Genomic DNA, 72,089 nt, shown 5'->3' with positions numbered 1-72,089 from the left:
CCCCATCACAATGAGCAACCATAATTCCAGAGGACTGAAGACACATGCTACCCAGTTTTTGACTGAGAGGTGATAGACTCAAGAGGAAGAGTTAAACACAAACTTTTGGTCATAGTTAAAGTGAAATTTATTTTGCTTGATTATGCATATTTGCTATAAGGGCTTTGTTTTTCTTTTCTTTTTTTTCTTTAAATGTGTGCACCAAATAGGAGGTTTTTTTTTTTTTTTTTTTTTTTTTTACCATTTTTGAACATGAGATATATAATGAGGGAGGGGAGACATGCTTATATATATTTAGAGGGAAACATACAATGGCTGTGTCAGAAAGATTGTAACCCAGAAGGAATAGAACCAACATGTTCTCTGAAGTGGGGTGGGAGGGAGAGGAGAGAGACTATGCAGAGCTTCTCTCTTTTTTGTGCTCCTAAAGAGGAGTGGAGTCTGTTTTTGGCCAGAAACGTTAAGACAATTCCTTAAGATTCTTCTTTGATAAATTATTCTCAATTTCTGAAAAAAATGTGTGAAAGAAGTGAGAAAATAATCATAGATAGGGAAATGTTGGCAAGAAATAAAAAATTATGCAAATGTCAATTCTGTTTGGTGTTTGTTCAGTTCAGAGGAAAAAAAATAATTAACCAAGGGGTTGGACTCAGTGACTTTTAAATGCTGATTCTTCAACAAACCAAACTAAATTTTTTTGATGGGTTTATGTGACTGATACAGTAGAAAGAATATGATAGGTCTGAATTTAAACCTTAAATACAACCTCTGCCATCTCTGTGACTTTGAGCGTGTCACCTAATATTTCCAAAACTCTTTCCTCAGATGTAAAATGACGGAATCAGACTGAGTATCCCCTATACTCCCTTTCAGCTCTAAATATGTGGATCTTCTGAACAGACTAATACCTCAAAGAAATTCTACATACATGGCAGATGTATAGTTCCAAAAGGTATTTGTCAATGTCTCCAGAATACATATGTGTGTGTATGTTGTGTGCGTGTGCCTAGTTTGTCTAGAATACAACCTCGCTACATTCCCATCTTGTGGGTGAGGCAGACTGCTTTGATGGGTTGCCTGAATCTTTAAAATTGGTGAGACAAAGCTATCTCTTTCTTCCATCTTTTTGGCTGCATGCTTAGTTGATTAGCCCATTGTGATCACAATGATAGCCCATTGTGATCACAATGATTGCCCATTGTGATCACTGAACCCAGTGATAATGGGAAAGTTCTTGTTCTTCCCCAGTTCTTTTTTTTACTTGACTTGGAGAAATGTGCCTGGGGTGGGGAGAATCAGGGAGTTTTTCCTACTTTGAGCTATTTGTCCTCAGTTTCAGGAGTTTAGGTCAGAAGTTTAAGCTCCAACTGTGGCTCACATCCCAGACACCGTAGCTTACCAGAATTTCCATGTCAACTTGAAGTGGGTTGTGGTCCCTTTAAGAAATTATTCCTTTCAGATTGATTTATTCCTTTCTGATTCCCAAACCCTTCTGGCTTATGCATTGTCAATTCAGGAAGCTAAGATTCACATAATCCTAGTCAAAAGCATCCCTTTGAATTCCAATAGGAGATCTGGGCTTGTCCTTACCAGATCTGAGCCAACTAGGGCTCTCACAGCCCCCATTGGATCTGAGCCAACTTGGGACTCCACCCATGGGCCCCCTTTAGCTAAATCTCTCATAAAAAGAGCCAAACTAAAATCCTCTCTTTGCAGAGTTTCCAAACATGCCCGCCCTATGCTTTGTGCACCAAGGGTCTCTACTCCTGGGGATCACCTCTGACACCTGAAACTGAGTATCTGTGGGTAACATGGACCACTTACTTCATATTTAACCAGACTAGTGATTATGGCAGCTATAACTGATATGAAGATGATGAATTTCCATTTATGATCCATTTCAAAATCTTGCCTGATCTTCCTTGTTCCTGATCTTATTCCTGTAATTGAAACATAAATAAAAATTTATTTTATTTCTGCTTCTTACATAAAATACAACTCCCCCTTGAGACAAAAGCTCTTATAATCTAACTGCAGTCTACCTTCCTGCTTTTTTACTTTATGCTTCAGTTAAACTGGTTAACTTGACATTCTCTACTGTTAAGGAAAAAAAAAATTAACATTATACTAGTGTCACAAACAATTGTATTTAATTTAACATTATTTAAATCCAACTCATTTCTAGCTTAGAGAGAGATGGCTAAAATGATATCATTCCCCATGCTTTGGGACATGCCTTAGACAATTTAAAGTAACATTTATAGGAATCTGAATAAGGAAAACTTTACATCACAGGTTAAAATATAATTAGGGTTTAACATTTTTCTTTTCTTTAAAATATATTTACTTATTTATTTAAAACTTAAATACGAAATAAGAAACATAAAAAAAAGACAAAGAAAAAAAATTGTCATATGCACAACAGAACATAAGGGAGGATTCAAAATATAACAATAGATTCATAATGTTTCCAGTGAGTTACCCTAGCTTCCATAATAGTGAGTGGTGGGACAATTGAACATATCTCATTTCTATATCATATATGAAAACATTGGAATCATCTGGCCAGTTATCTGTGACTGCATGTGTGTTTATGTTGGGGGAAAAGGAGCTTTAGCTCTTGTGCAAGCCAATTTCTTAGTTATTTCTAGTATCACATAGCTTTCCTTTATATATAATACCCTATAGTTTCTTTTCTCATGAGCTGCTATGGTTTTATGACCTTACCAGGGTAGAAAATTCAGAGGAGCCAGCAAGTTCCTACAGAACTTCTCATAAACAGTGAAACTACTCAAGGTCCTTTATATTTTCACCAAACACCAAGTTATTCTTAATTCATTCAAATACTTCAGGTAGTCTTTAATCAGAAGAGCCCCTTGCTTTCTAGATAATTCTCTAATAATTATTAGCTCAAAGTTCTAAAATCAGATACTAGATCCAAAGAGGAGCTAATCTTTTAATGATACCAGTGCCTCCACTGTAGGCATCATCCCACAAATCAACATCATTGTGGACAAGGATTTCTGCAAATCACAATGCAAGAAATTAGTAAACATAATATTAACATAAAACAATCATTGAAACAGAACTTACTACCAGGCAAATAACACTAATTCAGTTAAATGCATCTTTGAATCAGCTACATGAAAAAAAACCTTCCATTCATTTTCCTGTCTTCCAGTTGAGACTGCTTATATAAGAGCAGTGTAGAGTAATTATCATTTTAGTTCTCAGGGGTTTAGCATGAACAGTTACCATTGAGAACATAGCTAAATAATTCTGGGAATAATAACTTTTTCCAGTTAATTTATCAATCCCAATATAAATTTAAATTTTAAAATTTAAAACTTACAACATTCTATCTAAATTGGAGGTAGTGACCCCATGTAGAGCCACATAACTGAATATGGGGATCACAAAACAGTTGGCAATATTGAATGAGATAAGATGAGATCTCTCAAGACAGTTGTGAAAATCGAGTAAGACTTCATCTACTTCAGAGTTGGAGTAGGCCTGAAGGTCCTTGAGCATTGACTCAAGGGTATATCGAAGTTCCCTTCCTGCTATGCTCCTATGACATAATTTTCTCCCCTACTTCAATCAAATATGGGTAACTATGTATTTACTGGCTAAGTTCAATTTTTTGGGTAGTTCCCACATTTAGAATGTAAGACCTTCAGTCAATGAGGATGATGGTCAGTAGTGAGATGGGTATTTTCATTAGCGACTATTTAAGGTGTCAAAACTGTCCCAAAAGGTGCCCCTTCCTTTTGATTGCTTGCCTCAAGGGGAGGGGCGCCCGCTTTACCTGAGACCATACAATAAACTTGTGTTTTGCTCCTAGACATATCTCCAGCTTTTTATTAAATGGTGACTACTCAACATTCTGAACCACACAACAGTAAAAAGCTTCTGAATGGCAAAGACCAAAAATTAATCCAAAATCAAACTTGTAATGAATCAGAGGTATTTTTGGCAGCACTTACCCACCTCCCTTGTAGTCACTATTGATGTAACACATTAATAAATATATCTATCTAAATAAGCTGCTTAAGGCTAGTGATTAAAATGATTCTCAATTGAAATGTTTCCAGAGACTGGAACTAATGGCATTAGAGAATTAATCTTGCAAGACTCTTGAGGAATTTCCCCAGAACTCTAAAGGATAGATATAATCTTGCTCTGGTATGCAAGACTCATCTGTGAGAATGAGAGTTGGGAAGATAAGGATCCTTAGAGCTTACATGGGTTTGTGATTGATTCTCTTATACAGTGTACATTCAAGAACTTGTAATAATTGAAATTTTTTTTTGTATTTTTTATATTTTGTTTTATTTTGTTTTTGTATTGTTTTTATTTGTGTATTGTATTTATGTTTTATTTTGTTATTGTTTATTCATTTTAAGTGCTATTTTTTGTGATTTCTTTTGGGGTTTTCTTGGCAAAGATACTGGAATGGTTTGCCATTTCCTTCTCCAGCTCATTTTACAAATGAGGGAACTGAGACAAACAGGATTTAGTTTTGCCCAACATCACAGAGCTAGTAAGTGTGTGAGGTTGGATTTGAATGTAGGTCTTCCCAACTAGGCCTAGCATTATAACACCTAGCTGCCCTATGTTGCTTGATATTATGGTTATTGAGGTCATATCCTTATAGTTCATCCCATTCACATTTACAATTAAGATCACTAACTATATTTCCCACCATCCTATTTTTCCCAAGTTATACTTTTCTCTGTCCTTTTATCCTTTTCCTCCCTCAATCTACTATCCCTTTTTTCAGACTTGCCCCTTATCCCTTTCCTCATCTACTTCTGCCTTCCCTTCTATTAACTTCTCCTTTCTCCCTCCTACTTCCCTATAGGATGAGACAATTTTCTATGCCAAACTAAGTATGTATGCTATTCCCTCTTTAACCCAAATCTGATGAGATTAAGGTTCAAACAATGTTCATTCTCCCTCCCTTCTTTCCCTCAGCTGTAATAAGTTTTTTGTGCTTCTTTATGTGATTCCATTTTACCTCCTTTCCCTCTTATCCCAGTACAATCCCTTTTCCACCCCTAATTTCTTTTTTATATCACCACATTAAAGTCACCCTTTAAGTATACCCCTTCAAACTGCCTTGATAAAGATACAGTTTTGAAGTAACATGTATCATCTTTCCATGTAGGGATATAAACATTTTATCCTTTAAAAACATAGGTTTTTTTGTTCCAGTTACTTTTCATATATTCTTCTTGAGTCTTGTATTTGGAGATGAAATTTTCTATTCACCTCTGGTCTTTTTATCAAAAGTGATTGAAAATGCCCTATTTTGTTGAATTTTTAAAATTTTTATTGAATGTTTCCCCTGAAACATAATCCTTAACTTTGCTGGAAAGTTGATTTTTGATTGTAGTCCAAGTTTCTTTGCCTTTTGAAATATATTCCAGGCCTTCCGATTATTTAATGTGAAAGCTACTAGAGTTTGTGAGTCCTTAATATTTAAATTATTTCTTTCTGGATGCTTGCAATATTTTCTCCTTGATCTGATAATTTTGGAATTTAGCTACTATATTTCTTGAAGTTTTCATTTTCGAGTTTTTTTTAGGAGGTAATCAGTAGATTTTTTTTTTCAATGACTCTTTTAGTCTCTGGTTCTAGGATATAATTTTCTTCTGCTATTTCTTGAAAGATGTTGTCCAGACTCCTTTTTATATTGTGACTTTCAGGTAGTACAATTGTTTCTCCTGTATCTATTTTCCAGGTCAGTTGTTTTTTTCAATGAAGTATTTTGCATTTCCTTCCTTCCTTCCTTCCTTCCTTCCTTCCTTCCTTCCTTCCTTCCTTCCTTCCTTCCTTCCTTCCTTCCTTCCTTCCTTCCTTCCTTCCTTCCTTCCTTCCTTCCTTCCTTCCTTCCTTCCTTCCTTCCTCCCTCCCTCCCTCCCTCCCTTCCTTCCTCCCTCCCTCCCTCCCTCCCTTCCTTCCTCCCTCCCTCCCTCCCTTCCTTCCTTCCTTCCTTCCTCCCTTCCTTCCTCCCTCCCTTCCTTCCTTCTTTCATTCCTCCCTCCCTTCCTTCCTTCCTCCCTCCCTTCCTTCCTCCCTCCCTTCCTTCCTTCATCCCTCCCTCCCTCCCTCTCTCCCTCTCTCCCTCCCTCCCTTCCTTCCTTTGTTCCTTCCTTCCTTCCTCCCTTCCTCCCTTCCTCCCTCCCTCCCTCTCTCCCTCTCTCCCTCCCTCCCTTCCTTCCTTTGTTCCTTCCTTCCTTCCTCCCTTCCTCCCTCCCTCCCTCCCTTCCTTCCTTCCTTCCTTCCTTCCTTCCTTCCTTCCTTCCTTCCTTCCTTCCTCCCTCCCTCCCTCCCTCCCTCCCTTCCCTCCTTCCTTCCCTCCTTCCTTCCTTCCTTCCTTCCTTCCTTCCTCCCTTTCTTCCTTTCCTTCCTTCCTTCCTTCTTTCCTTCCTTCCCTCCTTCCTTCCTTCCTTCTTTTCTTCCTTCTCTTCCTTCCTTCCTTCCTTCTTTCCTTCCTTCTTTCCTTCCTTCCTTCCCTCCTTCTCTTCATTCCTTCCTTCCTTCCTTCTTTCCTTCCTTCTCTTCCTTCCCTTCTTCCTTCCTTCCTTCCTTCCTTCCTTCCTTCCTTCTTTCCTTCCTTCCTTCCTTCCTTCCTTCCTTCCTTCCTTCCTTCCTTCCTTCCTTCCTTCCTTCCTTCCTTCCTTCCTTCCTTCCTTCCTTCCTTCCTTCCTTCCTTCCTTCCTTCCTTCCTTCCTTCCTTCCTTCCTTCCTTCCTTCTTTCCTTCCTTCCTTTCTTCCTTCCTTCCTTTCTTCCTTCCCTCCCTCCTTCTCTCATGTCTCATTGAGATGTTCACTTCTATTTGTCTTGTGCTAATAGTTAGTGATTTTTTTTTGTTAGCTTTTTTTTTTAACAACCTTTTGCATTTGACCAATTGTACTTTTAAAAGAGTTGTTTGTTCAGTGGATTTTTTTTTTTTCATTTCTCCAATTCTATTTTTTAAGAAGTTGTTTTCTTTTTCATTTTGGCAAATTTATTTTTTAAGAAATTGTTTTCTTCAGTAATTTTTTTACTTTTCATCAAATTTATTTTTTAATTTTATTATTTTTTTTTATTATAGCTTTTTTTATTTACAAGATATATGCATAGGTAATTTTTCAGCATTGACAGTTGCAAAACCTTTTGTTCCAATTTTTCCCCTCTTCCCCCCACCCCCACCCCAAGATGGCAGGTAGACCAATACATGTTAAATATATCAAAGTATCTGTTAAATACAATATATGTATACATGTCCATACAGTTATTTTGCTGCACAAAAAGAATCAGAAACAGTGTATTTGAAATAGTGTACAATTAGCCTATGAAGGAAATAAAAAATGCAGGCAGACAAAAATAGAGGGATTGGGAATTCTATGGAGTGGTTCATACTCATTTCTCTGAGTTCTTTCACTTGGTGTAGCTGGTTCAATTTTTTACAGTTCTATTGGAACTGATTTGTTTCATTTCATTGTTGAAGATGGCCACATCCATCAGAATTGATCATCATATAGTATTGTTGTTGAAGTATATAATGATCTCCTGATCCTGCTCATTTCACTCAACATCAGTTCATGTAAGTCTCTCCAGGCCTTTCTGAAATCATCCTGTTGATCATTTCTTACCAAACAATAATATTCCATAACATTCATATACCACAATTTATTCAGCCATTCTCCAATTGAGGGGCATCCACTCAGTTTTTCCACTTTCTGGCCACTACAAAGAGGGCTACTACAAACATTTTGGCACATACAGGTCCCTTTCCCTTCTTTAATATTTCCTTGGGATATAAGCCCAGTAATAGCACTGCTGGAACAAAGGGTATGCGCAGTTTGATAACTTTTTGAGCATAGTTCCAAATCGCTTTCCAGAATGACTGGATGTGTTCACAATTCCACCAACAATGTATCAGTGTCCCAGTTTTCCCATATCCCCTCCAACATTCCACATTGTCTTTCCCTGTCATTCTAGCCAATCTGACGGGTGTGTAGTGGTATCTCAGAGTTGTCTTAATTTGCATTTCTCTGATTCATAATGACTTGGAGCATCTTTTCATATGGCTAGAAATAATTTCAATTTCTTCATCTGAGAATTATCTGTTATATTCTTTGACCATTTATCAATTGGAGAATGGCTTGATTTCTTATAAATTAGAGACAGTTCTTTATATATTTTGGAAATGAAGCCTTTATCAGAACCTTTGACTGTAAAAATGTTTTCCCAGTTTATTGCTTCCCTTCTAATCTTGTCTGCATTAGTTTTGTTTGTACAAAAACTTTTCAATTGGATAGAATCAAGATTTTTTTTCATTTTGTGAACAATAATGATAATAAAGGTGAACAATTCTTCTTTGGTCATAAATTCCTTCCTCCTCCACAAGTCTGAGAGGTAAACTATGCTATGTTCTTCTATTTTATTTATAATCTCATTCTTTATGCCTACATCATGAACCCATTTTGACATTATCTTGGTGTATGGTGTTAAGTGTGGGTCAATGCCTAGGTTCTGCCATACTAATTTCCAATTTTCCCAGAAGTTTTTGTCAAACAGTGAATTCTTATCCCAAAAGCTGGGGTCTTTGGGTTTGTCAAATACTAGATTATTAAAGTTATTGAAGAGCCTTTTGAGATGGAGACTTGTTCATTTTCCCCTTTGAGGCTTCACCTGAAGGCATTTTGCCTTTGCTGTCCTTTTCTGGATTTGTGTTCTGAACTTCCTTGTCTCCATAATAGCTGTATGATCAATGCTCTTTTTTTTTTTTTTTTTTTTTTTTTTTTTTTTTTTTGCTTTTTTGCTCATTTTTAATGGCTGAAGTTTGCTTCTAGGGCACAAGGGAGATTTTTCTGAGCTTCCTATGCAGGGTGACAGGGTTTCTCACTGACTGCACTGGGGTTACTGGTGCTGCAAGGTTCTCCACTGCATTGGGTGGATCTGGTCAAGTCTCATTTGTTATGCTGGGGTTTGGGGCTCACAATTTTCTTTCTGTAGTTATGTTGGAGGTCTCATAGCTGGTCTGCTGATCCACTGGCCTTCTGAACCAGGACAGAGTTGTCAATGCTGCTGTATTTTGACTAAAAGCCTCTCACTAGATTCCCAGGCTGGGCCACGTTCTCCCCTGCCCAACTGAACACACTTTTTCTGAAGTCCTTCCAAACTATATTAAGCTACAAAATTATTACACCTGAATGTTTGTGAGTTCTGTCATTCCAAAATCCATTCAGAGCCCTTGATCTTATATTGATTCTGAGGGAAAATGGGGAGAACTCAGGCCTTGTCCTGTTTACTCTATACCATCTTGGTTCCATCCTTTGTTCTTGAAGAGGACTGATGATATTAGGAAGGTGGTATCTTATATTGCAAGTGAACTGGATAAAAGTGAGGCAGGATTGTGTAATATTATCAGCCTCATTCTCTCCCCTAGTTATCAGAGTCTTGTGGCAGAACATAACTCAGGGTCATTATTGATGGCCTGGGATGTAGTTGGAAAGCCTAAGGCTTTTTTCTGAGGCAACACCCATTCCATCATTAAAGTCTGGGTAAAAGTTGAGACAAAAGATGGCCTAGTTTACCTTCACAAAAAAATCAGTCTGAGAAGGGAAGGCCCTCAAGGTTTCTCCTTTAATATTAATAATCCTGTAGGCAATATCTATTCTCAATTTGGGCTAAATTCTGTCTAATCTCAAGGCATCAGAAAATTGCTTCTGGTCTTTGTCCTAGTCAACCCTTCACTGCCAACATCTTTCACTTATTTTCAGTACCTACCTGCCTTATTAGATCTAGGAAGGGAGATGGAGTGCAGGCTTCCCAGGAGATCTATTCTGCTCTTGATCATTTTGTGCTTAATAGGAGGCACAGAATCAACAGTGTCAATGAGATGAATGTCTGATAAAATCTGCATCCCAGTTGCTTTGCTTTTATAGCAATAACCATTCTCCACTCCTGTCTTTCTTTGATGGCAGACAGCAGAAAGTGCTGATGTCCATACTAAGACTTGCCCTTTTGACCAAGTTGTAAGAATAAGTGCCCTCCATAGATGCAAGGGTTGTATCACTTTTGGTCCTGACCAAGAAACTAGGAAAGGAAAGGTTAAAATGAATCATCAAGGAGACTGTTTTTTCTCATCTTCTGACAAAGAGACAAAAAAAAATCTTGTTTTCTTTGTGGATTCTCTACCAAAGAACCATAGGGAGATTCTCCACAGTAGCACATACAACTGAAGGCAATACAAAATTAGAACCATAGTTTTAGAACTGGAAAAGGCCCCAGAGAACACTGAGTTCCATTCCATTATTTTACTGACTAACAAGTTATGCAGGTAGTCAATAGCAGAGTTATCATTTGAACTCAAATCTTATCATTCCATGTCCAGTAATGCAAGATTCCATTGCTGCAGTAATGCCCACAGGAAGCTTCTCATTTTTCCATAACCAGACTTCTCCTCCTCCACTGAGCTGCACTGCCCTGTGGCATAGAGGTCTTACACAAACCTGTGGCCCAATTTCTTTTTAAAATATTCAGCTGCATAGTCACAGAATAAGGGCAACTCCAACATCAACCCAAAAAAGCCTGATCTTCCTCTGCTAGAATAAGCTATCAATGGGTGGTTGCAGTGGTGGGGCACAGGCTGGTCCCTCCATAGGATCATTGACAAGAGCTGCCTTCCTGCCTCTACCCCTCAAAACTTTCAGCCCCAATCAGCTGAATATACATGATAGTAAAGAGAGAGAATGTCTTGTCTCCTAGCAGAATTCAAAACAGAACAGCACCGAAGAAGGAACACTTTCAGAGCTTCATGATCCTAGGCTGCCCTGAGGCATTGAAAGCTATATTAACTCCACTACTTCAATGTTGTCTATTCCCTTCTATTTCGTCCCTGAGTCTCTACATAGAAGCATTCACAATATCAGGCCCCCAGGTCCAGCCTACTCTGGCCTAGGTAGGGGATGATGTCCTACTCTTCTGTCACCTCTCCTTCAAGATTGATGCTCAGGGAATAATTGGGAAGTGGGTCAGAGGTCCAAGGTCCACTAGCTGTGCAATATACTGCATGGACAAGAGGTGGAGGAAGTCCTGGATCCTACTTTCCAAGGAAGGACAAAGATATTGAGAGAGGATATGGCTGAGGGAAAGATAACCTTGAGGAGCTACCAGATCCAACTTTCTGATGCTGGTCAGTACACGTTCTTTCCAATTAGACCCCTTTTACAATGAAGCTTTAACCTTGAAGTAGCAGGTATGTCCTATCGGGGTCATGATAGAGTTGGAAGTTTCATTCAGACTTTTGGCATTGGCACAAATCTTTAGAATATGTAATGTTTTCTCAATGGAGTGTCACAAATACCTTATGAATTAGTATTCTGTAACACTGACAACCTACCTAGGCCCCTACTGATGAGTGGCCATGTCTGTTACATTTCAGCCCCTCAGGGTTCTTCGATACCCTTATGGAGACAGGGATTCAGAAAGGGGCAGAGACAGAGACAGAGACCCACCCAAGTGGCAGTGAAACACAGAATAGTTTCTCCCATGCTCAGGTCTCTGCCATCTCGTAGGTTAGCTGGGCAGGCACAAAGCAAAAGCCCCTTATGCTCCCTGTTCCATTTCAAATATTTGCAACCTTATTCAATAAGCAGGAGTGCATTTTAAATCCAGTTCTTGTCCCCGATGCAGAATATTCTTTTAGGGTCTTTGGGAAGCCATGAGCAACTTCCATTCACCTCCTTCCCTAGTGCTTTACAGGTGATTGTATGACATGGGAGATATGGGCACAGGGCTGCACAGCATGGTGTATCCTCATCAGAGAAGGTTCTGTGCTCTATGAGCAAACCAGAACTTAATCAGCCCAAAGTAAACATGAAATGTGCAAAGTTAAGAGAATTCACTCTAATTGTTCATAGGGACTATTTGCATCTAATTTGCAGCAAAGTATTCTGAACTCACACCTGTCTGATCAGCCACAGTTGGAGACACAAATTTGGTTCTAACATCGTGATGATATTTTGATCCTCTTGAAAAAGGAAAGGCAACAATCAACCACCAGTATTATTCTTTTTTTTAAAATACTTTTTATTTTTATTTATTTTTATTAATTTTTATAATTATAACATTTTCTTTGACAGTACATATGCATAGGTAATTTTTTTTTTTTTACAACATTATCCCTTGTACTCCCTTCTGTTCTGAATTTTTCCCCTCCTTCCCTCCACCCCCTCCCTAGAGGGCAGGCATTGCCATACATATTAAATATCTTATAGTATAGTCTAGGTACAATATATATGTGCAGAACTGAATTTTGTTGTTGTTGCAAAGGAAGGATTGTATTCAGAAGGTAAAAATAATCCACCAGTATTATTCTGGCTGGATATGAGTCTCTCTTTGTCTGTGAGTAACATAATCAGTGTTATGTCTCCTTGTCCCTCATTAGAATAGGTCCATCTCTCATTATAATATTCATTCTCTCAATAATTCTTAACCAATCAGATTGCTGCCTTTCAAAACACTATTTTTCCAAGGGTGTATATATGTCAAGAAGTCACCAGGAGGGGGCTTTGGTTTACCAGAAGCCAAATGATCATCCTTTTATTAATTATTTGCCAGTCAAAATTCACAAAATGATTAATTAACCAGAAACTAAGTCTATTGAACTTTTCATTACATCATACTAGTCTGCTTATTAAGGCAGCCTAGTCCCAGATGCCAGGTCCTCTCCCCTTTTGGCAACCCTGTTCCTTGTCACTGTCTCCCTGTCTCAGTATCCTTTGTCCCGAATGAGGTACCTCTCTCCTCATGCTCCTCTCTCTGAGTCCAAGGGGGGATAGCTGGGGCTTCCTCCAAGAGTCATATCCTGAATGTGGTAGGAAGCTATTTGGAATCAGGGTTCCCTTTATTTGTCACTTGTTGCTAGGGGACTGTATCCTTTCAATTGTTGGGCATTTTATTTGGCCCTCTACCAGAATGATTTTTATTTGTTCAGTTAAATTGGTCTTTTCAATTCAAATTTGTTTTAGAAAATAACATTTCTATTTTAAATGTATTTCCTTAAAATTTTATTGGCTTACATATATCACCTTTTTTTTATCTTCTCTCTAATTTGATTATTATAGAAATTTTCCCTATAATCTGGCTGTGTGACTTTAGGCTAGTCATCTATCTCTCAGTGCCCTTTATGACTAGAGATAGCAGAGGAGGCACAGACTAGCATTGATATTGGAAGCTCCTCCTCCAAAATTCCCTAGAACAATGAAATACCCACCAGTTTTGTTATTTTACAAATCAGTTATATTTACTTTTAAAATGTTCCATTATTTTAAAAAAATAACTTAAATTCATATTGTTTTAAGTGTTTTTTATTTATTTATTTATTTTTTTTTATTTAAAAGCTATTATACTTAGACTTTATCAAGATATTGCTAATCTTTCTAAGATAACCGATTTTGTTTCATTGACTGCAGAAAGACAGAGCAACAACAGGGATCAGCAAGAACATGGCCATATCTCCTGAGAACTCCACCTTCCCCAAGAACTGCTAGCTCTTGTTTTATTGATGCAGGAAGGATAGGGTGGGGTAATATGACAGAGTAGAGCAATAACTATAAAAAGTGTTCCCTTTTCCTCTCTGTGATTTACAGCAATGACGGAAAGATAGCCTTCTCTCTCCCTACTCACCCTCAACATCAAAGACAATAGGTTGCAGCTTAAAAATGTATAGGCAAGCTAGAGAGAACCCAGAATCTCTGACCACTTTTGCCTTTCCATTTCCTTTTTGAGCAGAAGTCATTGACTAACCATCTAGAGAAGTGAGCATTATCCTCCTCTGGTAGCATCCTGGAGGGTGGAGACTTCCTGAGTTTAGGATTTGGTTGAGTTGCCAAAAGGGAGATTTCTGCAAGAGCTCCCTACCCATAAGAAAGGATGACTACATCAAACTTCAGGATTACAGAGGGCCATGCTAGGCCAACCAGGAGAACTGGACCCATTTACAAAATCATTCAGGGCAGATCCAGGGTTCAGCTGAAATACCTGTTCAGAGTGCCCATGCTGGATCTTTACCTTTCTAAGTCAGTCAATTGCCATTTAATAAGCCCCTATTGTGTAGCTGGCACTGTGCTAAACTCTGGAAATCCAAAGAAAGAAAAAGAACAGTCCTTGCGTTCAGGGTGCCCATCATCTAACAGGGAGGCAACCAGCAAGCAGCTATAAATAAATATGCAGGATAATTTGGAGATAACTCTAAGAAAAGTCGGTAAGATTAAGGAAGACTGATGGCTTTAGAGATGAGAGTAAGACTGAGGACTTTTTGCTGTTTTGCTTCATTTAAGTCCAATTTATTAGCAAGTTAAGACAAAGGACAACAAAGCATTCTGCATGAGTCTACAGAGAGAGGACTTCCAGAGCAAGCGCTGTGAATTAAACTTGGTCACATGTATTTCTTCTATCTGTGTCTCATGACTATTTTAGTCTAAGTTTAAGCCTAGATTTCTTCTGTATGCTGTTTGTATTTGGGAGAAAGAGTGAAATGTTTTGGAAAATGTTTTGGGCACAGAACCCGCCAATCTGAGTTAAAGAATGCTATAATTTGTCTTGCTCCTCAGGCATACAAGATGTGCTTATTTAAGAAAGCACCTTGAAAATGCTTTGTTTTATTTCTGTGAATTATATACTAGAACCTAATTATTATTTGTATAGGTTAATCTGTTAAAGTTTTTTTTAATTGCTAAGATTCTCTTAACCAGTTTAATGCTATTACAATCATGTCGTTGCTTTTTTGTCTTGCAACAAGTTTCTGTTTAGAGTGAGTGGTCAATAAAAGATATGAGCACAATGCAAGTATATAAGATCTTACGGTTTTCAGCATAACTTTTTGGTCATTCCATATCCCAAACAACTAAATTAATTAGTACTTGAACTTATCATCAGCCTGTAAATAATTATATGATGATATATAATATGTCCCTGGAATAGCTCATTCTTTCAAAGAACTATGGAAATAATTAGACAAAGGTAAAAGAAGCTTGTGAAACAAAGATACAAACACAATGTTAAGTCATTATCTCATGGACTAAAGCTGGAACACATCTGAGCTACTATAATAAAATCCATGTATGCAAGAGCTGAGATATTCAGTTTAGAATTATAATCCTTTTCTACATTCTAAACAACTTAGTAAATGAGTATTTGGCCTAGCCAGCTGCCTGTTACTAGATATATATTTCTGTATAAGATAAGACCCTTAAATCTTTCAAAATTATGTAATAATAAATGGATATTGATGAAACAGTTTTAAAAGTTTTGCTAGAGAGCCTCCTGCTGGCAAAATTATGTAAGAATAAATAGATATTGATGCAGCAGTTTTAAAAGTTTTTCTGGAGAGTCCTCTACCTGGCAACAACAGCATCTGCAAGAACAGTGAGCAAAACAATAGCCCCTGAAAGATGAAGAAACTGGCTCAGAGAGAACAGATTTGTCCTAGGTTACACAGCCTAGCTTCTGGGGGGAAAGAAGAGAAAAGCTGATTTCAGGTCTTATTCTAAGACCCAGTCTCCTTTCCAAAGGAAAAATCTCATTTATATAAATAGCTCCTTGTGAGCTCAAGGTTCCAACTCTTTCTGAATTGTCTGGTTGAGTAATAAATTTAGAGAATTATGAGATTGTAGATATGTTACCTAAAAAGTACTATATGGAAAATACATCAAAGCCTCCTTTATTTTACAGAAGTGGAAAGAGACACAAAGAGAAATGTGACAATCCAGGTCACACAGCTAGTAAGTATCAGAGGCAGGATTTGAACCCAGTTCTTCCTGACTTTATGCTTAATACTCTCTACTCACTATACCCCCTTTTCTGAGTCTTGGGAGAATAGCTGATTCTACTGCTCTCTGAGTTCTAGAGATAACCCTGAGAGGTTGGGATTTATAGCAGTGCAGTCAGAGGAATGATACTAGCTTTCATAAAAGACATTTACTAAAACAGTTTGGTAGGAAACATTGTTACAAGGTAATCTCTCTAAATTGGGTGCAGAGTAGAGAGAGGGATTCCTTTGTATACCTGAGATGAGTTTGACATTTAGTACAATAATGCTGGGGGACATATGCAGCCTAGATCTTTGAAGGTCCTGAAAATGATTTATAGAGTGACTAGCCTGAACTATAAGAATTATATAAGGAGGGGGAGATAAGATTGAATAAGCACAAATGGGGTCACAGTTCCTACATCATTTAGTGTGTGATTACCCATCTACTAAAGCATCAATCCAGGATTGTTGTGCTAAAGCTGCTTAAGGATCAGTTGCTTAAAATTTTTATTGTGTGAACACTTATACCCAAGACCCTCAATGTGTCAGCTTGGGACACTAAGGATAGGGAGTGCATCTCCACAGTAGCTAGGAAAAAAGGAGGATTTGGAGTGGAGCAGTTATTAATGGGTCTGGTTTTTAAAAGCTGAGTTAAAGATATCTATGGACCCCTTTGTAGTTTTTAAGCATAAATCTCTCCTGTCTCTCTTTTGTACTTTGGGTATGGCAGTGCCTAAGCATTAGTGTTTGATTTTCCTTCTAATAAAACTTTTCTGCTTTCAATTCAGCTTGCACTCCTCTATATTGTGAGGGGTGAGCTTTGCCTGGTTGACATTTCCTAATCTATTCCACTGATCCAAAACTCTATTTCTTAGCCAGTACCAGATTGTTTAGATAATTACCATTTTATAATACAATTTGAGATAGTATGACTAGACTACCTTCCCCCTTTTTTCCCATTGACTCACTTGATATCCTTGACCTTTTTTTTTCTTTTTTTTTCCATTTATTAAAAAAATTATAGTTTTTATTTACAAGATATATGCATGGGTAATTTTACAGCATTGACCCTTGCAAAACCGTCTGTTCCAACTTTTCCCCTCCTATCTCCCACCCCCTCCCCTAGATGGCAGGTAGACCAATACATGTTAAATATGTTAAATTATATGTTAAACACAATATATGTATACATATCCATAGAATTATTTTGCTACACCAGAAAAATCGGACTTAGAGATAAGGTAAAAATAGAAGGAAATAAAAAAATGCAAGCAGACAAAAACAGAAGGAGTAGAAATGCTATGTTGTGGTTCACACTCATTTCCCATAGTTCTTTCGATGGGTGTAGCTGGTTCTCTTCATTATTGAATAAATGGAACTGATTTGATTCATCTCATTGTTGAAGAGAACCACGTCCATCAGAATTGATCATCATATAGTATTGTTGAAGTGTATAATGATCTCCTGGTTCTGATGATTTCACTCAGCATCAGTTCATGTAGTTCTCTCCAGGCTTTTCTGAAATCATCCTGCTTTGACCTTTTTGTTTTTCCTGAATGAATTGTTATTTTTTTCTAGTTCTGTAAAATTTTTTGGTACTTTGATTGGCATGAAAATGGATTAATTTTGGTAGAATTGTCATTTTTTATTATATTGGCTTGATTTTTCCATGAGCAATTAATATTTTCCCAATTGTTTAAATCCAATTTTATTTGGGTGAAAATTGTTTTATAACTGTGATCATATAATTCCTGGGTTTGTCTTGAAAAGTAGAATCCCAAATATTTTACCTTGTCTACAATTATTTTAATTTCATTTTTAATCTCTTACTGCTGGATTTTGTTGGCAATGTATAGAAATGCTATTGATTTATGTAGATTTATTTTATATTCTACACAATTGATAAAATTGTTAATTATTTGCATTAGTTTTTCAGTTGATTTTCTAAGTATAACATCATGTCATCTGTAAAGAGTGATAGTTTTGTTTCTTCATTGCATTTTCAAATTCCTTCAATCTCTTTTTTTTCTTATTCCTGTAGCTAACATTTCTAGCAAAATTATTGAATAATAGAGATGATAATGGGCATCCCTGCTCTACCTCTGATTGTATTCAGAAGGCTTCTACTTCATCTCCATTACAGATAATACTTGCTGATAGTTTAGGTAAACATGATTAATAATTTTGAGGTAAACTCCATTTATTCCTATGTTCTCTGGTGTTTTTTTTTTAAAAATAGGAATGATTCTTGTATTTTATTAAAGGTTTTCCTGCATCTATTGATATAAACATATGATTTCTGCTTGAGTTTGTTATTAATATGCCAAATTATGTTGATAGCTTTCTTGATATTGAACTAGTTCTGCATTCCTAGTATGAATCCCATCTCATCAGTAGATGTTTGCTTTTAAAGACAACTTTTCATAATAAGAGCAAGACAATTCTGATAGGTACAAGTCACCAAAAGGGGATGAATTATTGTGTCTTAGCTTTTCCCCAGTTGTCTTATGATAAGGAAATAGAAAAGGGGATGAGAACACTTGCAACTGACTACCTGAGACTTCTGATAGACTGATTTATGCTACTGGAAACACTAGCCACACTGGATACAATGAAGTCACCAAACTGAATTAACACAAATTTTAATGAAATGCATTAAAAAATAAAAACAAACACAAAACAAACTCAAAACCCCCAAATTATAAGATGATATAAATATCTATGAAATTATATGAATATATTATACTAAACAAATACTTGGTTAATTGTTATCCTTTGTTTTCTAGGACTAAAATGATCTTGCTATGTTGGGGTCAAAATACAGTGGGTCCACAATTCAATGCCAGCTGAGAAGTTTCCTTCTTGAGTTACACATAAATCTAGAAAATGAGCAGTGCAGTTCTTAAAAAAGGCTTCCCAGCCACTCAGGGGGTTGGAGCTCACCAGGAGAGATAAGTAGGTCCCTGCTTCTTCTCTCTCCCCTTCCTCCTTGAGCTAGACACAATGAAATATGCATGCTGTTAATGAAGCAAAACCAATTGTTTTATAAGGGTTAATAAAACTTTGATTAAAGTAAACACAATATCTTTGTAAATTAAAAAACCCATTAAAAAAGTAAATATAATTGATCATTTAAAGAATAAAGGAGTGGACTCGGGATTTTATCAGTCTAGGCAATTTTAGAGGAGGAACTTCCATTGACAACGTTGAACTATGTCTCTTCTGCTACTTCTAATCACCTGAAAGGCAGGTGTCTAAGCCAAGGTTATATATCCAGGATATGTGAAAATAAGGGACCCATAAGAACTAAATTTGTGATGTAAACTAACAAAATGCTAAGGAAGTATATTTTAAAATAGAAATATTTACAACAAATATGAACTGAATTGTTATTTAATCATTTCATTTATGTCTGGCACATAGTGGACTCTGTTGTTATTCAGTTGTTTCATTTGTGTCCAACTCCTCATGACCCCATTTGGAGATTTCTTGGCAAAGATACTGGAGAGCTTTGCCATTTCCTTCATCTCATTTTGAAGAATTGAGACAGTATTAAGTCACTTGTCCAGGTCACAGAGATAGCAAGTGTCTGAGGCCAACTTTGAACTCAAGTTGAATCTTTCTGATTTCAGGGCCACGGCTCCAATCATTTTGCCACTTAGCTGCCCTTGGATTGAATTAAAAGACTCAATTCAACTGGACAAATACAAATCTTCCTGAAAATCAGTGGAATAGAATACCTGATCATTGAAGAACATGGCTAAGAGGTTTCTTCTGAGTCTGTCCTCCTGATTCCCAGTGGACAAATATCTTGACAAAAGCCATTTAGCACAGGGACCCCTCAAGAGTTTTTCTGTCTTTTTAGAAAAACCCAGGTCCTTCAGCCCAGGGCCAGAACATATGTTCATAGATAAGGGAGGTGCCCTAATCTAGCAAATCAAGGGATGTTTGGATCCCTCTCAGAGAAATAGTTAAAGGGACTGAGGAATAATAGAAGAACTAAATGACCAAGGGCAGGAATATCTCTCAATTCTGGTTCTCCATATTTTTGTTTTTCAGAAGAAAAAAGTCATCAAGAGGGAACCAGTGAAGTCCATTGGGAACCCAACAATCCTTTTATGAAGTGTCTTTTGAGATATGGGAAAATACCCTGAAAATAGGTCCTCAAACTCCATTATTGTGGAAATCAGAGAAGGGAAAACCCTGGTCCCTGATCTTTGTGGCCCAGGTTAGAACCAATACCAAAAGAATAATATCTATCAATTATTGTAGAAGGCCAGAACTCTGGAAAAATATACTTGTTTCAAGTATATCTCTTTTAATACCCTTCCCTCCCCAACTCTTTCTTTCAATTTTCTGTTTAATAACATGAAAATAAAGTAGAGTGAGAGGCTATTACATTGGACATTTATGGTGGAATAAGATTATGGAGTACTCTTAAGGCAATAATGAGCTCTAGAGGTTTTTTGAGCAGTTGAAGTGGAATGATCACAGCTGTGTTTTAGGGACATGCATTTGACAGCCTGTGCAAGATGGATTATGATATGAAAAAATGGAGACCTCTCTTTTAAACTAAAAGAAAAGATAGATTTGGAGTCAAAAAAACTAGGGCCAAATCCATCTCTGAAACTTATCAGGGAATTAACAAAATAAATTAGTTCTTTTGCTCTTTCAGGTCTTTGTTCTCCAACTGTGAGTTAAGAGCTTTCAATTAAATGATGAATAAATAAAATCTTTTCCTAATGGAATGGCAGGTTTGCACTGTTTTGTTCTATAGAAAGGCAAGATTTTCAGGGATCTGGTTGTCCTCTGAGCTGTAGACATAGCCAGAGGGACATTCTCTTGAGGCTAGATGGTAGCAAACTCGAACTAAACTTTGGTTTCTAGTACAAAAGTGCCTTGTCCCTGTCTCAGGACCTTTCCAAAATGTTTCATAGCAGGATTTTTTTTAATCAAGGCAAAATTCCCTATTTCTATGGGCCTGCCCAGATATGTCTAGGCCATGGGATGAAGCAGGAAAGAGAAGTCAAACAAGATAGTTCCTTCCCTCAAAAGGCTCCCTGTCTAGTAAGGAAAATTAGCATAACCCCTTTCTATTAATTTGTTAACAAGAGAACTTTTAGGATCTGCTTTTGAGGTATAGACATAGTCCTTCACCTACTTAGAGACCTTATATCTGACTTCCTCCAGATGAATCAGAGTCTTAGGGAAGGGGCCCGATTTCTTCCTGTTGGTCCCAGAAACTGAATTGGGAACAACCCATTAGAAGTGGCAGGAAGGCCTATTTAGCCTTTTTTTCCAGGTTACCTGCCCCTGGAATGGAATGGAATGATTAATTTATTATTTTACACCTAGAGAAAAAAGTAATTTCACTGATTATAGAGAGAGACAGCTTTAAGGGCTTTGTCAGTGAAAATTTCAAGGCTTGTACTTCAAAATTGGAATGGCATCTAACTCTTTCCAGACTCATGAAAAAGGTGAAAGGTTTTTTTTTTTTTTTTAATGCAACAGGACACATCCAAATGCTTTGTTGCTACTTTAGTGAATAATATACCAGAATTTGATTATTACTTGAATAGGCCAATTTTTGTAAGTTGTTAAAGATTTTTGTAAAGTATCTTGAAGGATTTTTGTCACTTCTTTCCAAATAAATGTTTATAATTCAGTATTTAAATTTCATAGGCACATTAATAGCCAATATTTGTATCTTAAGAATCAAAATATTTAATATCTCATTAGTTTTGTTTAACAGCTCTGTATACTAAACTCTTAAAGGAGGATTTAAGAAGTGATTAAAGTAATGGATAGTGTAAGGGAAGAACCTGGAGGTAATAAGAAAGATGTGGATCTTTTAATGAAAGAATGTTAAACCAATTCTTGACAGAAAGGATTGAGAAATTTTTTACTTATTTAAGTGAAAAAGTTGTATGAAATGTCATGAGTTTACTTTAATGAGAACTATAGTAATAAAAATTGCTTCCTGATTTGGAAGTATATAGGAAGAAATTATAGACAGTTATAAGTAAATTGATAATCTATGGGTTCCTTCTGAGATTGTAGAACCCAGATTTGAACTAAATTAAAACATGTTCTTAAGTGTGATAATTGGGGTAGATTAAATCCTAATATCAGATTGCCAGTTTTACAATCCTTGGTAGTGAATTGACTAGAAATAATGGACATCATATTAAGAAATATTTGGAATAAATAGCATTTGTGTGAAATATAATGCTATAGTATCAAAATCATAACCCAAGACTCTATATAATACCATTTGGAACAATGATCCAGGTGTAATTGAATTCTTGCTAGTCGCATTTTAAATGAAATGTGTCTCTCCTACTTTGAGGTTTAAGATGTAAGAATTTATTATACTATTGGACATTAAGATAAATTGAGAAAATGTATGAATGCGAAATTGTTAACTAGGTGATCTTACTAATGCAAGTTACCTCACATTTATTTATTTCGGTTTACTTCACATGATTGTAAAGTGATTAACATAATGTTTGGTATAGGGCAGACACTATAAATGTTAGCTATTATTATTAGTGCCTTAATTCGATATAGTTACTTCCATTCTCCATAACTTTATAAGGAATTTTAGGTGTGATCAATATACAATGCCAATGAAGATATGATTCTTGATTTTCTGTGAAGAATAATTTAGAAATTCATTCAACTGAATTGGAGTCATCTGATCAGTAGTGATTTTGCTTCATGTTTCAAATATACAAAGTTGTTTATGGTTTGCTAGGTTTCTAAATTTTTTATATTGCTCAAATTGGTAAATTTTTGTATCAGTCAAAAACAACTTTTTATAACTTGGATAATAAAACAATTATGGTATTTTATTAACGTTTTGTAACTGCCATTTAGAGAGTTGGATACATCCATCTTTTCCTGTTGTTAAGGGGAAGTTACATCTATAACTATTAGGTTATTACTTATAAAAGCATAAAAGTGTTAACTAATTAATTTGGAGTTGTTTTCATAAGTTGAAACCTAAAACTGGGGATGAAGTGAAAGCTTTATCTAGATTTGTTCTGCTTATTCATTTTTATTATTTGGTGTATGAGGATGTGCAGCAGGATTAGTCTATTCCACCTTGCAAGGGGTGTGTGTGTGTGTGTGTGTGTGTGTGTGTGTGTGTAGAAGCACAGCCGACAGCAGCTTTAAGGATAGATGGGATTGATAGGCAGTAAGTCAAAAAGTAAATCATGAGACATTGTGAAGTACAAATTGAAATAAGGTGATCATATAGGCTTACTACAAGAACTTTGGCATCCATTCTGAGTTTGAATTGTATTTATATGTTAGTTCATCCTACAATGCAATTATTTTCTAATTTAAGATGTAATCACCACAAGAACTATAAAAATTGTGGGAAGCCACAATAAGGAAACAATCTAAATACTAAATGTCATTTCAGTAGTCCTATAATTAGATATGCTTTATAAATAAGAACAAACAGCATTCTATATTGCTTATTGGAACATTTAAAAATAAACTGTGGTAATATTTTCAATGCTGTGTTGATCTTTACATTTAGCTTAGTCATTGGTTTATTAAATTAGCTTGAATTATTAAAGAAAAATGGAGTTATACAAAAATCTTTAGAAATGTGATAGTCTGATTTGTTGGCTATGGTTTAGATCTGTTCTAGTTTGAATGTGGGTAGGAATTAGATTAACTATTGGCTCCAACTACTTTTCCAAGTTATTGGCATAATCCAAAATATTTTGATTTGCAGATCCCTCCCTTTTTTTTAACTGCTCTAGGGATACTTTCATGAGGACTTTTTCACATTCCTAACTTCTAGTGCCCTCCTCCCAAATAAATACCTTGCATGTAATTTATATTGGCTTTCTTTTGTACATGTATGTATCTCCTTTAATAGAATGTAAGCTCTTTGAGGACAGGGACACTTTTATTTTTCTTTTAATAGTGGTTAGCTCAGTACCTGACATAAAGTAGGTACTTCATAAATGCTTGTCAACTGGTTGATTTTTGCTCTGTATTCTCACTTTGCCAATTTTTAACCAGGATGGTGGAGGTGTCAGTAGGGAAATTGGCTATTGTAAGTGTATCATAGGCATATATGTATGATAAAGTTGGGATTTGGGGCTATTTGGGGATGGATATATAATATGCCCATGTGGGGAGAGATGGTAGTCTTAATGGATGAATTTCCATTATGAATATTATGTCTAGTTTACAGATATTTTACAAGCTTAAAGAAAAGGAAATATTGGACTAGCTTATTTTTTTGATCTCCTACTAACAGGAGAGTCCAACTTTAATAAATGTTGAATGAATTAAGGATTCTTGTTCAATGAACCCTTAGTTCAAATTGCTGTATCTACAGGAATGTGTATTATAGGTTATGTCCTGTCTTCACTTGGGCTCTTAACAAAAGAGCTTAAACCATGAAGTTTATGTTAGAGCTGCAGAACATATAATAGTTTTCCTCTTTTATTTTTATACTTTAAAAAAATGACTTGGTGATATACTGCCTTTGCCTGAGCAAGTCAAATACTGAACTTTATGTCAGGAAACAATCTGCTGAGGCAGATTTCCTATTCTGGAAAACCTTCCTAATCTCTTTTATGAATAGTTGTCACTTAAGAGAAAGCCCATTGCCCAGAAGTCCCTGCTGGGGGCACTCAGCGTCCCTAGAAATCACAGCAATTTTGAAGGGGCTGTTGATACCCAGGAAGCTCTGAACAGCTTTCCACACAAGAGGTAGACTTCTAAGTATAGAAACCTAGCAATTGCAAATCATTAAAGTCCCATTTAGTATTTGATCTGTTGCTAAAACAGTAACTAAGGCTGTCTCCAATTGCCTTAATGATTCCTATTTTGACTGAAACTTGAACACTGAACTTATTCTAGGTAACAAAAAGGTGGTTTTCTATTTGATGTCAGAAGATATTTTTATTATCTTAAATTAGTTTATCAGTTAAAAATCAGGAGGGGAAAATATATAGTCTGATTTTGCATTCCCTTCAAAATGTGTGTTTGTGAACCACAATGATCAGCATACATTCCAGGATATATCCCTTCTAATTCTTCCTTCTTCAAACAATTAGTGACTCATGTAAAAATGTTTGGAAAGTTATTTTCTTTTTTGTAAGCTTTGTTTCATATAATAACATCGGAAGCTCATCAGAGAAGAATGAGACACTTTGAGATTCCCAAAGAATATTTTTTTTAAAAATCTCAAATACAAAAATAAGGCTGATTGGATAAACTTTTTACTAAAATGAACTCAGACCACACAGCTAGATTAGGATGAAATGAGAGTCATTTAATAAATTGAATAAGAAATTAGAAAAAGAAAGCACTCTCCTTAGGAAGACAGGTACTTTGTTAATCACGCTGGATAGATATTTATGTTTTTTGGAGGTACTAGAAATAACTAAAAGTCTTTTAAGATTTTGCAAAATAATTTCTCAGAAATTAATGAGGAAGCTCAGCTAGGTGGGCTGGTGGATAGCTAACTCTGGTGTCAGGAATCTTGCAAAGATTTTTCTGTGTGATCCAAGACAAGTCTTGGTAACGTCCCTCAGCTTCAGTTTCCTATCTGTAAAATAGGAATAATAGTTATAATAACAGCACCTGCCTTCGAGAGTTGTGAAGATCAAATGAGACAACACATTTAAAGCCGTATATAAATGCTAACTCCTATTATTAATTACTCTTATTACTAAACATTATTATTATCACTGCTGCTGTTTCTCGCCAGTGAGCATAGTGCTTCATCTGGGCCAGACTCGTGTCCTCTTGAGTGTTCCAGATGTGGACCACCGACTGCTCTTCTCCCTCCGCGCCCCCGGGGGTCACGGAGAATTCTGGGCCTCGTTCCTGTCCCCTGCGTTCCTTCCTGTTCCTGGAGACACCATAGCTGAGTTGCAGGCGCCTCTTTGCGTTGTGAGGGCCAGGATGCGTCGGGAGGAAGGCCTCAGGCTCCACGTGCATCCCCCCAACTTTAGGCCACCGCATCCCCCGGGGACCAGCACTGGCATGGAGCCGAGGCGTTTAGGAGCCCGACCCTCTGTCCAAGACCCGAAATCACTTTGAATGCATGACACCGAGAGACGGCTGGAGAAAGTGCCGCCTCCCGAGCTCTGCCGAGGAGGATGGATAGGTATGTGGGACCGGTAGGGCGGGTGGGGAGAGCAGACTAGGGGATGCTGAGTGGGTGCTTGGGTTTAACTGGCTAAACGGGGCTGCTTGGGTGTGCCTCGGGCCTTCCCCGTCGGGGCTGGCCTCGGCTCCACTGCCTCGGGGGCCTCGCGTCGCTCTTTCAACCCAAAGTTCTCGGCTTCTCGGGCCTCGGGGGCGGGCTGCGGGAAATACGTTAGAGGAGGGAATTCGCAGCTGTTGCGGGGAACGGGCTCATCACAGAGGCTGTCCCTTCCAAAGCTCCAGAAAGCGTAGAGCAGGGGTCCGAGGGGGAGCGCCCTTCTATCCCAGCGCGACCGCCCGAGACAAGGAGGAGGACTGGCGGCGGGCCAAGCCTGGGGCTTGGCGGTCCCGGGGGCGCCCCTCCCCGGGGAGGCATAGGGCTTCATCAGCGCGGGGGACAGGCCGCCGCCTGCCGCCCGCTGCCCGTTAGCGCCGCTTCCCGAGCCAGAACGCCCGAGGGTAGCCCTGGGTCGGCCGGGAGCGTGTCCGCTGGGGTCTCCATGGCGATACTCCTCTGGCTCCCAGCACGCCCGCTTCGGTTGGCATGGAAGCCGCTACCTCGAGGGCCGGTCGCGCCCTCGATTGGCCCGATTCAACAGACGCGGGTGGCTTGAAAGTAATTAGCGCTCAGCCCTCCCGGCAGCTTCCGCAAAGAGCTGGAGCTGAGCGCCCCGGCTGGAATCTATTAACACACCCCGCCCCTCCCCTCCCCTCCCCCACCCCACTCCCCCGGCCCCACCCGCAGCTCCTCCAGCCCCAATCCCGGAGCGCACTCATTAATTGGAAGGTCTATATATATAGGCTGGACCAGCTAGCGCTGCGGGTTCCAAGCTGGTTCGGGCATCGCCTGTCTGGTCGGTGGGAGGAGGGCCGAAGAGCAGTGTCACTCCGGTGTCCAAGGAAGGGACGTGACCTTCACTTTGTAATGTATTGTTTGCCTTATGTTCGGGAGAGTGGCAGAGGGCTCCCGGGGCTGGGGAGGGAAATACACGCGGTAAGAGAGTAATCGGAAGAATCTCAAGTTCTAGGCTTAGGCTGACGCTCAAATAAAATGAACATTTAGTGCTAGTTGTGAAGCGATTTCTAGGCTGGAGGCTCTTCCTAGGAGGAAGATGTGCTTGGTGCACATCTCAGAATCTCTTCCAGCTCCCGTCGAGGACTGCAAGAGACACACTGGTGTGCTTCATTCCTAACACTTGTCCGGACCCTCAGTGCTCCCTCTCCTTCCTTCAGTACTCGCTTTACTGGAGGAAGGAAAGCCTCTCTGTCGCTCGCTAAGGACACTGGGGGTAGGAAGTAGGGAAGGGAATGGAGAGAGTGGGTTATCTGGCTTAACTATCTCTCCCTGCTCACAGTGGCCCGGGGAGACCGAGGCAATGCGTCGCAGCATCTCCAAAGGCAGGATTCCTCTGGGCCCCGCAGCCCGAAGCCAGGAGATCTGTCAGGTGGTTGCCAGAACCCAGCCAGTCCAGGACCCCCCACAAAGAACTGTGCTAGGCCTTCTAACTGAAAATGGGCAATACAGGAGGACGTGTGGCCAGGTAACTTCGAGAGCCCTGGGGGAAGCATCCTTAAAAACATCTTTGTTTATCAAGCCTGTTGCTTGGGTCAATGGTGTCTTTTGTTGGCTAAAAAAAAAAAAAAAAAAAAAAAAAAAAAAAAAAAAAAAAGACATACTAACTATAACTAATGTTGCCAAACTTTACTCCTCACTCAAAATATCTCCGTGGGAGTACCTATTGAGAGCCATGATTGCCTTTCCTGTAATTCCCTTTGAGTTAATGATAAATGTCATCTCAGAACCACATAAGGGATAGCATAAAGTGGGTAGTTGTATAAAGGGGAGTTATTGGAACAGGCAGTGGTGTTTATGGTGGATATCCACAAAGGGGCTAAGTTACTTCGAGTCTGCAACTCTACAATAGCAGATATGCATTGGTGGAGGGAGGGTTTTTTGTCTTCTGTTTTTTTTAAATCAGGTGCTTCCAACTGCTGAAATCACAAGTCTGGGGAAAAAAGAGTTGGAAGATCACAGGAACAGACTAAAATCTTAAACATCACAGGCAGAAATAACATCAATGGAAGGGGATAAATATTTATATAGCACCTACTATATACCAGGCATTGTACTAAGAGGTTTACAAATGTTATTTATTCCTCACATCAACCTTTAGAGGTAGGTGCTATTATTATCTCCATTTTTATAGTTGAGGAAATGGAATTCCAGTTAAAAGTGGCTTGTGGAAGGCCACACAGCTAGTAAGTGATGACAGATTTAAATTCAGCTTTTCCTGCCTCCAGGCCAAACACTATTCATAGGACCAACCAGCTGCCTCCTAGACTAGTTATTGTGGCTAAAAATAGTTTTCGATGGTTATTATTGGATAGTTTACAATTAATTCAAACTTTGAGGTCCAGAGTTTATCAGGAAAACTTCAAAAGAAATGGTTACTGCTCTTCTATTTTGTGGTGTTTTGATAATGTGCTCCCAGGACTTTTGTGAGAAAAGTTCTTTATAAACGTATAGAATGAGAACTGTTATTATTATATACTGGTACTGATGGAGACTAATCAAGAACTTAAGACTAGTTTTTTATTTTTTTATTTTGTACTATCACATTTTATGCTGGCAAGCCTACATAAATACTACTTAATTTGCACTGCTCCCTGCCCCCTGAGTGTCTTTGATTTTGGTTTTCATCTGTAGAAATTCTCTTGTCACATTTGTGGATGGGATGAGTGGAATGGATCAGTGGCTTTCTTTAGGGAAGGAGAATGGAAGGTTTCTTGGAGTATAGATAATCAAGTCTGTGGCAATTTCTTGATCAATGGAGGATTAATTTGTTAATATAAGAAAAAGGATTGGAAAGAACTGGAGGGCTCATAGTGGTTATAACATAGGTTGGTGTGGATTTGGGATTGTCAGATAGCCACATTGATACCAGGAACTCCAGCAGCTTTAACTTAGGTATAAGAACAATAACTCTATATTGGGTGTTATGTGATCCTCAATATAACCCTGCTAGGGCTTACATCCATTTCATAGGTCATAAAACAGTCTTAGAAAGGAATAATGATTTTTCCCAAAGTCATGAATCTGAAATTCAATCATTCTGTGTCTCTGTGTCTGAGTGTCTCTCTCTGTGTCTCTGTTTCTGTGTCTCTCTCTCTGGGTATCTCTGTTTCTGTCTCTGTGTCTTTGTCTCTGTGTCTGTCTCTCTTTATGTCTCTCTCTCTGTGTTTCTCTCTCTCTCTCTCTCTCTTTGTCTGTCTCTCTGTATCTGTCTTTCTCTTTGTCTCTGTGTCACTGTCTCTGTGTCTCTGTCTCTGTCTCTCTCTCTCTCTGTCTCTCTCTCTCTCTGTCTCTCTCTCTCTGTCTCTCTCTCTCTCTCTCTCTCTCTCTCTCTCTCTCTCTCTGTGTCTTGTCTGTGTGTCTGTCTGTGTCTCTCTCTGTATCTTTCTCTGTGTTTGTCTCTCTCTGTGTCTGTCTGTCTCTGTGTGTCTGTTTCTGTGTCTCTGTGTGTGTGTGTGTCTGTCTCTCTGTGTCTGTCCCTGTGTGTGTATCTGTCTCTGTGTATTTGTCTGTCTTTCTGTGTGTATGTGTGTGTGTGTCTGTCTCTCTTTGTGTGTCTCTGTCCGTCTGTCTCTGTTTGTCTCTGTTTCTTTTCTCTTTCTCTGCCACCCTTCATCTCCTCATGCCTCTTCCTTCTCATATGTATGTGTATATGTATGTATGTGTGTATATATATATATATATATATATAATATAAAGGTATATGTGTGTATGTATATATATATTTTTTGGGAAAATATTTCTAAAGTAATGCAGTGATGACCATATTAATCATCTGGTCACAAACCTTTATTGGTTCTTCATTCCTTATGATATAAAATACAAGTTCCTTATCCTGGAATTTAAGGCTCTCCACAAATAGACTGCTTACCCCTTTTCAGCAAAAAAAATCATTTTATTTACTCCTAGTGGTTTTTATATTCTAACCAAATTGAACTATTGTCTCTTCCCCAAACAAAACTCTTTATTTTGTCATGTCTATGCCTCTGCTCCTTGATTGCAGTGTTTAATCTCCAAAAGTTCAATAGATATCAACAAACTTTAAGTTGCTAATATTTTCACAGATTTGGGCCGGGTGGTGATAATACAAAGAAAAGAGAAATAATCTCTATTCAAAGAGCTTGAATTTTGGGGTTCTGGTAGTAGAAAATATATGTATGTATTGGATTGATAAAAAGTAATTCCAAGTTTCTTATCTATAAAATGAGCTAGAGAAGGAAATGACGAACCATTTTAGTATTTTTGCAAGAAAACCCCAAATGGGGTGATTGAATAACAACAAATTGTAAGAATGAGGGTGCTAATCGTTGGGCAGATATAGAGGGCTGTAACTAGGAAAAGGTGTACTTGAATCAGACAGCTGAACACTTAAAGCTAATTATTTATTCGATGTGAGATAATGGTTCTATATACATATATTTAGAGGAGATGGTGATGTTCATGTCATCATTGGTGCTTTCTGAATGTATGGTAGTGAGGTAATCATAGGCAAAGATTGGAGGGCTGAGGGAGAGAGGTCTCTTGGCTGCAAGAGGAGGAAGAGAGAGGCTGGAGACTCGGACTCCAGAATCCACAATACATCTTTGTCAAGCTGCCATGGGGCAGCTTTTCTGCCTCTTTCACTTCTCCCCCTATAGACTAAGGACTTTGATTGTTCCGGACTCTGATCCTGAAGCCCACCAGGGAACTAGCCCGGACATTATAGACAGAGGAATCAGGATTCTTGCCAGCTTCAGTCCTGGGCAATTTCATCTATTTGATTGGTAGCTGTAGCCCCTTTTTTGAACTCTATAGTCAGTTCAATTCAGCATTTATTAAACATTTACTATGTTCTCTTAACTCTTCAGTTGCCTACCTGATTTTCCATCACTATGAGGGTGTCTTGCAAACACTAAAACAGTCCAACAAGCCCATTATGTAGAAAGTAGCACTTGAGTGCACATTATGAACTTTGAGAGCAGTTGTGCAAAGGTATATAAGTGGTGGTAATAGAACACTCTATATAGGAGGAAAGGTAGCAAGTTTTTTGATCAGCAATATTTCATATTATTTGCAATATTCTAGAGTGTCAGGTAGGATCCAGGATGAAAATTTTGTATTTTGTCCTGGAGGTAATAGGGTACTGAAAATTTTTGAGTAGGAGTATGTGATGTGAATCATTCATGTATTTTAGGAAATTATTAATTTGGTGGTCTGTGATGGATGGAAAGGTAAAAGATGAATCAGGAAGCTACTGTAGTAATATGAATAAAAGGTGATGAAGGCTTGAACTAGGGTTGGAGAATAGAGAAACTGTGATAGTACTGAAAAGAGGAATGGGAAAGAAGTTGGAGAGGCAGGTTAAATAAGACTTGACAATTGACTTGGAGTAGAAAGTGATTTGGAATTACTTGAACAGTAATTGTGCCCTTAATAAAAATGGAGTAGTTATAGGAGGGGAAATGGGGATGCTGGTGGTGATAGTGAAATATTTCTTAATTGGTTATATATTGTGTTCAAAATACCCATATCCATCCAACTGGTCATATCCAATTAGCACTTAGTAGTAACATAGCACTATAGTTCAGGAGAGAGATTAGGTTTGATGATTCCTTTCTTGATTTCCTCAACTGCTGGTATTCTTTCCAAGCTACTTTGTATTTAATGGCTTTGCATATATTTCTATTTATATTCACTTTGAAGAGTGAGAGTGAAAGACATATCCAAGAAAATGGAGGTACTGGGGATGGGAATTGTCATTATTAAAAACTGTAAGGGAGTCAAGTTGAGATAACTAATAACATTTAAAAGAATAATTTTAGCGTTTGGTAGACTGATTGCAGAAGTTTGAAAAGTAAATTCTTGAAGGTCAAAGTATTTGCATTTTGGCTCACAGGTGCTTACTGTAGTGCTGAGTTTATAGAAGTTTAATAAATGTTTGAGTACAATTATTCAAAATGCTAAAAACAATAATTTGTAGATGAATTTCCACTCTCTTGCTTTGGAGGTAGGAGCTAAGATGATGATGTTGATAGCTAATATTTATATAATGCCAATCATGGCCAGGCACTATGCTAAGTACTTTACAAATATATCTTATTTAATCCTCACAGCTCAGAGAGTCACTTAATAAGGAGCTTATACTATGATAGGGAGGAACAAGTTAGCCTACAAGTAACTTATTGATACAAAATAGAAAAGACAAAAGAGGTGGTCCTGAGAATTCAGAGAAGGGGTAGAGAATTGATGATTCCAAACAATCTGGAACGCTGAGAAGAACTGAAAGTTGAGGAAATTACACATCCCCTTGTTCCCTGTTTCATCTCTTTACCAAGTATTAACCCTAGTGTTACCTATATGCTTGATTTATAGTCCTTGATTTATGCTAATCCTTGTCCTAATCATCTCTTTATATTCCATGAGTCATGAACCTGGAAAGAGACATACAGAGGAGAAAACAGGGACCAACAGTTTAAATATCTTGCTCAAGGTCACACAGGAAGTAACAGAATCATAGATTTGAACCCAACTCTTCTGACTTCAACTTCAGTGTTACTCTTGTGACCACATACTGCCTCCTTCCCTTCTTACTAAGAAGTTAAATTCTCTTTACCTTTCCTTTACCCTGTTTTCTAGGTCCAGTTCTCCTCCTGTCCTTATTTGTACCTACATTTCTAGAAATGAATCTGAGCAGTATTTCCACTTCTTAATTTAACAATCTGAACTCCTAACTATTGTGCTCACGGTTGAGGTAGCTTTCTCAGAAAGGTTATATAGCATTTAAGATCAAAACATCTTCCATCTTGAAACCCTTGCTCTTTGTATGCCTATGATCTGGCACTTAGCTATTTCCCTTATCCTCATTAGTCTTTTCTATTTCTCCTCCTGTTTCTTCTTTCACTTCTTAAATGTAACTTTACACCAGGCTACGACTCTTGCCAGCTTCAGTCCTGGGCAATTTCATCTATTTGATTGGTAGCTGTAGCCCCTTTCCTGAACTCTATAGTTAGTTCAATTCAACATTTATTAAACATTGACTATGTGCTTCTCTTAACTCTTCAGTTGCCTACCTGATTTTCCATTACTATGAGAGTGTCTTGCAAACACTAAAATAGGCCATCAATTTTTTTTTTTTTTACTACCAGTTCTCAAGTCAATCCCAAACAAGCTATCTATTTCCCTTAATGGAATAATTAATCAATCATTTGTACTTAAAACTTGGCATTCAATCTTTGATCCCTTGAATCTAGTCAGTTTTATTGATTTTTTTTTTGTCTCCCATATGGAATTATTTTCCATTTTTGCTGAGCCACCATCTTTCCAGATTTCATTTCTTCTTGTTTAGTAGATGTCATCAGTCTGTTATCTGATCTTTAATCTTTTTCTTTTTTCTTCTATTCTATAACATATCCTGCTTTTAGTAATTTCTAATTTTAGTTATCACTACTCTTTCCATTAAAATTTTTTTAATACTCCCTCATTTGTCTCCCAAATAAAATCCTTACTATTCAGTTTGGGATTTAAGGTTCTACAATTTGTTCCCTCCCAATTTTCCCAGCCTTCATAACCTTTTAAACACTCTTAATTATATCAGGTGGGACTATTCTCTTCCTGAACTTTCTCCACTTTGTTAACTTTGCTCACTATGTTCCTTGATTAGAATATTATATTTCCTCCTTTCCTATTTAGTAGCAATATTTCTTTAAACTCTTAAAGTATCTAGCACCTTTTTTATGCACTATCATCAACCTTTGTAATGAAAAGATATTTGTGTGTTTTATCTTGTCATAAACTGCTTAAAGTGTGATGGCCAAGTGTTGGTATGCCCCATGGTGTTTAGTTTGTTAAAATGTTATATTAAAAAGTAGGGAATTATTGGGAAAAAGCCTAAGATTTGCCTTTACCTGGAACTCTGTGATTTATTCTCATGAGTACATCTCAAAGAGTAATCATTTAAAACCAAACAAACTTTCACCTTGTTTCCCCCTCCCCACTGGGCAAATTATTTGGCCCTTGCCTTGCCTCAGTTTCCTGTACTATAAAGTAATGATATAATAGCACCTATTTTCAAGGTTATCATGAGAATTAAATGATATAATATTTATAAATCTCTTAGCTTAGTGCTTGGCTTATTTCTTATTCCTTTCTTTTCTAATTGTAATATTGCAAAATTGATGTGAAAGTTCCTATGTCTGTCCGTGTGTGTGTGTGTGTGTGTGTGTGTGTGTGTGTGTAGTAGATGGGGGTTGATGGTTGTCCTTTATTCTTGAAGAGGACAAAAACTGTGGCTGTCCAACTGTGGTTGATCAGACCAATATGAACTCAAAAGTGCTTTCCTACAGGTTGGGCACAAATGGTCCATATGAACATTTGGGGTGACTTTTCTAAATCTGAACATCTCTTGTTTCTTTTCAACTACTGAAATTCTGCCTTCCTCATAGAGCATAGTACCTTCTCTGATGAGACCATCTGATACCGGATGGTCCTATGCCAGAATCTTCTATATCACAAATCAAATCAAAAGTTCTTGAAAGAGATCTTAAGAGTGTCCTTTAATTTTTTTTAATATTTTCTGTTTATTTAAAAAAGAATAGAAAAAAGAAAGAAAGAAAAGGAAACCAAAACAAAAAAAGCATTGTCATATGCCCAGCAGAACACCAGAGATTCTAAATACATAACAATACATTTCCAGTTCAAGAAAGGATATATAATAGAAGAAACTATATTCATGAGTGTCCATCTTTTCTTTGCTTCCGTGTAAGTTGTTCTTTTGTTCTCTACTGCACACTTTTAAAACTTTATTTCCCCCCCCCTTAATCCTCCTACCTAACTCCAAGAAGGCTATAATTAAGCACAGATATATTTAATAGATACATGCACACACACACACACACACATACAGCAGCCTCCCTCCCCCATACATATACATTCATACCCATCTACAGACACCCCCATATGTATTTGTCTATCTACATGCATATATAGAACTACATGTATACATATCTACATATATACAAGCACACATATACACATGCATTTACCCATATGCAAATATGCATCTAAAACAGCATTAATGACTGACATATAATGTAGATTTCTCTTTTTAATAAATTTTTAAGTTTGACTTTGTCTAAGATCTGTGATTATTATTTGTCCTTTTTTTTTTTCCTAATAAGTTTGACTCCTGATTCTTATAATAGTGTTTGTATATATATATATCTTTTTTCCTATCCCTGCTAACTCCCCTGCTTTAATTCTGCTCCTTAATTTGCCTTGCTGTTACTTGACCTCTCCCACCCATGGTTCCCTCCCTTGTTTTCTTCCCCCTACCTTTTCCTTTCTCCTCTACCCATCTCTCCCCCCTTATTCATTTATAGATTTGTGAGGGTGCTATACCATCATCCATGGTATATATACAGTGCTGCCTATTTAACCTATTTCCAATGTGACTAGGTTTTCAAAACTATGAGTCCTCCTCCCTCATCTAATAACTCCGCTTATTTTTCCTCTGCATTTCATTTGTATACATCTTTCTTTTGAACTACCTAGTTACTGATGTCAATCTCAAGCATATGGTATATATTTCTGTGTAAAAACATAAATTTGTCCATGTTAAAGATCCTTGAAATTAATCTTGTATATTGTCTCTTTGATGTTAAATATTAGATTGAGTTTGGGTTTGGTTGAAAGTCCTGAAAATCTGCAAGTTCAATGAATGCTCACTTTTTTTCTTTCATATTATGGATAAGTTTACTGAATATGATATTTTTGACTACAGGTCTATTCCTTTTGATTACTGATATATATGATTCCCAGACCTGCAGATTTTTATTGTGGCTGCTGCTAAGTCCCATACAATTCTAGTTGTAGCTCCAGCATATTTAATTTGTTTTTTGTTTGTTTGTTTCTTGCAAAAATTTTTATTCGATCTGGGGGTTTTGAAATTTGGTAATAATATTCCTACGTGTTTTCTACAGAGGATCATTTTGAGATGGTGATCAGTAGGTTTTTTATTTTTCTACTTTCCCCTTTTGTTCTATGATTCCAAGACCATTATTTCTTGCATTATTGTGTCAAAGTTTCTTTTGTGGTCACAGTTTTCAGGTAGCCCAATTATTGTTATATTTTCTCTTCTCAATCTGTTATCTATATTTCATTTTCTTCTAAGATATTTCATATTCTGTTATATTTCTTTATTCTCTATATTATGTTTTGTTGATCTCTTAGCACTTCACTGGCTTCTTCTTGATCAATTCTAATTTTCAAAGAGTTATTTTCATTTTTAAGACCTTGTATCTCCTTTTCTAGTTGAATAACTTTTTTCCCTTAATTTTATTTTCTTGAATGGTTTTTCAAATTTTTTTCCTCAGTGTCTTTCATTTGATTTTTAAATTATTTTTTGAGTTCTTATATAAATTCTCTTTAGGTAGGGACCCATTTAATGTTATTCTTGAGGTTGAAGTAGTTTCTTTTATTTCAGTATCCTCCTCTATAGATGAACCCCAGTTTTCCCTGTTCTCATATTAAGTGTCTGTGGTTGGATTCTTATTTCTTTGCTGTTTCACTTTTTTATTTTTTTAAATGAGAAGGATTAGTGTAAGCAGCTCTATTTGTGGAGTGGGAGACATGATGCTTTTAGCTTCCTTTGAGCTCTCTCCTCTGATCTAGAACCCCAAACTAAAAGTTCTTCCCTTCTGCAAGTGTCTGCAGCCCCATATTCCTGCCCCACTGCATGTGCACTCACAAGTGTGCTGGTTCCTTTTTGCCCAGGGTTGCCTTTTTGCAGGACAGCTGGGCCTGGAATTCCTAAACAGCAGAGGTTCACTCAGTCTTCCCAGACATAGATATGAGTAATTCAGTATGCAGTTCAGGAGGTGAAAGTTTCTGTGGTTCTGCTGAGGCTCCTGTCAAACCCTGGATCCCCACATGATGTTTCTGTGGTGCTAACCTGGAGGTATTTGCACTTAACATTAGTTCACAATCTGGAGGTTTTTCTCCCAGATCTTGGGCTATGTCAGGAGGACCCTTGTTCTGTCCCAAATGTTGATTTTTCATGTCTATATTCATTCTGAGGTACAAATTTGCTGTGTTTGTGGAAAGCTTGAAATTTACTGGCGTATTCTATCATTTCCCCAGAATCTTTCCCCAGAGTTCCTTCTATTGTTTTTTCTGATCACGGTATAAGCAGTTGCCTTTTGTGAATTCTCCATAAGATAATCTCTTTGTTCTAATGCCAAATATATGTTTGCCAATGTGGCCAGCCCGGTGGAGTTGTGCTTCTGAAGTGGAGTTGGAAAGCTTGTAAATCTAATTTGAGAAAGGACTTAAGTCTGGTTTCTTATCCTGACAGGTGATCTTCAGAATCTTCCCAGGACAATTCAAATGAAAGCAATTTAGTTTCTTGGCATAGCACTAGTATAGTGTCCAGGTTTCATAGGCCTATAACAATGATGTATTACAGAGAACAGTGACTCTGTATGGTTGTTCAAGGAAGAATAATAGTATCTCTGATATGAAGGCTACTGAGCTTTATTCAGGGCTGCTTTCCACCTTTGATATTCATCTGATCCATTTAACTCCTGTGGCTCCATGTAGTAGCCATACTCCAGCAAACTATTTTGGCAGATAGGCTAAACCAGTATGAGGGTATGGGAAAGATCTCAAATCTGTTAGTAAATTAGGGGGTTTCTATTCCACATATATGTGTGTGTACATATACATATACATAAAATGGCTTATCATAGTAATCTGGTAAATCAGGAAAGTTATCCTCACCATATAAGGAATAAAATACCTAAGACCAAGACCTAGTTGTTAGAAGCTAGAACTGAGACTTTTAGACATGTGATAGTGTTTATATAAAGTAACTAGATAGTTTATATAAAGTAACTGTTTTCAAAGTACTTTGGTCAAGCCTTTGTAAGTTTTAAAGTTATTCTTGAGCACCCAATAGCCTATACATATCATTAACTTTTGTGTTTAACTCTTGAATATCCTAAATTGTCTTGAGACAGTCAGTTGAAGTGATCTGTTTTTATTTAAAGCTTTTTATTTTTAAAACAAATTCATCTATCAACATTAACATTTGAAAAACCTTATGTTCCATTTTTTTCTCCTTCCCTTTCCCCACACTCTCCCCTAGACAGCAAGTAATCCAATATATGTTAAACTTGTGCATTCTTTCTATATGTGTTTCCACAATTATCATGTTGCACAAGAAAAATTAGATCAAAAAAGAAAAAAATAAGAAAGAAAACAAAATGCAAGCAAATAACAACAAAAACGTGAAAATAATGTGGTATGATCCACCCTTGGTCCCTACAGTCTTCTCTCTGGGCACAGATGGCTCTCTTCATCATAAGACCATTGGAACTAGCCTGAAATTGAAGTGATCTTAAAAGATTTAAACTTTATCTAGCTTTGCATTGAAGTCAATATAAATACTAGATATCTAATCATTATTAATTTACATTATCCTTCTTTCCAATGCACAACAACATGAAAGGTTCAGCCCTAGTAAAAGCACTTGGAATAATGGAGACATTAATCATGGTTTATGAATGACCCTGCCACACTCAGATTGCTTTCTTGGCACCTCATCTATTTTACCACATGACTTATTTTCCCATAATATACAAAGGAAATCTTTTAAACCAAATGCATAAATCACAGACTCCTCTATGCCAACTAAAAGGGAAAAAGGATAGCTCCAAATGTTAACTTCTGAAGTAGCCTTTAACACTAAATAAATACATAGTGTAATCATAAACCACAAGATAATTAATGGAATAAATGGAATTTCCTTTGGAATAAATCTAGATCAAATTGTAAAATTACCCATCATCTGACCTGTTCACATAGCATTATTGACCTTCCTTTTGTGACACTTTAGAGTATCTTAATGTATGTTGCTAATTCTTATTTATATTTTACAATTATTTCCTGACATAATTCAGGCAACTCTTGTCTTTTTTTCTTTCTTTTGGTGAATGAAGGAGAAAAGATTGTTTTGCTAGGTATATGTTACAAACATATAAGTACATGATCCTTCATTTGTTCCTTCTTCACTTTTTTCTTTTTTTTCTATTGGTTGCCCCACTGGGGACCCAACTGGGACTAGTCAGTTGGACAACACAGCTTTCTATTCTCTTTTCTCCTTCCCTTCTCTTCCCTTCTCTTTTTTCTCCTCTGTTCACATAGTGCATCATTCCTTTACCTGAGAGTGCTCTGCCAATAGGAATGTAACTTTTGGTCACTGAAATATTGCAAGATAACTTGGAATTTTTGGCCTAGGACTATGCCTTAAATCCAAACCACTGGTTCTCATTGAACCTTAGGGAAGTCAAACCTACTTGATCATTGTTTGTCCCCTGATTGATTCAGAGTGAATGTAAACACCAATTGCTTCTGTTTTGATCAGAAATCTTGAGGGTCTTCCTTTCCTTAGATTGATTTTTTTTCTGGCTAGGTTAGAGAGGCCATTCTCTACTTTATTTCTTATTTAGTCTTAATCACTGTTTGGGCATTGCATTAGCCAAACTGAGACTTTCAAAAAAAGCCAAATTATCCCACTGCATCTAGGGCCATCTCCAGTCTTTCTGATCTAGATCTTGCCATTGAACCCAGATGGCTGTAGAGAAGAAAGTGATGCTGATGACTTTGGACGACCTTTTCTGACTTCAATCTAATTCACTTGCATGTCATGGCATCACTTCCTTGATTATATAGTCCCCTTCCAGAACAAAGGGCAAACAACAATAACCACCCATTATTGCCATTATTGTTCAGGTCCTCACTTTCACTTGAGCTATTGTAATCACTTCCTACGTGACCTTGACTGGGAATATCCTCCATTTCTGCTAGTTTTTAATCTTTATACCATCTCTCATTGAGCTAATAAACTAATTTTGTGATTTAAAAAATGTCCCTTTCTTAAAAATCTTTAGTTCCTGCTCTCTCCAAATCCTGTCACTTCCCTTTCTATTCCCCTCACCCTATCCCACCATTATTCCTCTGCACATTTTTATTCTAGCCATATCAAATAGCTAGCTCACATCTATGTGATCATCCAGTCCATCTCTCAACCCTAGATCATATTCTATACTATTGTGCTGTATGATCGTCAACTATTTTTTCTCTTTCTATGAGGCCTAGTTCAGGGGTACTTCCTTTACATGATATCTTTCCCTTCCTACTAAAAATTTCCATTTTAAATTTCTACCATTTGTACTTCTGAAATTATTAAAACTTAAAACTGCACTATGTAAAGTTATTAGGAGTCATCTATTCCTCATCTTGATCCCAATGTCTCTTGAAGCAGCCTGTACCAATTTTGATTGCCTTTCATTATCAAGAACTTTTTGATTACATCAGATGCTTTTCACAGCAGCTTTTAATTAATCTCTCTTCTTTAGGTGAAGCACCTCCACCTAGTTCCATTGGACTATCCTCATAGCATGATCTCGAATCTTCTTAGTATCCTAGTTGCCTTCTATCTTGGAAGCTCTCCATCTTGCTATGTAATTAAAAAAAAAAACTGGAAAATATTCCAATTGTAGTTTGATCCTTATAGTTTATAGTGGAATTATCACTTTCTTCTGGATGCTGTTTACTTTATTAAAGATTACTTTAGCTTTTATGAGTGTCTTGTCATCCCTATTGCAGTTGAGCATGCAAAGATCATATTCACATAAGCTTTAACTTAGCCACATGTCTCCCTGTCTTGTAGTTGAATAGTCTATATTTTGTACTTAAGTGTAGGACTTGATTTTATCATTGTAAAATCTCCTTTTAATAGATTTTGTTGTAGAAGTCCTTTTGGTTTCTGACCATTTGTTATGCAAAGTATTAATGATTCTCCACTCTCAGGTCATCTTCAGATTTGGTAATTATGCTATTTACATCTTCATCCAAATCACTGCTTACTTACAAATTACTTACACAGGCCTAGGGACAGAGGTCATTCTTTGTATTTGTTCAGTCAACCAATTTCAAATCATTTAGGATACATTTCTCCAACTTCTCTGCAAAGATAGCATGAATGACTAATGGGCATTTTGCTGATATGTATTGCAACACTCTCCCTTATCTACATGTTTAGTAGCAATCCTGTCAAAAAGGAAAACTGAAATTAATCTGGCATTACCTGTTTGAAGCATTCAGTGATCACCACTCCCTTTTTAAGTGCTTATAAACTATCCTTTACCAAAATATACTAAATTTGTGTCATTTTTTTTCAACATGGGAAACTTAGTCTATGACTTAGAAATATTTCAGGAAATTATGATGCATATGAAAGTTTAATGACTTATGAGCTAGCGAACATCTGAAGGAAGATTTGACCTCAAAACTGTCTTCCCTGACACATTGTTTTAAAACTTAATATGTCCTGGAATTTTGTCATCAAATTGGTTTTCCTTGCCAACCCATAGTTTAAAGTTTTAAGGATATATGTTAACTTTGGGAAATGACAATTTTTAAAAATGATTCTCAAGCTGCTTCCTTAAAGGGACCCCATCTTTTTAATAACAATATTCTTTCAGTGATGTATATGCCTTTGTGCCATTGGTCACTACCAAGATTTCTAATGAGTGAGAGAATCAAGGATTACCCAAAAGGGTACCATACAATAAGAGCAAAATGCTACATAATTCAAACAGTTATTCAAGAGAAGCAATATAAAGAATGGCCTTTATTGAAAATTGGTCTAAAAATGTTTCCCAGTTTTGGGACACCACCATCCTACTGTTTTTTTCATGCCACCTTTTTCATATCACATTCACTTTTTAACATATTCCTTCTGTGAGTGATTCTTCTGGAATGAATTGTCAGGACCTCTTGGCCTGGAAGTCCTTGAGATGTGGTTTGAACTATAACATTCGTGAAGTAATTTTTTAACTTGAAAACCTCTAGTAAAGGAAAATACACAAACTGCTGAGGTGCAATGAATTCCATTTCTTAGTTTTAATTATTAGGAGTTTTTGTTTTTTTATTCTTTGCAAATCATTGATAATATTATGGGTATTTCCTTCATCATTGGCCTCCATATGGACACTATTTGTCCCAAGCATAACTATCTCCACTGAGAATCGATTTCATGTCATTTTTTAAAGAAATTTATCATAAGGAGATAAGTGTTGAGAACTTTGGAGGGATTAAATTCAATATCATAGGAATACCAATGGAGCAGATGGGCCATCTATTTTATCCCTCACTATTACCATATGACTACCCCATCTTAATTTTTTGTTCATAAGTTTCTTTAAGGCCATTCTTTATATTGCCATTCTTGAATAATTGTTTGAATTATGTAGCATTTTGCTCTTATTGTATGGTTCTCTACAGCTTTTTGGGTAACCCTTGATTCTCTCACTCATTAGAAATCTTGGTAGTGACCAATAGCTTTAATAGTAATGAAACTCATGGGGATTTGTCATTTGTCTTTCAGTCAGTTATGAGATAGTAAAAATATGGACTTATGACTGTCACGTGGAATCTGGCCTGTTAATATTTCCAAAGATGCCTTTGATACATATGTAGATTATTCTTGTTAAAAACTTAGTGAAGATGAATACATGTGGGCTGATAGTTAATAATATTCTATTAGCAGAAGTAGGGCTGGTAATGAGGTTATTTTTGCTCATGGTTCTGAAATCTTATTGAGATACCTCATATTGATTCCTCACCTTAAATTATCATCTCCAACATCGACCCCAACTATCTAAATAACATAGTGTAATCCATCTGTTTTTTTCATCTTTATTTTTTTCGTTGTAGGGATTTCACTGGCATTGGTGGTGAAAAGAATTATTTTAAAACAACAAATTTCACAGAGTTTTTCCCTACTTTTTAAAATTTATTTCCCTTCTGGTTTCATCCTTAGCCTCTTTTGGGATATTTTAGTCAAACTTCTTATCAAATTATATTTAAATTTTCCTTCCTAGGTTTTTTTTTTTTTTTTTTTTTGGTTTTTGTTTGTTTGTTTGTTTTTGTGAGGCAATATTATACATAGAATTAGTCTTAACTTTTTCCATGAGATTTTATAAACATGGTTTATAATATAAACTAATTTTGTCATTATTTGTAGCACCTTTCTTTTTGGTAAGCAGATTAAATGTTTGTTGAAGTAAGTGGACTCTTGAATCTTTAAAGCAGTCAGTTCATATCAATTAAATATATATGACATGGAAATATTAACATCAATGTCTTTTTCTCTATTCATTTTCATTCTCCCTTCAATAATTAGTTAAAATAGGTCAAATTTTGGTGGATTTTATTTGTGTATTATATATTTTCCTCATTTTTATTCTTTTAGCTAGAATTGAATTGTTCCTATTCAAAATTCCATCAATTTCATTTTTTATGTGATGATTCCCTTGTATAACATCTTCTGATTTTTTCTTTTGAAAATACATAGAGATGTGAGACTTATATAGAGTTTGGCCTCTTTCATCCCATGCTCCTTTTCCAACAGATTTTATTTTATTCTTACCTCTGTCTCCTTTTGCATTGAAGATACCAAAAGTACCAAAGCATATGCTGATTTGATTTGGAATCTTAATGAGTTCTTTGTAGGTTTTCACTTTATTCAATTATGTAGATGTTTCCATTTTTAATAATGATCTTTTTTTTTTTATAAATAATTACCTCAATCACTGCAGTAAGAGATTACCAAATATCTCATGAAGTGATGTTTTTAGCCTTTAGAGGACTATAAATCCTCCTTTGCCAATACTTTTTATTTCTTTGTGAGAAGAATCTTTGAGCCATCTTTCCATTTGGCTGCATTTACTTTTTGTTTCTCCAGGATTTGTTTATAGAGACATCAAGATTCATATATCTCAGCTCCTGGAGGATCTCACTTTGACTATATTAACACCAAAGTTAATGTATTAACAGCTAAGTTAATATTTAAGGTCAGTCTAAAAGCTGTGATGTTTAGCACTGTCTTGCCTTCTGCCATACCTTTTGCTACACAAATGGATAATAAGACTTTTTATGAACTTTTCTTTTACAATATTCAGTCTTTTAGTCATGAGTTTCTTTGCTTTTTGCCAGGCTTGTCTTTGGAAAGTAGTTTTACTGAGATTATATTTTATTTATATTAAGTATAAGGCAGCTAGGTGATGCAAGTAGATAGAGAACTGGACTTGGAGTCAGGAATGCCCTAGTTAAAATGTGGCCTGAGACACTTGGTAGCTGTGTGATGGTAGTCAAGTCACTAAACCATGTCAGTTTCAGTTTCCTTATATATAAAATTGGATAATTACACCTATTTTTTAGGGTTATAGTGAGGCTCAAATGAAATATTTGTAAACCTTAAAACACTATATAAATACTAGCTCCTACTATTTCTTCTCTCCATTTTTCATCAAAATTTTCATCTATTCCTTGAAAACCTAAACAAATAAAAAAAAAGATAATTTCTTTATGTATTGACCCTTCAGAACTTTGAAAGTATCATATTTTTCTGAGTCTTCTCTAGTGATTTTCCTGAAGGGCTGACCATGTAAACATTGTATTCATTAAACTGCAGAGGTTTCCAGTTAACCTCCAGGACAAAATATAAACTTTACTTTGGCATTTAAAGTCAGCCTTATCTTGCTTTTCTAGTCGTTTTTATGTATTATTCTTTTTACCCCAGCCAAAATAGCATTAATGTTGTTCCTCCCTGAATGTCATTTAAGACATTCAATAGCTTATCTTTGTGCTTTTGTATTTACCTGATCTTCAAGCCTGGTATGTTCTCCCTCTTCACCTCTACCTTTCAGAATTTTTCTCCCTCCTCGATCCCTCTCTTTTCTCCTCCCTCCCTCCTTCTTCCCCCCTGCTTTCCTCCCTCCCTCCCTGCTTTCCTTTCTCCTTCCCTCTCTGCTTCCCTCCCTCCCTCCCTGCTTTCCTTTCTCCCTCCCTCCCTGCTTCCCTTCTTGTCTGCTGCCTCCTGTCCCCCCATCTTCTCCATCCCCCCTCTCCCTACCCACTTCCCCTTCCCTACCCCCTCCTTTCCCCTCTGCTTCCCTTTTTCTCTCCTTGCTTCTCCCCCAACCTCCCAACTTCCCTTTTTCTTTTGTCCCTTCCTTCCTTCCTCCCTCCCTCTCTTCTTCTCTTCCTCTCTTTTTCCCTCCTTCCTCCCTTTCTTCCCTCCTTCCTTCCTTCATCTTTCCTTTTTTGCCTTCCTACATAATTATTTTTTCCTGTTTTAGGGCAAGCTCTCTGAGGTAGGAGCTGTTCTACTTTTGTCTTTTGTTTTTTTAATGTCCATCATGGCACCAGATGAGTAGTAGGCACTTAATAAATGTCTTTTGATTCAACATGTGTTTCTTTGACTAAACCTCATATAGCATAAATGCTGGTTGCTCTCTTAGATGTTCTTTAGCTTATTAATGTCCTTCTGAAATATGATACCCACGGCTGATTCCAGTACTTCAGATATGATCTGAGGGTAGAGTATAGCCAGGGATATTTTCTCCTTCATTCTGGACATTATCCCCTCCTAGTATATTTTAAGTTTATTTTGTTTTCTTGGATCCAATCTCACATAACTGACTTATTGAAGTTACAATGCTCTAAACCTCCTGGATAATTTTCATAGGAATTATTGTGTAACCATGCCTCTTATCTTAGAATTCTTATGCCTCATTCACCCTACTAATTATTATTTACTTTGCCTTTCTTTTGTTAGTTTTCAGAATTCCTGAAATGAGATATTGTCTTAATATATTACCCTTTTTGTACTTCTTCATACTCATTCCAACTATGAATTCACTTTTAACAAGTTTCAGTTGAAACCTGTGAAATGGATTCTCTCTCTGTTAACATTTCTGGTCCTCCTTACTTGAATCTGTCTTAAAGATTTGAGTAGACACAGCAGATCTCTTCCCAGAGAGCGATCCGGCAGCTTCTAGAGACGACAGCTCGATACAATTATGCATTTGTATGTAGACATATAAAAATTTGTTAATTCTATTCTTGGAGATCTTACATTCTATCAAGACTGATTCCCAATGTTGCAGAACTAATATTAGTGTCCAGATATAAACTGGGGCATTTTGATTTCAAGATCAGTGTTCTCTTCTCTACAATGTGCTATTGATAGAATTTTCTTTATCCATGATGTGATTTAGTCAGTGCTGTTTAGATTGATAAAAACTGGCCAAAGCCCATGTTTACTGAGACTTAACTATTTAGTAATTTCACTCATATGAGAGGTTATTATGTAGTAAAATGTTAGTATGTAGCTTAAATTGAAAAATTCTGATTCCTAGCCATGTAGTAAAGAAGAATATTGATATGCTGACTGATAAGCTGTGGTAATGATGGAATTAATCAGACTGTACCCAAAGTTTTGGCCTTTGATAATGACTATTTAGTGTCTACTTCTGTATTTTCCCATCCCTAAGGGAAAGCTTAGACTAGTCTGCCTGGAATGATTCATTTCAGGTAAGGAAATTATTCTACCTTCTTTATTGGATTCTTCTTATATCACTCACTTAAGATTAGAGAACAACACAGGATGGTATCCATGAGGAAAAGGATACATAGAATTCTTTCAGTCATCCTTGAGGAAAGTTGTTATCTATTAATTTTCAGAGCCTCCTGGAAATCTATACTGTTTTGTCTTCCCCCCTCCAATGAAAGGGGTTTGTTTGACCCCATGAAGTGCTTTATTGCTGAGTCACTTAGAGAAGGGTATAGAACAAGGTAGGGAGGAGACCTGGTGTTTTTTTTTTTTTGTTTTTTCTCCTTTTATTACATCTTTCTAAATTTCAATTTTCTTGACTTTAGGAGCAGAGAACACAGTGTGAACTTCCGCACACTCAGATCCCTAGGCATTATTTTGCTTTTGTATTATATAAGAAGCAAGTATGGAAGACTTCATTTGCTGAATGAAACTTTCCAGAAATAGTTGTCACTGACTCTGTCCTTTTTAATCTACTGTATCTAGTTTTTGAGGCATTCTTACAGCAATAACAATTGCCTCTCTCATTTAATTTACAAAGCAAAACTTAGAAATGCTATATTTATGAAGTCCCCTACCAAGGTAGCTTATAGTGGTTTATTTCTTACCTTAAAAGAAGGTAATTCTTTTGTTTTTTTTCTTAGGGAATCACAACCATCAGGTGCTTCTCTGGATCAGAAAATGTCTTCCCTCCAGCTGGAAAGAAACTAATCTCTAACTGTATGGTCCACGTGCCAGCCAAACAAGGTTTTGATATCTATGTAGATGAACCAGAGCATGGGGAAACATGTAGCTGTAGCTGCACTGTTAGAGAAGAAATTGCATATGAAGATGTGTATGAAGTAGATACCAGCACCCTGAAATCAGACCTCCACTTCCTCTTGGATTTTAGCACAGGTAATTTTTCTTGCCTTGAGTTCAGGTATCTTGTTTTAATGATGTCTTTGACATTTTAAGCTCTCAATATAGTTACATCAAGTACAAAGAAGAAATGGCTCTCTTGTGACTAACTGGGGAGGATTGACTTATCTGACTGAATTTTGAACCCGTGCAGTTTCTCCTATGTTGGTGGATACATCTCTGCAATCACAGTTTGAGGATCATTTAGATATTGGTACAGATGTAATAAATGTGACTGAATATGCTGAAGAAATTCATCAATACCTTAGAGAAGCTGAAGTGAGTTGCACTTCTTTTCTTTTTCTCAGCAACCCCAGATCCTTGATGTTGAAATAATTGTCAGTAGTTGGTTATGACCACCAGTAGTTTCCTAGCATTAGTCAATGGTTGTATTAGTAGTGACGGAATGATGGTATTTATGAAAATGGTGGATGGGACAAGGAGGGATTTTTCATTTGGACCTGGAACTCTGTACTTTGAAGCTTGAATCTTTAGTAACATACAGTGTAATGCCTGGGCATGGAGACAGAAGATCTGGGTTTGAATCTCATGGCTGATAGTTACTAGCTGTGTGACCTTGACAAATATTTAATAGTTATGAACTTTAGTCTTGAGATTTAACTTCTAAATTGTAGATGTATGGGTGGAGGGAATTCCCACACCAATGAAATCAGAGGTCTTGCCACATGCTGTAGGAAACAGCCATGAGATCAGTTTCTCTTTCCTACTAAATTTTAAATTTTGTTACATTTATGGAGTAGAAATGATTCAGATAATTCCATTCCATGTGCACTTCCTCTCTCTCACTCCAACTTAAAACAGTAAGGATTTTTTTTTTTTGGAGGTACGATAATGACAGAACAAATCTAATTCTTATTCTTTTGCCTTCTTAACCCATTTCAGGTTCTTTGTTTTTATTCTAAACTAAACAACCCACAGCTCCTTCGTTGTGGTCTTATGCCTTCTCTCATCTAGCACATTCTGAATTAATATCAAACCTCTATCAAAAAACAGATGAAATACAGACCAAAGGCCCACTACATGCGGAAGCAGCCTGATATCACAGAAGGAATGCGAACCATTTTAGTGGATTGGCTGGTAGAGGTGGGGGAAGAATACAAACTTCGAGCTGAAACTCTGTACCTGGCTGTCAATTTCTTGGACAGGTTTCTTTCGTGCATGTCTGTTCTCAGAGGGAAATTGCAGCTTGTAGGAACAGCAGCCATTCTATTGGCTTCGTAAGTATTCTCTCTAACTTGAGTGATAGTGACATTTCTAAAGTGTCAAAAACCTTATTTTCTTTTTTTTGAAGAGATACCTGCTGTCAGTCATTAAGTTAGTTGGCAATTAAGAAAGGTTCTCACCTTCTGAAAGAAAGGGTCCTCTTTTGTGGGATTAGGTTTAGAGTTTTGTTTTTTTTTTTAATTAGTGCACTGATTTAATATGCTTTTGATCTAAAAAAAAGGTAGCTATTTGTAATAAAGTGGACACGTAATTTTGCTAATGATGAATTTAGTTTTATGATGTCCAAATGAATGTGTCATAGATACAGCAGCTTAATGGTTTGATTATAATGGGTAATAACTTTTTTTTTCCCCTGAGGCAATTGGGGTTAAGTGACTTAACCCCAGGGTCATACAGACAGGAAATGTTAAGTGTCTGAAATCAAAATTGAACTCAGGTCCTCCTAACTTCAGGACTGGTGTTCTATCCACTTCGCCACCTAGCTGCCCCATGGGTAATAACTTTGAACAAATGTTTTCTCTGGGCTTTTAAAAGTCAATACAAAGTTACTTATTTCTAACAAATAAAATAGTGTGGCAAGATATTGTTGAGTTCTGGTCTTTTTGCTATTGAATGGCAATTTAGCTTTCAGTTTCCGTTTACTTTTTTTTTTTTTTTTTTAATGGGCAAGTACATTTGAAAAGCAGAATGGCATTGTATAAAGAACCCAGGAATTATCTATTTATTTAAATGTGTGTGTGTGTGTAAGTATATTTCTATTTTTAATTTTATTTTTAATGGTAGTTTATTTTTCCAATTATATGTAAAGATGGTTTTCAACATTCATCTTCAAAAACCTTGTGTTCCAGATTTCTCTCTCCTTCCCATCCCACAAGGCAACAAACAATATGATATAGGTTAATTGTGTGAAATTCGGATAAACATACTTCTATAGTCATAATGCTGAGCAAAAAAAAAAATAGATCAAAAGGGAAAAAACACAAGAAATAGGGGGAGAAACCACAAGCAAATAAACAACAAAAGAGTGAAAATACTATGCTTTAATCCACATTCAGTCTTCATAGTTCTCTCTCTGGGTGTGGATGGTATTTTCCATCACAGGTCTGTTGGAATTGCCTTGCATCACTGTTGAAGAGAGCCAAGCCCATCACAGTTGATCATCACATAATCTTGTTATTGTATATAATGAAGAACACAGGATTTAAAATGTGGCCTGGAGTAGAATTCCAGTGTGGTTCTTTAATTGGCTTATATACATAGGCACAATGTGCTTAACCTTTAAATCTTTCATTATTCATTTACAAAATGGGAGTACGTTTGTACTACCTATTTTCTAGGATTTTTAAAAATTTTAGATTGATTTATTGTACATTTCTAAAGGATCAACTTTATATGTGGAAGAAAAGGAAGTACTTCTAGAATTTTTGTGAAGAAAGTGTTTTGTAAACTATACAATACCAAATAAGTGCTCCATTTTTATTCTCAGTCAGGGATAAAAAATCTCAAAGCAGTATCACAAAGATCTATGTCAGATGGAATGAAAGATTTAAGCATAGCAGTGTACATATCATTTTTTTTGCTATGTCCAAATTACTTTTATTATTCAATTACAGGAAATCTGGTCATCAAATCTACACTCTCTGGTCCTTGGGAATGTAAGCTCTTTGAGAGCAAGGATTGTTTCATTTTTGTTTTTGTAGTCTTTGCACATGGGACAATATCTTTATATATTAGATACTTGCTAAGTTGAACTAAAGTTGAATTGAATTAATCATAATTTTCCTATAACAACATTTTTTGGGAGAATTTCAGAGAATTAATCATTTATTTTTAACTTATCAAGCAGAAACTTTGTCCAAGGACTGAGAACTAAACCCTAAGAATTGGAAAAGGGGCTATATTTGGGTATACCTAAGTATATTTTCACAATGTCAAACTTTTTAGCATGAAAATATCCTTACCTCTCTCCTGTGCAATTTAAAAAGATAACAAGATAAAGAAACTCAGATGCTGAAGGGCTTGTTATAAACAGGATAGTAGCCTAGACAGTGGTGATAAAAAGAAAAAAATAAAAATAAAAAGATAAAAATTAAACCTGAAGGAATTTATAGCCTCTTAAGAGATTTATTGCTAAGGCTTTGCTAAAAGGTGAGGATTTGTAGAGAACAAAAAAGGATATGGCAGGGGAGCAAAAACAGAGATTTTATTTCTAAAGTATTATCTTTTTGAAACTCTTTGCTCTTCTTAGGAAATATGAGGAGATTTATCCACCAGAGGTTGATGAATTTGTCTACATAACGGATGACACTTACACAAAACGGCAACTTTTAAGAATGGAACATCTCCTTTTGAAAGTGTTAGCTTTTGACTTGACAGTGCCCACTACCAATCAATTTCTTCTTCAGTACTTACAGAAGCAAGGAGTCTGTCTAAGAACTGAGAACCTGGCCAAGGTATGCCAGGCAACTGCTGAACATCAGGGAAGTCATAAGTAGTTTTTTTTAGGCATCTCTAAGTTTTGCTCAGAGTTTCTCATTTCCTTTTCATGGGTTTGGAGTTTAGATGTACTTTCTAAATGTACTAGATGTACTTTCTAACGATGCTGTTTCTAGCATGGTTAAATGGTTAGCTGCCTCTGCTTCAGTTTTCTTATCTATAAAATGAGGCTAATAATCAAAGCTATCTTGCAGATTTGTGAAGATCAATTGAAACAATAATCCTAAAGCACTTAGCCCAAAATAAGCAGTATATAAATGCATATTTTCTTTCCCTTCCCCTTTTCCCTGCTTTGCAATTTAGAATCAGTTAATAGAATCAGAGTAATTAGAACGGATTCTTTTTTATTTGCATTTTCAATAGTATTTTATTTTTCCAAATACATGTAAAGATAGTTTTCAACATTCATTTTTGTAAGACTTTGTGTTCTAATTTTCTCCCTCCCTGACTTACCCCCTCCCTTCCCAAGACAGCAAGCAATCTGAAATAGTTAAATATTGCAATTCTTTTAAACATATTTCCATGTTAGTCATGTTGTGAAAGAAAAATCATAAAAAGGAAAAGGCATGAGAAAGAAAAAGCAAACCAAAAAAAGGAGGTGAAAATATGCTTTAATCCACATTTAGTTTCCATTGTTTTCTCGTCTGTGGATGTGATTGACATTTTCCATCCTAAGTCTATTGGAATTGCCTTGAATCACTGCATTCTTGAGAAGAACCAAGTCCTTCATAGTTGATCTTGTTATTGTGTATGATGTTCTCCTGATTATACTTACATCACTCAGCATCAGTTCATGTAAATCTTTCCAGGCTTTTCTAAAATCAGGCTGCTCATCATTTCTTATAAAACAATAATATTCTATTCCATTCATATACTATAACTTATTCAGTCATTCTTCAGCCTTCGAACATCCATAAATCTCTGCTTCAAGGATTGGAATCACAATGATGAGCATTTATTTTTAAGGATTTGCTTTGTGCAAGGGACTATTCAAAGTGATAACAAAGAAAATAATGAGTCCAAGGCCCCCAGGAACTTGCATTCTCTTAGGGAAGCTAAGGGGAATCAATCTCCTCATATACTATGTAGGATTTAGATGGCAAAGCCTAAAAATCACAATTGTTCACTGTTTTTAATGTTGCCCCAACATTTTAAATGAGGTCATATGTTTTATGTAGGTGGACAATAGCTATATTAAAATCAAGCTTGTTTTCTAACTGTGGTATGGAGAGTTTTATTGTGTACTATGTAGTTATAGTTATACTGATAACTTTTTTTTCCCATCCAGAGCTACTGCTACTAGATTGAAATAGTAGTCCATGATAGTTTGATTTTGCCAATGTTGTTTTTCATATTAATATCTTCATCATATTTTGACTTCTAACTGATCTACATGACCTCATATCTGGCCATCAGTTTAATCACTGTTAGGTTGGTGGAGGACAGAGGAGATTCTCAGAGCTAAGTTACCCCTACTGTAAAGTGTAATACTTCTTGGGTTGATACATCTTAAAGTCATGGGCCACTAAAAACTTAGTACCAACAATGTAAATGTCATAATAAGAAACCAATTACACATTTGTTCATTTAATATTTAACAGTTTTTGATGGAAATTTGTGTTTAGTATGTTGCAGAACTGAGCCTCCTTGAAGCGGACCCATTCTTGAAATACGTTCCTTCACTTATTGCTGCAGCCGCTTATTGTCTGGCAAACTATACCGTGAACCGGCACTTCTGGGTAAGAAATAACATTTGTAGATCAGGGGATTTGAACCTTTTTTGTATTATGAACTGCTTTGGTACTCTGGGAAAGTGTTGAACCTTTTTTAGAATAAGGTTTTTAAATGAAAAGGAAACCAATTTTTATTAAAATAAAGATATTATTTTTTCCCCCCATCCAAGTCTACAGACCCCCATTTCCCTCTGAAATTTGTCCACGGAACCCTAGAAGGGTAGTCTGAGGACCCCAAATTAATAACCACTGTTTTAATGCAATTTAAAGTTCAATTAGACACTTTAACTCTTTGGATCTTTATGCATGCATATGTGTGCTTGCATATACATGTTAAACACATGCCAGTATTCGTGTGTGTATGTGTATGAATACACACATGCATTTTAGACTCTCCTCTAAGTCAGGAGTGGCCTCATCTTAAGTGCTCCAGTATTGTAATCATAACCAAAATAAAGAAAGGGTGAGAAGAGGGCTAGGAGGGAAGAGAAGAAATAAAGTTAATTTGGAATGCTTTTGTTTTCAGTGTATCTGTGCTGGTCCATAGCAATCACTTCTTCCCTTTCTTGGGTGCCTGGCATATAGATGGATAAAGCTCTTATTAAGTGTTTACTATCTTGAGTGTTTATATGCCCACTTCTAACAATTAGTTCTAGGACAGTGAGCAATGCATGCCAGTCTGTAGCTTACAAAATTTACTTTCTCCTTTCTCCAAAGATGGTTTTCCCCCTTCTCCATGAACATGTTGGTTCAGTAAAAATATCTATGAATTTTTCCATATCCTAGGTTGTTGCCTGATTGGGTCAAATCATGTGAATTCAGTTAAAATGCCTCTCTCATACATATTTTTCCACTTATTTTTGGATTATATTTCTGGTCAGAATCAGGCAAAGCATGATAACTCCTTTGATTTTTCTTTTAAAAATATCATTATGAGCCAGGTACTTTTTAAAGTATTCTGCTTTTAGCAGAGAGTCCTCTAATAAATGTATTTGTAGGTGAAGTATCCTACTTTCTGGGAAATTTCCCTCTTCCATCAAGTCAGCTAGTCAGTAGTAGAAGCTAGTAGAATGGATTCGCTTCCCTTGTCAAGTATGAAAACACAAGAAAATTTAATTCTAGAATAATTTCCTCATTCTTATATTATCAGTCTTGTAAATGGAAAGGATTGTGTTTTGTGTTACTATATACACAGACATTCAATAGCAACAATAAACACAAACCGTCATAGTCATCAGAGTCACTGTAGATTTCTCATCTTATTTTTAAAATTGTGAAGCAAGTTTCTTTTTTCTTCCTCCCTGATTAGCCAGAAACCCTGGCTGCCTTCACTGGGTATTCATTAAGTGAAATAGTGCCTTGTCTGAGTGAGCTGCACAGAGCATGCCTTGATATCCCCCATCGACCTCAACAAGCAATTAGGGAAAAGTATAAGGCATCAAAGTAAGTTTCTAAAACTTCCTTGTGTCTTGAATCACTTTCAATAAAAGCTTGAATATATGTCATATCAGCATCAGATTTAGAAGTAGCATAATTTCTCCACAGCAATTATCATAGACATTAAACTTTTTAAAACTAAGGCAATTTGACTGGAGAGGACCCACTTAACTCCTAAAGCTAGATAGAAAATGGGATTGTTTTTATATGTGTATGCATTTGGGGATGACCTGTCAGAATAAATTGTGATTTTGACTTTGAGGTGAATGGGTTCTGTTCTATTTACCTGTTTTTATATTCCTTGTTTGTTTCCTGGTGGGGAGAGGTGTGGTTAGCTACCTAGTTGAGTGATGGCACCAGACTGGGTGGAGCACCATGAGCTTGCTATACCATCAAGAGGCTCCCCGATTGGCTGAGAGTGAACCTGGGATTGGAAGAATGAACCAGTGATCTTGGTTTAGACAGCTCAAGTAGGCAATCCCCAATTTGGCTAAGGTGTGTTCAGAAGGGAAAGTTTAAGGCCACCAGGGCCAGTGAGAATTCAAATGGGCAGGATAAGCCTGAGGGAATGTTTTACTATTGAATACCCAGAAATTTAGGGTAACCTAATTAAGTGAAAGTATAAATTTATTATACACACTTCTAATTACCTTACCCTTTTGAATTTTTGAATCTGTATGCATCCCTTTCCTTTGTTAATAAACCTTAGAAAATATCCTCTTGTGGTTCAGAGTGAAGAGAAAGAAAATAGGGGAAGGGGGTGGGACCTAGTGACAGTGGTAGCCACAGAAAGGGGCAAAATAGCTAGAAATAACTAGAGTCCAGTTGCAGCTGATTTCTGAACTCAGATTGAAACTGGCATCTGAAGTAGAGAGGTCTAGGAGCCTTAGTGACTCCAGTTGGACTTCACAAATCAGGGAAGTTAAGTAAAGGGTGTATGAGGTAACATCTCTAGGGTTGAAGATAAAATATTCTGGGATAAATTTAGAGGAGGAAGCTGACTTCAAGTCAGTAAAGTCCAAGGCCTGGGCTTGTTTTTTATTTCTTTCCTTTATTTTTGGAGGGGGGCTGGTGGCAGGGAGGGGGAAAGACCATTTTTTAATTATTGTAAACTGACTGAGATATGGCTTAAATGTGCCAATACTTGCTACATATTATACTCTTCTCTGGCTTAAGCTGTCCGAATGAATTTTGTGAACTATAATCTTTAGCCCATGATTACAAATTGATTTTATGGTCTTGTTGCAGGTACCTGCATGTCTCCCTTATGGAACCACCTGCAGTTCTTCCTCTGAAATAAAATTCCAGAAATAAAGCATTTAATCTCAAGATCAACAGCGTTGATCTTTATATTTTTATAGGGCACTGCAGGTCAGGTCAGCAAGTGTTGCTAAACATAGCTGACACTTTTTAAACATGTAAATGTATTAAAGGTCGTTGTGATTTTAAGTAGCTTGTAATATAAACTTATTTTTTAAATAAAAAAATTTGCCTCATGATAATTGTCAAGCTTCACTTATTTACTATTATTAGTCTATTACTTTATTATCATTATTATTATTTATTAATAGATTTTGGTTAAGAGTTAAAGTTATGAAATTTTAAAAAAAGTTTGTGGAGCAAGAGATTGGGTCTGGAGAGACCAAGGATCACCATGTTGGTGAGGGTCTGAGAACTGAACAGAAAGGGAATGAAAGGGGTAAGTAACCCAGGTAGGCAGGGGAAAGGAAGACTTGTAAACCAATCCTTACAACTCTTTTGAAGAAATCCAGAAGCAAAAAAAAAAAATGAGGGAAGATATATAGTTTTGTATATCTTAGGAATTGGGTGGGTAAACCTCAATGGACTTCAGGTTTGATTTGATCAATATCATAAGCATGAGTTTGAAAGCAGGAAATGGAATTAGCATTGCCTAGTCTAGAACTATAGTACTCATAAATAGAATTGGGTCAGTTTACCTATGGAATAGGATTTTAGAAGGATCTAATCTACTGTAAAGATGGGCAGCTTAATAGTGCAGTGGCTAACAGTTGAAATTGGAGTAAGAAGTCCTGAGTTCAAATCCTACCTCAGATACTTTAGTAGTTTTGTGATTCTAGACAATCCACTCAGCTTATTTCCTCCTCTGTAAAATTAATATAATAGCACTTACTTCACAAGTTATTGAGAAGATCAAATGAAAATGTGTGAAGTGCTATATAAATGACAGTTGTCATTATGAATGAAATATGACGTCTTTTGGGGAAAATTGCTTAGTCAAAAAGTAAACTACAAGGGTTAGTTTTGGAAATTGCTATTTTCCCCCTTCCTTCCTGTTTTTAAGCCTAATGATCCTTTTGGGGAGAGTTGGGATGGCAGTCTGTACTGAGGACTTTAATCAGGTTGTTGCGTATTCCTGAGGTGGGAACTTCCTGTCAGTATAGATAATTTCTGCTTTTTTTTTTTTTTTTTTTTTTTGGTATGATAAGCTGAATGTGAAATTTTGAAACTAGGAGTTTTGAATGTTGACTTGTTTCTTTCCATGCATCTTGGACAAGTCTGTAACTTAGAGATTAACTTTGAAGCGGTAAGATAGTTGGCTGTGTGATACTATGTGGCAGGGATCCAGGTCAATAGATTGAAGATTTAGAGTTCAGAGGGCCTTAGAGACCATTAAATTCATCCCCTGTACTTTATAGATGAGGAAACCCAGAATCATAGAAGTTAACCAACTTCAAGGTTACACAGTTAATAGCTGCCCGAGGCAGGATTGTCAATCCCAGGACTTCTAGAACTATACCATGTTTCCTTTTCAGGATCTAACTGGTGTCTGTTAAATCAGGTTTTTTCTCATGCCCATTAAAATCATGATGATGGAAACTTAAGTCAAGATGGCAAGAGTATTGATATACTTGTTGAGCTCATTCAATACAGACCCTCCATATCATTAGGAAATAGACCAGGCTGAATTCTTTTTTTAAAATTTAATTTAATTTAATTTTTAATAGTTTTTATTTATCAGATATATGTATGGATAATTTTACAACATTGACAATTGCCAAACCTTTTGTTCTAATTTTTCCCCTCCTCCCCCCAGATGGCAGGTTGACCAATACATGTTAAATATATTAAAGTATAAATTAAGTACAATATATGTATACATGTCCAAACAGTTGTTTTGCTGTACAAAAAGAATAGGACTTTGAAATAGTGTACAATTACAGGCTGAATTCTTACTGGAAAAAAAGAAGGAACAGTCCTAGTGAGTCATCTTTCTAGAGCATGGCAGCTTAGGAAGACAGGCATGTGCACACTGGGGCAGAAATTGGCCAGGAGTGCAGAGGTTGTAACTAGAGCAGAACTCTAGTTTCCAGGGGCTGTGAATGAATATCAGCATTGGAAGGCCCAAACCACAACGAGATCCCAGAGGATTCCTGAACCAGCAATGAATACAGGAACAGGTGTGGCCTAGTACACTTATCTAATTTGGGGTCATGATTCAGGGGAGAGACAATTGGGCATTCAACTAAAAGTCAGGAAAACAACAATCTCCCAAATAAACACCAAAATTGAAATACTAAAAATTGGAGGAGATATGAAGAAAACTCAAAAACAAAGTAAAACATTGAACTAATAAAAGTAGGAGGTAGTTTTAACCAGTATCAAAAATGTAAAAAGTGAATTTACAATCAATGAAATGAAAACAGGAGGTATTTTGCCCATGTAGCAATAAAACTGGTAATCTAATTGAAAAAGATGCTTAGTAAAATTATTTACAAAAACAGCCCAGATTAATGGAGCAGGAAAGACAATATTTAAATGTCCCTATCTTAGAAAAAGTAATTGAACCATCCTTAAATGAGTTTCCTAAAAGGAAAAAAAATTCCAGATCCAAATGAATTCACAGGCAAATTTTATTAAATATTTATAAAATAATTCTATATTATATAAATTGTTTGAAAAAAGCAGTAAAGGAGTCCTAACAAATTCCTTCCATAACACAAATAAGATATTGTTATCTACATCAAGAAAAGTCAAAATAGAAAGATAATTTTAGACTGTTTCTTAATGAATATTGATGCAAAAATTTTTAAATAATAGCAAGAAAATTATATCAATACATCAGAATGATCATACATAATACAGGCTGGATATGTTCCAGGAATGCAGGACTGGTTAAATATTAGAAAAACTATAGGCATAATTGAACATCATAATAATTTTTAAAACAGTTATTTCAATAGATGGAATTTTTTTGACAAAATATATCATTCATTCTTAACACTAGAAAGCACTATAGAATAAATGGAACTTTTCTTAAATGATAACTAGCATTTAAAACCAAGAGCAAACATTATAATAGGGATGTTAGAATCCTTTCCAGTAAGATCAAAGTGAAGTAAGAATGTCCATTTCATCATTATTCAATACTGTATTAGAAACACTAGTTATTGCAATAAGATAAAAAAAATTGAAGGAATAAGCAGGAAATAAGGAAACAAAATGATTAATTTTTGCAGGTAATGTGAGGATTAACCTAAAGAACTATAGTCAACAAAAATTTTTATCAAAACAATTAGCAACTTCTACAACTTCAAAGAAGTTGCTATCTATAAAAAATAAATTATCAACATTTATATAAACAAAATCCAGCAGAAAGGGATAAATTTTATTTAAAATAATAGTATAAAATCTGTGAGAATATTTGCCAAAACACACAGGAACTACATGAGCACAATTACAAAACACTTTACATAAGTAAAGACAGATCTAAATAATTGGAGAAATATTTCTCATGAGAAGCCTGAGTCAGGATATAAAAATGACAATGCCTAAATTAATTTATACATTCAGTGTCATACCAAACTACCCAATAATTATAAAGATAGAAACAATTCATCTGAAGCAGCAAAAGGTCAAAGATATTAAGGTTCAATGGGGAAAAATGGAAAGGAAGGAATTTAGTAGTACCAGATCCCAAACTATACTACAAAGTTGTAATCATCAAAATAATTTGGTAATTGGTAAGAAATATAGAAATTGAAAAATCACATTTAGGTACACAGTAATATAGAAGCAAATGAATATAGTAACCTATTGAAAAACCCAAAGATCTCAGATATTGGAGCAAGAACTTATTATTTGATAAAAACCTGTTGAAAAAACTAAAAAGTCTGTCAGAAACTAAACATAGACCAGCATTTCAGACAATATGCCAAGCTCAAAATTAGACCAAAAAAATGGAGGTATAAATAAATTAGTGGAGTAAGGAAGAATTTACCTATTCAATTCTATGAATAAGGGAAGAGTTCATGACCAAATAAGAGAGATTCATGGGAAGTAAAATGAATGATTTTTGATTTTATAAAATGAAAGTTTTGTACAAACAAAACTAATGTGTTAAAAATTTGGGGAAAATGAAGGAAACTAGGAAAAAAGTCTTTTCAGCAAGTTTGTCTGATAAAGATCTCATACAATCTGTAGGGAATGATGTTTATAAGAATATTATAATAAATGGTCAAAGGAAGATCTTTAAGGTATTAATAGCCATATTAAAAATGCTCTAAATCACTAATGAGAGAAATGTAAATTAAAATAATTATGAAGATCTCTGAGATCAGCTAAGATAACAAAAAAGAAAAATAAGAAATGCTGGGGCAGGAAAATGTTGGAGCAATGAACTAGTTTAACCATTCTGGAAGGCAATTTGCAGCTACTCCCCAAAGGCTATTAAAGTCTACATACCCTTTGATCCAGTAATATCACTGTAAGGGATATATTCCAAAGAAACCAAAGAAAGAATCATGTACATGAAAAAGGCTCACATACACAAATATTTATAATGGGTCTTTTTGCGGTGGCAAAAAATTGGACAGCAGGGGGACACCCATTTATTGGGGAATGGCTGGACCATTTATGATATATGGATGTGATTGGATACTGTTGCACTATAGAAATAATGAAGGGGATGATTTGAGAAAAATCCGGGAAGGATTGCACAAACTCTTACAAAACCAGGTGAACAGAATGAGTAGCAGCAATATTGTAAAGTTAATAAGCTTTGCAAGATTCAATAACTCTGATCAATGCAATAAGCCACCAAAATTCCACAAGACTCATGATGAAATATGCTACCCAATTCCAGACAGAAAACTACTGGATTCAGAACACAGATTGAAAACTAATTTTCCTCTTTTTCTTTCTTTTTTTTTTGGGGGGGGGCAACATGGCTAATGTGAATGTTTGTTTTGCATGACTATATGTATTTATAATGGGCTTTGTCTTTCTTGCCACCTTATTGGGTGGAGAAGGGAGGAATAAGGGAGAGAAGCTAGAATTTTAAAAAGAATAAAAAATCTCTCTGTTATATATAAATGAATACATTTTTCAAAAATTAATGATATTTTATTACATGTTGTCTTCATAATAGAGTTCATGAAGAAAACATATGTTTAATCATAATCAGATGCCTGAGCCACACTGCTGTAATATTTGTATTTTAGTCTTGTTTATACTCCTCTTTACTGGGAACTATGATATGCTATAAGGGGGAAAAGCCATTAAACAAACTGTACCATACTATAGTTAATATATTCAAGTGTGAAGTCCCTATGATGAAATTAATCTCATTCTAAATGTAATGAGGTACAGCCTGGGCACAGCTTCAAATGTAACCATCTACCTAGTATTTTTATTATGCTTAATAACTTTTAAAATTAAAACTTTAAAATACCTTTAAAAACTTTTCTTTCCCTTCCCCCCAAACTTTTCCAAAGATATGAAGAGTAAAATTTCAAAGAATAAGGAGATTTAGGCACCTATTGGATCCTAAATAGTGTTACAGGGAATCTTGATATGAATTGGACTTTTCTGACATTTTCATTTCATGTTTCTATGCCATATGGGTCATATTAATTCAAGACAGTTACTTCATGGATCATAGAAATGTTATACATTTTCCCCTTTCTCCCTACTGTTAGGTCTGCCAACCTCATTAGCCTGGGTTCTCTGCCTAAATGACATGGTATTATGAGGCTTTGTCTGGGAGTCTCCAAATTTCTTTTGATCACACATCCCTCAGTTTAAAAAAAGTGGGCACATACCTTTAATATGTTATTAGTGATGCCCTCTACAAAAATAGGAAAGTTCCAGAGAAGGATTAGGTTGTAGTAATGGAATCTTCAGTATAGACTGAAACCTATCTATCCCTCCTCATTCTGTTCAATGATTCATTCTTTAGAAATTCAAATAAATGAAGTTCTCCCTGGCTACTGCCTTGAGTGCATTTGTTCCTGCTGCTAGGTGACAGGATAGGGGAGTAGGGTTTAGGGATGCTGGGGAGGACAAAGGAGAGATTTTTGCCTGCTCAACTACTACAGGTGCCTTAGATGTGATTGAGGACTCTCCCGGAAATAGTGGATGATAAAGGTAGTATAGTTATGTTATAAATCATGTTTGTTGTGGTAAATGTGGGATTTGATCCATTTTCCCATTTCCAGACTAATAACATACATTTGGGGAGTCATTCTTGGGGGGTCTTCTTCCAAGACCAATAGTTTATGGGCTAGTCAATTCTGAAGGCTGGAGTTGCACGCGTGTTTATAAAGGAAGAAGACCAAGAGAAAGGAAATGCAGTTTTGCACTTTGAAGTACAAAAAAGAAACTATTTAATAACTGAGTAAAACTAGAAGCAGAAATTATTTTGAAAATGCAAATGAACAGCCCCAGTAAAGATTACCTCTATTGTATATAGCATAATAGAACTCTATAATGAGATCTTTCCATGTTAATGTAGGGAGATAAATTGACTCAATGGCGTTTTTGTCTTAAGCTCCATGGAAACTACAAGTGTGCACCAAATATGGCAAAATGACAAATATATGCCAAATACAAATGACATTGGGTTTTATGAATTAATCTTTAGGCAATTTCACCTAATGATACTTATATTTGTGGTATTTTTAAGTACTACTTATTAGGTCAAATAAACTCAAAACTAATCTTGTCAATCCATGGTCTGGTGAAGGATTTTCTCCTGGTTGAATTGTAATGCTCATACACAAACTCAAATCTGTGTGATTTCCTTTCATTTTTTTTTTACATATCACTATACAATTACCTTCTTATTTTGTACTTGTCAACTGCATAGTTTTGCACTTAGCATATATTTATTTATATTACTCATATCTTATTCACATTTTTATTATAAACTAGTGTGAAAGGACCATACCTTATTTTTTATTGACTTCTTTTATATAACCTTTCTCTCTCTCTCTCTCTCTCTCTCTCTCTCTCTCTCTCTCTCTCTCTCTCTCTCTCTCTCTCTTTATATATATGTACATATATATATATATGTGTGTGTGTGTCTATATATTTCTATATGTTCCCCTCCCCCTTTAAGCTGTCCCTTTTAGGAAATAGAAAAATATTTGTTAACAAGCATTTATTAAGTGCTTGCTACATTCAAAGCATTGTGCTAAACACCCAGAGTACAAAGAAAGGCAAAAACAGTCTCTTTATAATTTAATAATACAATATATACATTCACAATGCAAACAGCTATATACAAGCAAAATATATGCAAGATAAATTGGAGACAATCTTGGAGGGAAGACACTAGTCTTAAGGAGATCTGGGAAAGAATTCTTGTAGAAGGCGTATTTTTATCTGATAATTGAAAGAAGCCAGGAGGGAATTTGAGGAGGGGGAGAGTTAAAAGCATGGAAGACAGCTTTTGCAAGGGTAAAGTCAAGAGATGGAATATTGAGTTCAAGGAATGTCAAGACCAATAATTAGGCTATACAGTATGTGGAAAGTAGTCAGGTATAAGAAGACTGGCCTTCAAGTACTAAACAGAGGATTTTAGATTTGATCCTGAAGGTAATAGACAAACACTGAAGTTAATTGAGTAGGGAGGAAGGTGACATGGGCAGACTTGTGCTTTAGGAAGATCACTTTGACAGTTGAGGGGAGAGACTTGAAGCAGGGAAACCAATTAGCAGGCTATAGTCCAGGTGTGAACTGACAAAAGTCTATATAAGGGTAGCAAAAGAGTCAGAAGAAAGAAGGAGATATATGCAGAGATATTATAATGGTAGAACTGATAGGATTTTGTAACATTTTGGATATGGGGAGTGAGAGAGGAGTCAAGGATGATACCTAGGTTTCAAGTTTGAGTAACTGGAAGATACTGATTTCAACAGTAATAAGGGAGTTAAAGGAAAGACTTTTGAGAAGAAAGATGGGTTCAGATTTTGGCATGTTGATTTTAGGTGTTTAGGGGACATCCAGCTGTCCTATTTTTATTCTTGGTATATATCAGCCTATTTAACCACACACATATGCACATACACTCTCTTAGTTCTACTTGGCAAACAGAAGAAATTATTTTTAAAGTGGAAAGCAATGCAAAGCCTTCAGAATGTGTTGTGTACCACTATAGGAAGTGAATGAATCAGGTATAGAGTTCTTTTTTTTTAAATTTACATGGGCAATGTATGAGCTGGATGAGGAGGCCAGACCTCATATTGTATTTAGTCTTGTGCAGCCCTTTGCTCATACTCATCTAATGAAGATGTAGCTTCAGAACTGCTTGTCATTCACTGAGCTCTGAGTCTAGGCTGGAAGTGGTATGAGGAGAATTCAGGGGACAAAGGAGGTAACAGATACAGAGGCCCTAGTTGTCTTCCTGCACCTGTCTAAGAGCAGCTGGTATTGGGATTTCTGACTTTGCAGAGAAATAACAGCCAATAAGAGAGCGTTCTCCCCTGGTAAATTCTCTCTCGGTTTGCTTCAAGTAGGGAACAAACAGCAAATTACCTTCCCTGCTTTGCTCTCTCTGCCAAGGACACACCTTAATTTGAATTGAAAGTGGGTAGATATTTGGTTAAGTATTAAGAGCTTCATTTTCCCTGAATGGCTAACCTGGATTGGTCAAGAATTATTTTTATATTTACTATTGCTAATTATGTTTCCCTCTCATTTATTATCTCTCCTTTCACTCTGTCCCTTCTCAAAAGTGTTTTGCTACTAAGCACAGTCTCCCCTAAATATGCCTTCTCTTTTATCACCCTCCACCCCTTTCCATATGCCATTCTCCTCCTATTTTCCTGCAGGGTAAGATATATTTTTACATCCCTATTGAGTATGTATGTTATTTCTTATGTGAGCCAATTCTGATGAGAGTAAGATTTACTAACTCTCCCTATTCCCCCCCTTTTCTCCTTCACTGTAAAAGCTTTTTCTTGACTCTTTTTTTATTAGAACTTTTTATTTGCAAGATATATGCATGGGTAATTTTTCAGCATTGACAATTGTAAAACCTTTTGTTCCACTTTTCCCCCTCCTTCCCCCCACCCCCTCCCCCATATGGCAGGTAGACCAATATATGTTAAATATGTATGTATTAAATACAATATATGTATACATGTCCATACAGTTATTTTGCTGCACAAGAAGAATTGGACTTTGAAATAATGTGAAGGAAATAAAAAATGCCGATGGACAAAAATAGAGGAATTGAGAATTCCATGTAGTGGCTCACACTCATTTCCCAGAGTTCTTTCACTGGGTGTAGCTGCTTCAATTCATTACTGCTCTATTGGAACTGATTTGGTTCATCTCATTGTTGAAGAGGGCCATGTCCATCAGAATTGATCATCATATAGTGTTAGGATTCTTACAAGGTGCTAAGTAAATGGAATTGAGGAGACATGGTTAAATCTAGGTTAGCATCAATTTAATCCTACAACAAATAATGCTTTCCTAGTGATATAATGATTGGTGTATACTCAATGTGGGGATATAATGGAGGAGCTCTCAGGGCCAACAAGGACAAGCACACTAGAAGCTTTCTGAGGCTGAGAAATATTCGTTCCATCTTCCACCTTTGTGCTGGCTAGAGGCTGAAGTTGGCAGAGGCAAAGGACTAGTGGCAGGAGCTCTCAGAACCAAGGAGAGAGATAGAGATCTAAGAAAGCTAACCAGGCCCAAGGAAGGAGACAAGACTTGGAAAGAGACAATAAAGGATTTGGACTTTAACTTATGGCTGCATTTGAGGTGATTAATGAAATGAAAAGAAACCTACTCCCAGGGAACATTATATTTTAGAGAAGAATATTACATTTTGGTGCCTGAACGTGGGACCAAGAACCTTCATCTGTGACCCAGAAATTAGGATGAGTACAACAAGGAAACTTTGTTAAAGAGCTAAAGTAGAATTTCAGCTAAAATGGGAAGATGTATAGAAAACAGCCTTCTTTTCCAATTCAAGGAAAACGTGTAAAAAACATTGTCAGACTTAAGAAAAGCAAGGTTTGATTATACTTTGGGAGCAGATCACTGAACTTTTAGAAACTGTACAATACACATCCCCTTGGTTCTCTATGGAAAAAGAATTGGACCTAGAGGAATGGAAATTAGTAGGAGAGCAACTATGTCAATTCTACAATGAAAATGGACCTGATTCAATTTCCAAAGACACACTTAATACATATAATTTAATACAACTGGCTTTAGGAAATTATATAAGTTATAGAATAAGGAAAAAGAAGAAAGAACAGGAGGGGGAGGATCTAACTAAACTAGGTGGAAAGAATGAAGAATCAGATAAGAATGGAGTTAAGTACAGTTTTAAGTGTGGTGCTTCAGAGCAGGAGAAATTAGATCATTTCCCATCCCTTCCCATTCCCTGACCTACATCCCTCAATTAACCCTTCATAGGTGAAGGGAGAAGGAGACAGGGGGTGGGAGGAGAGGCAGTAACACAATCAATTTCTCCTATGAAACAGCCTATGACAAGATTACAAAAAGCATTTGTTAAAGCAAAAAAATGAAGAACAGGATATATCTGATTTAAAAATAAATGCATAACCTGTGATTGAAGAGCTTGGCTCTTCAGGTCAAAAAAGGAGAAGACACACTCCTTTTGATTTGGAAAAAACCAAGGATTTGAAAAAAAGTTGCACTTTTTATGGGGCTACATCATCTTATGTTAAGATCATATTATGTTACTAGATAATTTGGCTTATGAAATCTTAGCCCCTTGTGATTGGAAATCCATAGCAAGGACATGTTTAGAACCTGGACAAAACTTATTGTGGCTTTCGAGATATAGTGAACTTTGTAGGGTAGAAGCCCAACAAAATAGGCAAACAGGAGTTAATATACAAGTCACTTTTGACCAACTAGCAGGTGAAGGTCAGTATACAGAGAATTCAGCACAGATTAATTACCCTATAACAGCTCATGAACAAATTGCTACTGCTGATATAAAAGCTTGGGGTACTCTCCCAGGCAAAGATTGAGGGGAAGCTTTCAAAAAAATAGATCAAGGTCCCAACGAACCCTTTGTCGATTTTATAGGATGTCTGCCGATAGCTATCATAAGAACCATTGGAGAAAATGTAGCTATAAGAATAATGATCAGACAACTGGCTAAGGAAAATGCCAATGACGTTTGCAGAAGAATTATATGGGGACCACACAAAGATGCTCCTTTAGAGGAGATCATAAAATGCTATGCCACAGTGGGCACAAGTGCTTATTATACCTAGACTATGATGAACATGGGAAGACAGGGTCCCTCTTGGCAAGGGACTTCTAGAGAAAATTGTTGATGTTTTCAGTGTGGAAAAATAGGACATTTGAGAGCCCAGTGTAGGTACAGAGATAAAATGAGAAGACAGGGTGAGAGAGACCCAAAACTATGTCCAAAATGCCACAAAGTCTTCCAGTGGATCTCAGAATGTAGATTGGCCCAGAGAAATGAGAGGCATGGCCCAGCTCCAAGATATCAATCAAAAGACCGGTGGGGCATGATGGCAGCTGAGTTTACACCCAGAGAGTCTTTAGAAGTTCAGGAATCTGATATGATCAATCAGCAAAAAAGCAATCAGATGGCAGAAAGGGATTACAATTGGAGAGAATACAGGCCTTTTTAACCCAATAGAAGGGCAGTGTCCAGTGTGAGCAGCTCCAATAAAATTGCCAGGTGATGAGGAGAAATTCCCAAAGTGGTAAATAGAAGGGACTAGATAGGTTATCTGATTGGGAGAAAGGGTTTGCTTGTATTTGTACAGATGGAGAAGGAATCAGATGGATGCCAATGAGTCATATTTACCTTGTCCATCAGAGAGAGACAGAAAAAAGAGAAAAACCTCAAAACAAAGGAGAAGATCTAAGAAACATCTGACACTGAAAGAGCATGGCTGATAATGAGACTGGAATCATTGGATTCCTTGAAATGAAAAATTGTTGATGAGACTATTGCAGGACTTCAAAAGTTGCAGGAATTATTGGATTCCTGGCACATGAACTAATGGACAATAGATTGGTTTTGTAATATTTCTAGGACTTATGGACATGTATAATTCCTCATGTTGATTCATGTTATTTGTTACATCACTATTGGCCTGTGTTATATTGCTATGTGCTTATGTAATTTATGTAATAATGTGTAATACCTCCTATATTGATGGATTTATGAATACCTATTTCAAGTGAGCCCCTTCAGAAACCCGCCAATCTGATTTGATTTCCCATGTCAGGGAGGGAATGATCACCTCTTTTTATGGTATTTCCACCTCTTTTTTGAGCAGTCAGGGAAGGTCAAAATGGGTTCATGACCTAGGCATAAATAATGAAATTATACATAAATTAGAGGAACATAGGATAGTTTACCTCTCAGACCAGTGGAAGAGGAATGAATTTATGTCTAAAGAAGAACTAGAGATCATTATTGATCCCAAAATAGAAAACTTTGATTATATCAAATGGAAAAGTTTTTGTACAAACAAAATGAATGCAGATAAGATTAGAAGGGAAACAATAAACTGGGAAAACATTATTACAGCCAAAGGTTCTGATAAAAGCCTCATTTCTAAAATATATAGAGAATTGATTCTAATTTATAAGAAATCAATCCATTCTCCAATTGATAAATGGTCAAAGAATATGAACAGACAATTCTCAGATGAAGAAATTGAAACTATTTCTAGCCATATGAAAAGATGCTCCAAGTCATTATTAATCAGAGAAATGCAAATTAAATCAACTGAGATTCCACTACACACTTGTCAGATTGGCTAGAATGACAAGGAAAGATAATGTTGGAGGGGATGTGGAAAAACAGGAACACTGATACATTGTTGGTGGAATTGTGAATATATCCAGCCATTCTGGAGAGCAATTTGGAACTATGCTCAAAAAAATATCAAACTGTGCATACCCTTTGACTCAGCAGTGTTTCTACTGGGTTTATATCCCAAAGAGATCTTAAAGAAGGGAAAGGGACCTGCATGTGCAAGAATGTGGCAGCACTCTTTGTAGTGGCCAGAAACTGGAAACTAAGTGGATGCCCATAAATTGGAGAATGGCTGAATAAATTGTTGTATATAAATATTATGGAATATTATTCTGTAAGAAATGACCAACAGAATGATTTCAGAAAGGCCTGGAGAGACTTACATGAACTAATACTGAGTGAAATGAGCAGGACCAAGAGATCATTATGTACTTCAACAACAATACTATATGGTGATCAATTCTGGTGGCCATCTTCAACAATGAGATGAACCAAATCAATTCCAATAGAGCAGTAATGAACTGAACCAGCTATACCTAGCGAAAGATCTCTGGGAGATGACTATCAACCACTATATAGAATTCCCAATCCCTCTATTTTTGTCCACCTGCATTTTTGATTTCCTTCACGGGCTAATTGTACACTAGTTCAAAGTCCGATTCTTTTTGTACAGCAAAACAACTGTTTGGACATGTATACATACATTGTATTTAATTTATACTTTAACATATTTAACATGTATTGGTCAACCTGCCATCTGCGGGGGAGGAGGGGAAAAATTGGAACAAAAGGTTTGGCAATTGTCAATGCTGTAAAATTACCCATGCATATATCTGGTAAATAAAAAGTATAATTAAAAAAAAAAAGAAAGATGATGTTCAGGCTCTTTTTTTTGATTATGACTTTCAGGTAGACCAATAATTTTTTAACTTATTTGTCCTGGATTTATTTTCCAGGCCAGTTGTTTTTCCAATGAGATGTTTCACATTTTTTCATCTTTGCTTTATTGTATCTTGACTTCTCATAAAGTCATTAGTTTGCATTTGCTCAATTCTATTCTTTAAGGAATTATTTTCCTCAGTGAGTTTTTGTATCTCCTTACCTAATCAGCCAATTTTGCTCCTCATTAGCATTTTGTATTTCTTTTTGAATCTCTCTCGATTTTTTTTCCTTACTTGATTTTCAAAGACCCCTTTGAGTTCTTTCATGGCCTGAGCTTGATTCTTATTTTTCTTGGAGGCTTTAAATGTAGGAGCTTTGACTTTGTTATAGTCTTCTGAGTGTGTGTTTTGATCTTCCACATCACCATAATAACTTTCAGTGGTCAGAAACTTTTTTTTTTGTTTTCTGCTCATTTTCCTAGTCTATTACTCTGCTTTTAACTCTTTGTTAAAGTAGAACTCTGTTTTGAGAGTAGAGGGTGTACTGTCCTAAGCTTCAGAGGTTGTTATGCAGCTGTTTTCAGAAATCCTTCTAGGAATCTGACCACAAGCATTTCTTTTCTGCCCTGGAGCTGTTAGATGTGTCTTTGACTCACCATAGCTATAAGATCTAGAGTGCTGGCCAGAGATTGGGCTCCACTGAACTGGGCTGCCCTCAGACTGCTCACCCTGGTACCACAAACCCTCTCCACTGACCTTCCAAGTCCTCCCTGGTGTCCTCAGGCTGAGAGGTCCAGAAGTCTCCAGCACTGCTGCTTATTCAGAAGTCTTGTCTCACTGATACTCAGTGATACACTGTTAGCCCTGGCCTGGCTGGAGCTGGGGCCAAGAGGGACCTGTGCTGGGATTGTGTGGTAGATTTCCATTTTGGTTCCACAGCCTTTTCTGCTGACCTCTTTCTCTTTAATTGATAATAGCTTTTGGAAATATAATTTTTTTTCTAAACATTGCTTTGGCTGTATCCTCAAACACAAGTCTTTTTCAAGTGAAAAAAGACAATTACTTTCCTATCCTTTAGTTGTGCAATGCTGTTCAAACACATATTAATGTCTTTACATTTATCCCTATTAAATTTGGACTCATCAGATAGCCTAACAACTTAGCTTGTCAGATTCTTTTTGGCTCACAACTCTCACCTAACATATTAGCTATCTTACCTGCCTTCATTTAATTTCCAAATTTAATAAATATACCATATATGTCTTTATCTAATTTAAAACTTCAAAATCCATCATTTTTATTTATATGGGTATAATGTTCAGTGAAGTAGATGATCTTTTGGCCAATCTTTCAAGAAAGGTTAGACTGATCCATGGGCTTCAGATATATAGACCATTGCCAAACCAGAGGAAAGCTCAAAGTTTTCTCAACTTGGCAGAATCTGACAGTGCTTGTGCTGGCACAGTCATCTTGATGCTATAGTAAGATGGTACATTTTTGACTAGTTTGTAAAGGAAAAGTGAGCTGATTTCACCCACTATAAATTTGCGATTCAAAATAGTTTCACCCACCAATGCTCAGTTGTCATTTTATTCTGACCTTATTAAGTGCTGTTTTCTTATTCTATATGTTGACTGTTCAAACTTTTCCTCTTCAAGATTCTAATTCAGGAGTTCTTATTCTTTTTGTGCCATGCACCCCTTTGACAGTCTTGTGAAGCCTATAAACCCCTTCTCAGAATAATGTTTTTAAATACATAAAAATAAAATATATGGGATTATAAAGAAAATCAATTAAATTGAAATAATGGTTATCAAACTACCCCAAAAAATTCATGGACACCAGCTTAAGAAACCTTTCACTAACTACAATCTTACCCTTTATACTTACAGCAAATGACATCCTTTATCACAGGAGAGCTGTTTTAATTTTCTCCTTTTCCTCATAAAACGTTCCCAGCAATAGCCATCTTTCTTTCTTTCTTTACTCTTTGTTATCACTCTTTGTTAAGACTCACTCTTTTATTTGATTTCTTATTTTTATCCTCTCTTGCCTTTTAAATTCTTCCTTGTTTCTCATACAACTTTAGTCTTTCCTCTAGGGGCTTCTTCCTCTTTCTTTTTAAACAAAATTAGGTCTCCTCAATTCTGCAAAAGACTCAATTTTCCTCTTCTGTATCCATTTAGCTACATGTAAAACTACTTTGGGACTCAAAAATTCTCAGAATGACCTCTCCTTAAATCTCTGCCTCTTTAAGCCCATCTCATACACTTACTTCTTCCTCTAAGAAGTCTTCTTTTTATATTTCCTTATATCTATAGGAAAAAGAGCTTTTTACTATCTTAGATTGCACATAATACTTTATTTGCTTCATTCAAGTACTTTCCAAGTATTTTTGAGTTATAATTATTTGTGATCATGGACTTAATTTAAGATACTGCAATGTCCTTGGAGTGATATAATCAATATAATATTATCAAGAAACAAGACCTTACTATCCCTGAGTCTTGTTCTGTCTAGTTCCTAGAAGAAGTTGGAGAGCCTACTTTCCTGACTAGATTATGCCAGTCATTCAATAAACATTTATGAAGCACCTACTATGTGTCAAGCTCTCTGCTAAATGCTGGAGATATGGGGCAGCTAGGTGGTGTAGTGGATAGAGCACCAGCCCTGAAGTCAGGAGGACTTGATTTCAAATCTGGCTTCAGACACTTAACACTTCCTAGCTGTGTGACCCTGGGCAAGTCACTTAACCCCAACTGCCTCAGCAAAAAAAAATGCTGGGGATACAAAAAAAGGTTAGAGGGAAAAACAGTCCCTGG

At 36.3% G+C, this 72,089-nt stretch overlaps 1 protein-coding gene across 6 annotated transcripts; it reads left to right on the top strand.

Annotated features, from left to right (window-relative positions):
* Window positions 1–25,605: 25,605 nt before the first annotated feature.
* Window positions 25,606–55,821, top strand: CCNA1 (cyclin A1). 6 transcript variants are annotated; one of them, XM_074304902.1, is made up of 10 exons: window positions 25,606–25,962; window positions 26,805–26,925; window positions 27,359–27,544; window positions 47,158–47,410; window positions 47,568–47,692; window positions 48,428–48,651; window positions 50,907–51,111; window positions 52,780–52,893; window positions 54,197–54,330; window positions 55,573–55,821. In XM_074304902.1, exons 1-10 carry the CDS (start codon window positions 25,955–25,957, stop codon window positions 55,622–55,624), a joined length of 1,422 nt encoding a protein of 473 aa, XP_074161003.1. In that variant the 5' UTR covers window positions 25,606–25,954; the 3' UTR covers window positions 55,625–55,821. The 6 variants fall into 6 exon arrangements, 5 of the variants coding, with proteins under 5 accessions (XP_074161003.1, XP_074161004.1, XP_074161005.1 ...); XM_074304903.1 differs by having other exon boundaries at window positions 25,607–25,962; window positions 26,805–26,930; XR_012488463.1 differs by lacking the exon at window positions 25,606–25,962 and adding an exon at window positions 54,648–54,819 and having other exon boundaries at window positions 26,245–26,925.
* The last annotated feature ends 16,268 nt before the right edge of the window (window positions 55,822–72,089 follow it).

Source organism: Sminthopsis crassicaudata, chromosome 3 (genome assembly GCF_048593235.1).
Source record: "Sminthopsis crassicaudata isolate SCR6 chromosome 3, ASM4859323v1, whole genome shotgun sequence".
Taxonomy (NCBI): domain Eukaryota; kingdom Metazoa; phylum Chordata; class Mammalia; order Dasyuromorphia; family Dasyuridae; genus Sminthopsis; species Sminthopsis crassicaudata.
The sequence above is the reverse complement of the archived record's forward strand: the minus strand, read 5'-3'. Positions and strand labels throughout refer to the sequence as shown.

Bases quoted from the DNA above. Each gene is read 5' to 3' on its own strand.
- CCNA1 (XM_074304899.1), top strand. From the start codon at position 26,548: ATGGAAGCCGCTACCTCGAGGGCCGGTCGCGCCCTCGATTGGCCCGAT. The intron at 47,411-47,567 runs GTAATTTTTCTT...GAACCCGTGCAG, and splicing joins CCTCTTGGATTTTAGCACAG to TTTCTCCTATGTTGGTGGAT. The intron at 52,894-54,196 runs GTAAGAAATAAC...CTCCCTGATTAG, and splicing joins CCGTGAACCGGCACTTCTGG to CCAGAAACCCTGGCTGCCTT.